This window comes from Pinus tabuliformis, chromosome 3_2, assembly GCF_031772625.1.
Source record: "Pinus tabuliformis cultivar Carrire ecotype Pingquan chromosome 3_2, CPIR1, whole genome shotgun sequence".
NCBI lineage: Eukaryota > Viridiplantae > Streptophyta > Pinopsida > Pinales > Pinaceae > Pinus > Pinus tabuliformis.
The window spans coordinates 942,952,924-943,025,012 of NC_142302.1; the positions used below are offsets into that span (position 1 = coordinate 942,952,924).

The 72,089-nt window shown below is 38.8% G+C and overlaps 2 pseudogenes; one reads left to right on the plus strand and one right to left on the minus strand.

Annotated features, from left to right (window-relative positions):
• Nucleotides 1–969: 969 nt before the first annotated feature.
• On the plus strand, nucleotides 970–1,670 carry LOC149183741 (rac-like GTP-binding protein RAC2 pseudogene; annotated as a pseudogene).
• A 2,002-nt stretch (nucleotides 1,671–3,672) lies between these two features.
• Nucleotides 3,673–59,458, minus strand: LOC149183742 (benzaldehyde dehydrogenase, mitochondrial-like; annotated as a pseudogene).
• Nucleotides 59,459–72,089: the final 12,631 nt, after the last annotated feature.

Consider the following 72,089-nt stretch of genomic DNA (forward strand, 5'->3'; position numbering starts at 1 on the left):
ATAGAGGAGGACTTGATATATCTATTTATGGTTTGAGAACATTGGTCTTATTTCATGAAAGGAAAAGTGACTGAGGAGTTACAGAAAAAGAAGCAAAGCTACAAGTTTTGAGATAATTTTGGGATTTCATGGGAGCAAGTTAAACATGAAAGTAAACTTCCGTTGGGTTTCTAAGACTGTAATTTTCAAAGACCACTAGACATGTATGGCATTTTCCCATAGTTTGTTTTGAGCTAATAGGAGGGATCCACCCTTCAAGTAGCTTCCTACATGTTATAAAGTGTTGGATTCCATTTTCTAGATCCAGTTGTAGATTTTGAGATGTGTTTGGCTCTATTTCAGCATTTTGTGAGCCTCAAGTTTTAGCTTCCCTTACCTCCTTTTAGAAACATCTTATTCTCATTCATGTTTGCTCTTCCCCTGACACTTTATACTCCTAACCTCAATTAAACCTAAGCGCAAGATTATCCCTCCTACCGATGCGTGCATAGTTTATGTCTTGACTTTCCTAGATCCAGGCCCCGCAAGAGAAGTAGTCCCCATCCCCCCTTGGGACATTGGATTGCTCCTCTTGAAGGTTGCTCGGAGGTGGTTAACATAAGACTTTTTGTAATGATAAAAATTTGTTCCTCATCCATTAGACAACCTCCCACAGAAGAACTTGAAAATAGCATCATGGACTATGACAATATCTTATAATAGCCTTTAACTATCAAAATTGATTTTTTTTTTCTGTAAGAAGTCAGTGGAACTCACAGTGTGTGAGAAGAGTGAGAAGATCAGTATTTGATTTTTGTGAGTACAGATCCCAACTGTGATGTTCTAGATTGAGATGTTTGTTTGTTTCTTTTCAAAATGTGCTCCATTTTCTAATGGATGTTAATCTCTCTGGGATAGCCTTTTAAATATTAATTTGAGAAACAATTTTCTTTCTAGTTTGTAATCGCTCTGGGTGCTTTAAAACTTTTGACTGTCTGTTATGTGTTGTTAGCTGAGCTAAGCAGCCTTTGTGAATTCAGCCACTGGATAGGAAATGTTCCAGCAAATATAGTTAGTTTTTCTGAAGAGTCAGAGCAACCATGAGTACTGCCAGATTTATTAAGTGTGTGACTGTGGGGGATGGTGTTGTGGGAAAAACTTGCATGCTTATTTCCTACACAAGCAACACATTTTGAACGAACTATGTACCAACAATGTTTGATAACTTCAGTGCAAATGTAGTGGTGGATGGAAGTACAATGAATATTGGCCTCTGGGACACGACGGGACAAGAGGATTACAACAGGATCAGGTCCCTGAGTTATAGAGGTGTAGATGTCTTCCTCCTGGCTTTCTCCTTAATCAACAAGGCCAGTTATAAAAACATTTCCAAAAGGTGGATTCTAGAATTGAGACACTATGCACCATTTGTGTCTATCATTTTGGCGGGGACAAAATTAGATTTACAAAAAGACAAACAGTTTTTTGTTGATCATGTTGGAGCAACCCCGATATCAACAATGCAAGGTGAAGATTTGAAGAGGAAAACTGGGGTTGTAGCATACATAGAATGCAATTCTAAAACACAACAGAATGTTAAGGTTGTTTTTGATGTTGTAACCAAAGTGGTTCTTCAACCATCAAAGCAAAATAAATGTAGAAACAAGCAAAGAGCATGATTTATTCTTTAAGGGCTTTATTTATCTTTGGCATCTGCAGAACTTTATAGTGCATTACTTAATCAAAGGCTGGCATAATACTTCCAAAGTATTTATGATTTGCTACTATATGTTTAGTATGTTGAATTTATTGTAAAGCCAGATGCTCTAGCAAAAGGTCCTTTTTTCAATTTATATCATTTCTTGTGTGGTTATGGAGGACTATTTTGAAATGTAAATGAAAAGTCGTGATTTGTTTCATTTTATATCATTGCTTGTTGTGGTTATGGAGGACTATTTTGAAATGTAAATGAAAGTTGGGTGTACATGCATACGATACTATGAAGAGAATGGTCAAATATGTTTTTTTACCATGTGAGTTCTCAATTCCAGTTGAAGTCATACTGATAATAATCAATTTCAAGGCATGGAGGTGCTTTGTGCTTTTCCCTATCAGAAAGCCATGTAATTTTTTATTACTGAGTTTGGTTATATTGTCTCAATGTGCAAGATTAATTTAGTTTATAAAATATCATAGAGTATTTGGTTATTCGATTCCTTGCAAAATATCTACATTTTTTTTTAATGTAATTTCTACTTATAATTCATAGGTTTTTAAAGTACAGTCTACTTATTTTCATAACTTAATGGGTTTCACCAATCCAAAAATAGACAAATATTAAATGGAACAACTACAAGAGATTACTAAGGGTGACATCACCATTGGGGCTCTAGAGCATGGGGCCGAGTGAGGTGCAGAGGATTCTCGCGATGACCCTGACAGCTGCAATGTTGGCCTTCTGAGCATCTAAGTCTCTCATTCAGATTTTCTGCACTTACTCCTTCAATATGATAAATGGCCTCTCATACTCATCAAATTCCAATGCCATGCCTACAAATGGTGACAAATGGCAGCATAAAGATTAAAGCCTAAACATACAAGTGTGGATGCAAAAAAACAATGGATGTTGAACCAGAGACCTAAGATGCGTGTACTTCTCTCTACATTGAAGACTGAAAATGGGGGAAATGAAAATGAGTGAAATGCAATGAAGTTAAATATGAAACATACCTTGGAACCAACAATGGATTGAAGATTGGATGGGGTTTGGTACTGGGTTTGGTACTGGTAAAACCCTCATTCGTAAATCTCTTCATTCTAGTTTTCACTCCGCCTGTGATCTCTTCAATCTATTTTTCACTCTCACCTATTTAAAAGTGAACAGACACTACTGTTAAGTGTGAAGCCAAACTGACTCACATTGTGCTAATGTCGGCACCAACTCCCCAACACTCTGTCGTCCCAACCATCACTGCCACACTCGCTCCAGACCTACCACACTGCCATTTGTTTCTAGATCTTCATCTGAATCACATGCATGATTCTAGATCGTCCTTCAGCCTCTATAAAATTGTATTTTCTCAACCTGAACATCAGCCTCTATAAATTTGTATTTTCTCAGCTTTGGCAAGGCAAGCCAAGGCACAGGCCTATTGTGTAATGTGAAGTGATTTCTATTCTCCATTTATTTGTTTTCTTTTCTGCTGTTAATTTATCTCTTCTGTTGTCTGTGATTGAGTATAGAATATGATTGAGTAATGTTGTTGTTGCTCCATTTCCTGTGATGTTTGTATGTTGCCAGAAAAGTTTTATTTTTGTTGTGTTTCTCCAAACTAACATCAATTTTTTTTTGATATAAACATGATAATTGAGTTCCAAATTCTGAGTCTAGAGTCTTGCATAGACATGGCTATGCACCTTCATAGAAAAACAAGAACCATAAAACATGGCAGAAACCATGACACCCTTCATTTCACATTTGATATGGCCATGATAATTGAGTTCCAAATTCTAAAACTACTAAATCTTACATAGACATGACTGTATAGGTTCACCGAAAAACAAGAGCATCACACCTATCTGGAGGTCATATACATTATTATTGACAGAAAAAGCTAAATTCAAATTATACTTACTTGAAAAGACCATCAGGAACTGAATATGTTCCCCCACACAATAGAAACATTTGTAGGAACTAACAACCTACAACCATGCTGGATTCTTCAAAGGAGAGACAATGGCTTTAATCTGTAAGTAGTTATTGAGACTGTAGATACCCTTCTCTCTTCCAGTGCCACTCATTTTATGCCACCAAAAGGTATACCAACATCAAAAATGTCAAAGCAATTAACCCAAACTGTTCCGACACGTAATGCCCGAGTAAGAGTGTTCACGGTCTCTATATTCTTTGTAAACACTCCTACTGCCAACCCATAATGAGTAGCATTCAACCGCTTTATTACTTCATCTAGAGTTCTATACAAGATAGCAACAAATAGTATCCACCAAAAATACAATTCTTAAATCAAAATTCAGACAGACATTATGAAATCAATATCTTCAGAATCAATTCAGTCATCATCTATACTTACTTGAATTTTATAATTGACTGTACTGGACCAAATATTTCGTCAGTAGCTATGGCCATGTCATCCTATTTTTTCCACATAAACAAAGGTAAGATAAGTACTACAACCCCATTCATGTTAAGCAGTAAAGGAAAATTTGTGCTCGAATTGACAATACGCTCACACATATTACTTGTGTCTAGTTCCACCAGTTAAAGGCAGTAGCAAACAAACCCATAATAATGTCATCTCGAATATATGTGGATTTCAATCATCTTTGAGAGTTAAAATCTAGTTTAGAGTGGAAAATAAGAACCAAACCAGTAAAATGTAAGCATTTTCATAACTAACTAGGGAAATATTTGCGGAATTGCAATTATACCCAAAATGTTTTTCCCATACCTTAGCCTCTAAGAAAATGGTAGGCATAATATAGAAGCCCTTGGTACCAATTTTGTCGGCCCCCGTTACAAGTTTTGCACCACTCTCCCTCCCAGCCTTGATATAACTCATAACCTTGTTAAACTGATCCTGGTCAATCTGCAACTTTCCAAAAGAAATTATCAACAATATGAAAACAATGCCACCTAGAACGTGATGACAGTTCAGATTTAAAAAATAATACTCTCTACAAGCAAAACATCCTTTCAATAGCTCAATACTTTGCAACATGTTAATAGTAAAGTAGTCATGCTTTTATCATTTATGGAAGGAGAACATCACAAATCAAGCTTTGTCTATTACCAACTGGAGAACATAGTAAAGAATGACAAAATTGTTATGATGGCAATTAGCATGGTGCAAGTGCAATGAAAATTCAAGGAAAAAGGACTAGTCAAGGTCTCAATTTTATAGTTAATCTTTCGGTCCTGCAACAACCAACTTATAAATAAACCAAGAAATTTGTGTGGCAGGTGTTATCACTCAGGTTGTTCCCAATTTCTTGTAAGAAAGGGAATACAGCCGAGGTAACCACAAACCAATCTTTTAGATACAGAATCTAGCCAATCTGTATCCAGAGAGGGCTCTCTCTTTATGATTTAACTATGTTTTGAAAGGTATTAGGCTAGTTATGAAGTTCAGGGGTTTTGTTTGGTTTTGGATGATGAGATTCAATAGAAAAAAGGTGTAAGTCTGAGTATTCTAGTCTATTGGGCTAATGGAGTCAATGAGTATGGATTTCTGGATTCAGTTTATCAACAAAGGGGGATTCACAGGGCAAGGTACTTCAAATAGGGAACAATCAAAGATTTTAAATCAGTTGGAATGGGTTCAAATTAACTGAAGGGCAATTAAGAATCCTCCAGCATATTTGAAGAGGGAAAGTAGGGATTATAGCTAAAGAGAAGTTAAGAATTCTTTAACAAATAACCAACATAAAAGAATTAGGAAACATGAGCAATTAAGAGTTACACTGTTTATTCTAATTCTAAAGAAAACACAGAGAATGATAATGAATGAAATGCAGAGTGTAGTCAAGCAAATTCTGGACTAATATTTATCTTTATCATTCAGATAGTGAAACATGGATAATATAAGAGACTAACTAAACTATAAACACGAGATATGAGAGCCTTATTGTTCCACTGGTAGATTCAAGAATCCTGTGACAAATCCTATGTTTCAATTCTTCATACAGTTGGCCAACAACAGTTGATTCCAAAAGCTTTTGTACTAAAAAAAAACATGACATTACAGCAGTGTCTGAGAAATGCTCACCAACCCCAAATACTTCGATTGGGGGAGCATTTATACAAAATATCATAAAAAATATCTTTACAAAAATATCTCATGGAAATAATATGTAGTGATGATTCATCACTCTTTACAAAAGATAGAGATAGATGGTCTCGAGAATAGAGAAAATATTAATTGATGTTGTGCTGGCTACTCTGTCCTGTCAGGTGTGCTAGAGGTGGGCTCCGAGAGTCAGTTTACACCTGTCTTCCACTAATATCCTGCACTGGCTGCTCCTTTCTTGGGTGTGTTCAATTCATATGTAATGTGTTTTAACTCCTACAACCCTTATTTGTTCTTGTTTACCATCTTATGGTAAATGGTGCAAAACTTTCATTTAACAAAAGATATGAAAGATACCAAAATAAGTTTATAGAATTTCCAACATACTTTGCCACCACTACTCTTCTGGTAGCTTATGTCTCTGAAGCTTTCTCAAAGTTTCGTCAGTCTCTGTGTACCTAAAGAAATTAGGTCAGATGGTGAATAAATGTTTCACTTCATGCTTAATATAAAACAATTTTTCTAAGTTGTCATAGAGGCTTTGGCCAGATGGAAGTGCCTTTACTCTTGAAGCACTTGCTGATGCAGTAATTCGTTCAGTAGCATATTTATTCAATTTATGAGTATATTCTGCATGTTGCATTAGCCTGTAATTATTTGTTAATAGACTAGGCAGACCCTTTTCCTGCAAGGCTTTGAACCTTTCTGTGAAAGAATCTATTTCCACCTGCATGTCTTGGCACCTCCTTTCCAAATTTTGCATCAGAGTTCTCTTGGTCAGAACTCTCTTAATTTCCAGTATGGTGGCTGTCCTATCTGTGATTTCCAGAGCTGCTAGTTCTTCACTGGTGTTCAAAAAGTGTAGTAGCCTGTTGGCTTGTTCAGGCATCTGTCGCAATAAAGCTCTTGTCTTTTGAATCTCCACTTGGGCTGCTCCTATTAAGGCAATCTGCTCATGAATCACATGGATAGATTTCCATATATTACTAAGGGATTGATTGATGTTGGCCCACAAAATTCCTTTGATTTCTGCTAGTGGTTTATCTAGAGAGAGATCCTTTTCCAATGCTCTCAGTTTGTTCTCCAATGCTTTAACATCCCTCGTTTTCTCTACCACAGTCATATTGGACTTTTCATAGCTTTTTTATACCTTTGCCAATTGTTCCTTAACTTGTTTCAATTCTGACACCTGTAGCTTTAAATCTTCCATGGATTTTATCAAGTCTTCAGTACTCATGCTAGTACTCATGCCTGGTGCTGTTGCTTTTGTGATTGTACTGGTGATTATCTCTATTGTGGATGCTGGAACAGTTGGAGAAAATGTTTTTATAAGTGTGGAGGGGGCAGTAGTGACTTCAGGTAGCTGGGAGGGCGACTGTCCCTACTTCTCTTTTAAAGCTTTCTCTAATGCTTGCTTTGTCTCACTCAATCTCTCATTCAGTCTCATGAGCAGGTCCATCATGTCTTCTTCTGACTTCTATTGTACAATTTTTGTTGTCTGTGGATGCATGGTGGTAGGCAGTTTGAGCTGCTTCCTCAAGGCTGCAATATCTTCCTCTTTCTTCTTCATTAATGCCTTTATGCCCTTAGCATCCTTGGGATCATGTCCCAGCTCAATGGTAATCTCCTCCAAAGATTTAATCCTGTTGTCCTTGGCTATATAAGAGGCTTTCTCCAAATCTAGTTGAGCAGAGGTACTGTCCTAGGAATTCTATAATTTATGAGCTAACATAGCTTTATCAACTAGTGTGGAGTACACCATCTCTCCAGTCTATTTATGCAGCTCAATCTGATCGATGGGATGAATGTCTTTGGCTACGACCTCCAAATTTGTCCTGATGTAATCAGCTGCCGATTGTGGTCGCTGCACTTTGGGCTTAAAATAACTCATGATAATTTTTCCCTCCTTAATGTCATAGGCAGACATCAACCTTTGTTGGTTTGTGGGGGCCATCTTAAGATATTGGTTGTAAATTTGAATCCTAAATGGGTCATTCCTTGCCTTTATCTCCTAGAATGTTCTTTTGATATTGGAGACCTGCTTTCTTTGTAGCCTAGTGGATGACACTTCCACATTGTGCTGCCTCTCAAGCTCTTGCCTGTGTGAGCTAGTTGATGTATCTATCACCGGGGAAGTATGCTGACTCACTACCCTCTCACCTCTTGCACCCTCGGTTGTTTCTTCAATGATTTCCTCTTTTGACAGAGGATTGAGCCTATGCCTTTTTTCCCCTGGTTGTTCTGCAGGCCCATTGATAGGTGTGGCATATTCCCTATCTTTTTTCTTGCCTTTTTCCTGATTTAGAGGGGCCTGTAATGCAAGATTCTCTACTGCTTTGGTTTGGAATGGAGGAGCCTGTTCCTACTGACCTGTCATTTTGGGCTGCTCTGTGTATGCCACCACCTTGCCTTTGGCAGACCCTGTAATAGGTGTGTTGGTTTCTCGTACAAGCTATTGAGAAGTTCCAGTAGAGGATGTACCAACTGCCATTTGTTGAGGGAGGTTGAAAGATACCTGTCCAAAAGATTCCAGGTCAAGGGTTTTTTCAAGGTCTTTCATAGCTTTTTCGATTTTTTCTTGCTCACTAATTTCTTCTGTTAATGTACCCTCTACCCACTCATCTTTATTAGCGAACTGTTCAATCTAAGGGATTCTATTATGCATATAAATTGATAGTCTGTTTCTTACCCTTTTGTCACTTATGAAACTATTTGGGTCATAAGTTACCCACTAGAAACTTTTCTTCGATTTAAGGTCTTCCCCTAGTATCTTATCGGCATCTTCCCATGCCTCCCTCTTGTGGATGATAAAAGGACCTAACTGGTTTTTTATTCTCAACCGAGCCTTTTTCTTTACATTGCAAAAGTGGGTTAGGTCTGCACTGATGATCTGCCTGAAATATTCTAATGCCAACAATCTCATGGGCACATATCTAGGCAACTTGTAGGGACACAGTTCACATCGATAGATTCTGATTTCAGTATGATTTTGGTAGAGGTACCAATCGCCTATCCTGTATTGTTTTGAAAACTGTAAAATCTTCTTTATGTCAACATAGAGCCTAGGAGGAGGAGATCCTATCAACAGAGTAGAGGCTGGATGAAAAAATAAGTCAATGAATTCATTGTAAGAGTAAAGGGTAGTAGAGGAATAATGGAAAACTGAAGTCAAAAAGATCACAGACCTTCAATTTCCTTTCGAGTCTAATTTTCTAATGGGGAAAGCGAAGCTGTCTAGCTGATAATATAACTGAAGATGGTATATAAAGGATGTGTACTTGAAGACTCCTTCTCTATCTAAATTTATGAACTGGTCATGGATCTTGTTGGAAATGAAAGTGGCATAGTCATATTTGACAGTAGGGGGTTGTATTGGAGTAAAAATTGATAGCAGAAATAGGGTGATATCGTCAGCAAACTCACTGGTATTAAATCCCATCATCATGGTGATCATGTCAATAATAAGTCTTCCAGTTTCAGTGAAGAAAACTTGTAGATAGTGAGGGGGGCCTGTAGGCTGATGACTTGACAACATGAAGGTTTGAGCAACATGAGTTATCTCTGATTGGGGTAACTGAGAAGCTTGTTCAAGTAAGAATCCCATGGAAAGACGAGTAAGGGGTTCAGTGGGGTGGAATTGTAACATCTCATTGATAGATTCAGCAGTTATGGTAAACAGAACAGTTTTGAATGGGGACATAACTGCTCTCTGAATAGGATCATAGTTGGCACAACATTGATGAATGATATATGGGAAAACATGGATTGAGGGGAGGAAATACATGGGTAGGTTTGACTCCAAAAGTCCAAAAATATCAAAGTTATTTAAAAAGCTATCCCTTACTTGGGAAAAGGTTTTCAGATGGTTTTTTTGAGTAGATAAATCCTTAATTTGAAAATTTTTGTCAGCTAGGGGTAAATAATCCAAGTCTTTATGAGGTGCATTTATGGGCGCGACGTTCAGGGCTACAGGAGCTTCCATGTTTGGTTCTTGTGTATTCAAACTAGAGGCCGAGTTTCTATGGAAAAATGGACAAAATAGCAGTGTTGGGTATCTTTTTCTGAGAGCTACGGACTGATTTTACTTGAAATTGCCTTTTTTGGGAAAATTCACAGAGGAAAAACGGAATTGTAGGTTTGGGAGGAAAACTGGGTAAATACCTGTTTTTGAGACGAACAATGTAATTGAAAGTTAGAATCACTGAAGGTAGAGCGCGTTGCTGTGATTTCTCTGGCAGGGTGGCGGACTGCACGCTTGTGCAATCACCCAGGCGTAATTTGCATGAAAACAGTTCGTAGAGAAAATGAATGAAAATGACATTCTATCATGGTTTTTAGAGAAATTTAGCTTTGGTAGGTAAATTTGGATTTTATGGTCGGATGACGTCACCGTGATAGAAATTTTTGTCGCGTAGAGGGGGGCGCTAAGTGGTTTCCCCCACACCAGTTTTGGGGTTGAGTGGTTTCGGGCGGGGAGGTAGTGATCACTGTGGGAGGGCAATGCGTGGCAAGGTATGGGAGCCAAAACCACCGTTTCCCCGGGACTTAACTGTCGAACGGAAGGGAGGCGCAATATGGATATCAGCGGTTGGATGTGGAGCGGCTGATCAGACAGGGGGCACTGCACGGAGATGGTGGGGGCTTAGCACTGTAGGCCTGACATGATAAAGTGCACTTTCTAATGGTATCGGGGCGGATTTTGATAGGTTGGCGGGGTTTGGTTATAATTAACCTGGGTGGTTAATTATTCTGATGTTGCACGGAGTGGGTTGTGATTCTTAATAGGTTTCAAATAAACCTATTAACCCATATTTAAACAGTGATTTAGGAGTTTTATGGTTATAATAAACTAGGGCGGGAATATTAAAATTTGGGAGTCTTTGTTATATAGATAATACAGGAAAGGGGTAACATTTACAAGGGAGTTATATTAATAAAAATTATTGTTAATATGAGACTTTTGAAATGAATTCTCACTAAGAATAATGTCATAAAACTTAGTGAAAAGGGAAAAAGAAAGGAATTTTACACAAGAAATGTGGCTAGTTTTCCTAAGTAAATGGAGTTTATTTAGGCATCTGATGAAAAATGGGATGAATGATTTTAAGGATATCAAGTAGATCTCAATACCTTTAAGGGAGATTAGTAAGTGACTTAGGGGAGGGGTGTGAAGGGGAGTTAGTCATGCCTCACTTGAGCTACCCCAAGAGAGATATTTGCCATAGTACTTCTAATAGGACTAGAAGTTTAACATATTTACATAATACATCACAAGTCATATTCTGCAACAGCAATCTACTTACCCAACCTACTTTGCCTAACATTTTTTTTTTGGGTGCATTTAGACTAGCAAACCCTCATCATCTTCATTTCCTTTCATTGCAATCCTATCTAAATCTACCCTTATAGAATCTAAGGGCTCAGATTTAACAGTTGAGCTCCTTTGTTTCTCTACCTATCTCCTTTCCTGCCAAGATTGAACAGTTTTGGACAGGTTTGATTCTCTATCTCTAAAACAAGAAATTGAAACATGAACTGGCCAAGATTAAGTTGTTTGGCCATTCATCAATGGAGGTATAAGTTAACAAGCTGCACACCATCAGGTTATTGCAAAAATATAATAGTAGTGGAAGATTTGACTTGCTCACTGTCCTGGTCCATTTCTTTCATTTTTTTTGACCATTTTCATTCTTTTTGCCCTTTGATTTTTCTTTTAGGGCATACCCTCTTTACATTTTTTAAATTTCTTGATTTTTTGACAATATGGAAAACCTTTTCAACCAGAACAAGGTGTGAACATATTACGAACTCATCAATGCCAATCATGAAATATGACACCTATTGGTATAGGAGCATAACAGTGGCTCCACTTGGGGATGGCTTTCCCTGGTGGAAAGTCAAGAACAATAGGTCAGATGGCCCTCTCCAACTTTTGATTGTGCTCTAAGATCTCTTTCTGCTGGTTGCTTTATTATATGTACAATAGTTAAAGTTGTGAAGCTTAGGGCCTTCTCTTTGGGCTTTAACTTCAACAATTTGCTGTTCAATTCAAACTGAAATATTACTAAAGATATAGCATGTACATGTTGAGATACGAATGCTTCAAATAGTTGGATCAAAGTAGTGTTTCAGCATTTGACCATTAACCGATCCTTCTCCTGTTTCTGTACCATCCAAGTTCTTCAAAAAGTAAGTATTGTTCCCTTGCAAGGCTTGAATAATAAAAGGACCTTTCCATAGGAAGTCAAACTTCCCATGTTTTCCTTTATCTTCTCTTCTAGAATCCCACTTTAAAACTTTATCCCCAAGGTAGAAATCTTCTGCCTTGGTCCTCTTATCAAATATTTTCTTAAGTTTTTCTTGTAACACTTGAGATCTTTGGAATACTTCTTCTCTGGTCTGCTGTAAATGGATGGTCTGATTTATTCTTCTTTGAATATCATTGGGTTCTACCGAAATCTCTTGCAGTAGCTTCATTACCGGGACTCCTAAAGATGAAGGAAAGATAGCCTCCATGCCATAAACTAGCTCATAGGGGCTAGTCCCAATTGACCTCTTTGTAGTTAATCGGTCTGCCCATAGTGCATTTGTAAGTTTCTTATGCCAGTCCTTTTTGTTCTCCTCCAATAGTTTCTTAATAATATTAATCAGGCTTTTATTGGAAGACTCACCCAGACCATTACCTTGAGGGTAATAGGCTGTGGAATGGCCTAAAGTGATATGGTATTTGTGACAAAAATGTATCATTTTCTTGGATATGAAAGCAGCAGCATTTTCAGTTATGATCTTTTCGGGACAACAAAATCAAGATAGTATGTTGATTTCTAAGAATCCTACGATCACTGTAATATTGGCTTGCCTGGTAGGAATGGCTTCTATCCACTTGGTGAAATAATCTATGGTAGTGAGGATCCATTTATTTTGTCCAGAAGAGGGAGGATGAATTTCCCCAATGAAGTCCAAACCCCATTGTTGAAATTTAAGGGGTAGAGGTAAGAGCTTCCTCTTGCCTTCAAAGATTTGACATTTATGACATGTAGTGACAAATTTCTTCACATCAGCAAACAGGGTAGGCCAATAAAACCCAGCCCTTAGGAGTTTATCTACAGCTGATTTCCTGTAAAGATGTCCTCCACAATCCCCTGCATGAAACTCCTTGAGCACTTTGTCAGCTTCATCTTTTATTAAATAATTCAATAGAATACCTTCATGATTTTTCCAAAATAAGGCATGATATAAAATACAAAACTTTGAAGCTTTCATTTTCAAAAATCTCTTCTTTATTCTGGATAACCCTAGAGGAGCCTGTAGGTTTAATAATACATGGACGATGTCAGCATACCAAGGTGATTCTAAAAAGGCTTGATTGATCTGTGGAGTCACCATCTCCTGTTCATTATCCAGTTCATTGATATCAAGGGTTTGAAAGTTTGTTTCAGTCATGAGCTTAGCTAATCCTTGTCCTTTTATGAGTTTTGTGGGTTTTATTTCAATATCATACTCCAAAATATTAGCTATCCATTACCTCTTTTGCCTTCAATTCCCTCCTGGGTTAGGATGTCTTTGACAACAACATTTGGTACATAAGCTATTACATGCGAGTACAAAATATAGAACCTGAAACTTTAATAGCTTTTGCAAGTGCATAAGCCTGTTACTCCATGATTTGGTATTTAAGTGGTGCATCTCTAAGTGCTTTACTGAAAATGGCTATAGGTTTTTCACATCATTTGTCATCTTTTTGCAATAAAACAATAGCAATGGTGTGCTCTGAGGAAAATGAAAATATCATGAAATCTCTATCAAACTTTGGACTTGTAAGGATTGGTGTTTGGGTTAAATCCATTTTAATTTCTTCAAATGCTTGCTTGGCTTCTACTGTCCATTTAACCTTGGAATCCTTTTTTAATATGTTGTTCAACAGTCTAATTAATTCGGCCAAATTAGGTATGAATCTTCTTAAAAAGTTGATTTTCTCTAGGAAAACTTGAAGTTCTTTGACATTTATGGGGTGAGGTACTTTTAGAATTGCTTGTATTCTATTAGGATCAATTTTGATGCCATCTTTGGAGATGATGTGGCCTAACAGTTTGCCTTCTTCAAGACCAAACAACGATTTCTTAGGGTTTAATGAGATACCATACTTTCTGCATTTTAAAAACACTTGTCTCAAATGACCCAGATGTCGCTGATTTGATTTGGAAAATGTAGTAAGGTCATCTAAATAAATAACCAAAAAATCGTGAATTTCCTTTGCAAAAGCTATGTCCATTACTCGTTGAAAGGTTGGCCCTGAATTCTTAAGTCCCAATGGCATTTTAACATATTTGAAATTTCCCCATGGTGTTGTAAAAGCAGTCTTTTTATGGTCATGAGGGTGGACCAGAATCTGGTTAAAACCTAAGAATCCATCTAAAAGTGAAATCCTAGAGGCACCAACCACCTTTTGTAAAATGTGGTCCATTTTGGGCAAGGGGTAATTATCTTTCAAAGAAACTTTGTTCACATTCCTTAGGTCAACACGTAACCTGATTTCCCCTGTTTTCTTCCTAGTGGGTACTAAATTAGACACCCATTCTAAAAACCTGATAGGAGCAATTATTCCTGCTTCATACATATGCTTGATTTCCTTTTCAATTGAGGGGAGTAGTACATGGTTGATTCTTCTGAGCTTTTGTTTGAATGGTTTTTGATTTTCCTTGAGGGGTATTTTATGTTGAATTACAGAGGTATCATAAGATTTGAGATCTTCATAGCTCCATGCAAAAACATCCTGGAATTCTTTGAGCAACTCAACATATTTAAGCTTTTGATCAGGGGGCAATTTTTTGGACAGTTTTATCATTTTCGGATTTTCCTCTGTTCCTATGTTACAGTCTTCAATATCTCCTTTTAGAGGTTGCATCTTGGGTTTCTTTGGGATATCATTAGAATCAAGGAAGTCTTCCAAGGGAGTCAATCCTTTGGGCAAATGATTATCTTTTAGATCAATAACTTCATATTCTTCTTTAATGATCTCATCAACATCTATCCCTTTCAGATCTTGCATTTCTTGATTGGCAAATTTCTTCGGATGAAGCATTTGAGTTTCATTTTGTATTGAGATGTCTATTTGTATTTTATCTGTTTGATCAAACTCTCTGATAGTATCTTGATCTATATTGACGTTTGAAAACTCTTGTTCTAGAGTTAGAAAATTGTTGATCTGAACATCATTATCAAAACCTTGCCAATTCCTTATGTTATCAGGTATGGCTGGTCTGTGTCTAATCTCAGCTATCAACTGATGATTAGGTTCAAACAGTAATTTACAGGTGCTGGCAAATGTTGCAAAGCTGTGAGCATGCAGATTATGTTTCGTTGGGATTTTGGCAAGCTTTGTTTCAAGAAATGTGTTGAGGATGTCAACTACTATTCCTCTATAAGCTTTCAGTCTAGGATCAATTGTGAGGAAGTTTCCTTTTATCTATTGGATGACTAAATCAGAGTCTCCCAAAACTGATATCCTGAGTTCCCCTAAAGTTTTGACCAATTTTATCCCTAGCAGCAAGGCCTCATATTCAGCCATATTATTGGTGCATTTAAAATTTAACCTGTAAGCATGTCCTTCAGCATGATCATATTGTGCACCCAAATTCCTGCTCCTACCCCTAATTTGTTTACTGAACCATCAAATTCAAAATACCAAAGGGTTTCATGTTAGTAGTTAGTATTAGGAGTCTCAGAAATCTACCTGATAGGAAGATATAGTTTTTTAGTTTGATCTTGTTTCTCTTGAGTGTCTGGCATATCATTGTTTTCAGAAAATTCTTGAATTTGAACACTGGGTTTTTCGTTTGAGATTTTTTTCTTGATCAAATGTTAAAATTTTGATATCAGTTGGGGGATCAATTTCCACATTATAGAGAATGAAGGAGTCCATGTCAGAATGCATAGAGTAGATGGGAAAATTCTGGGGTTTCTTCTGGCTACTTACCACATATTTCATCAAGGTTTCTCGGTATAATTTCTTTGGTTGACCAAATAGTGAGATAGTGGCATAAGACATGTCCAACTGTAATGATCCCTGAAGCTTTGCACCCTAAGACCTAGACAATAACATGCCATATTTGGGTGGAATATCAACCACCACTATGTCCATTAAAATGGTTTTGGTAAGGTACTAAACTAGAGATACAAATACATCTTTGATCAGTCGTAGACATTTGACTTGGCTTGAATCAAAAGAGAATAAGTCTTTGTATTGTCTGGTTATATCTAGGTTCAACTTCTCCATTATAGACGTAGGCATTAAGTTGTGAGAAGCACCAGAACCAAACATGGCATTATGAAGTATTTTGTCATGTATGTTCAGACTTACATAGAAAGGAGGAACACCTCCATCCATTGATTTCCGTTTACCTCAGGGCCAAAAATTAATTTAGGCTGATCATAAAGGATATTCACTGAATCTTTGTTCACAGAAATTTGGAGTGATCTGCTAATTTGACTTCTTTAGGCCTCACGCTTAGCCAATTCTGATAATGGAATAGCTATCTTTAATTTGCCTATTTCAGTCTCAAGATTGAAAGGTTTTTCAGTTTGATTTTTTGTATTTTGGACTGTGAGATTTTCTTTTTATGCTATATTTCCTATGTTTTTCTCTTCTTCAGGAGTGCTGTTATGGGTTGAAGTTGCTTTCAAATCAATGTTTGAAGGTTTTCCCTTATTTTCTTTGGAAGGAATGGAAGTGGAAGGCTGGCTGTTTAGTAGTTGATTATCTGATATATCTTCAACTATTGGATCCTTTGGGTTGGGATCTGCTCTAGGAAGGGCCTGTACAGAGGGGTTATTGATCATAGATTTTTTAGGTTGCTTGGTATATTTTTGTTTATTGGTTTCAGGGACATCTATTCTTCTGCTCCTCAGATTGTATTAGTTGTGGACTTCATAGATGGTTGTACCATATCCCTCCCTAAAATCAAATGATTCACCTGACTGAGTTTGGAATTGTTCAAGAGTGTTAGCTTCTTGATCCTCTTGGCTCAAGAAAACTTTTTGTTCGTTATTGAGGCCCATTAGATTAATTTGAGTGTCCTCTAGTGGTTGTTCATAAGTTGAGGCTTTAGCATAATTTTCCTGGAATTGGGGCCTAATGTTTTGGTCAGGTCCAGCCTTTCCAGTATTTGGGTTTTGGTTCTTCCTGAAGTTTGGATTTCTGCTAGTATTTTTTGGTTGTCCATCCCAAGAGGATTTCCTCTTAATTGTTTCTACTCTGTCACCAAGTATGTCCATTCCTTTAATAATAGCATCCAATTTCTGTTCAAAGGCAGAGGGTTCTTCTTTGAAAGGCATACTTCTTTCAGTTCTAGCCTGATTTCGTTTAGAAATCAGGTTGGCCTCAACACTGACAACTATACTCTGCATCTCTTCTAGGTCTCGAGGAGCTCTTTCCCTAAGTTGGTATGCCATATCAGAGTCAAATGCATCAGGGAATTTGATCAAGGCCAAGTCTAGAGGAGGTTTGATGTTTTGAGGAATAACATTGTAGACATTATTAAATCTGGTACAGTAATCTTGGACAGTTTCCTCGGCACCTCTTTTCAAGCCTTCATATTCTGATAAAATGTGGAGAGGATCTTTCTTTTTTTCCCATTTGTTCAGGAAAGTGTGATAAAGAGCTTGTGGGTCATTGATACTGTTTGCAGGGAGGGCTCTGTTAGTCTCCTATACCAATAGGGTTTCATTTTTCATGATTGACAGTGGAAGTACCAAAAATGTTCATCTTTGATGTTACAAAGGTTCCATATTTTGTGAAAAAAAAAAATAGACAGTTAAAAAATGTAAAGAGGGTATGCCTTAAAAGAATAATCAAAGGGCAAGAAAATGAATTGGTCAGAAAAAATAATCGAAATGAACCCAAAAGAAAGACCTGGAAAGTGGCTAACCAAAATGCCACTACTATCTTGATGGATGGCCCAACAGTTCAAGCTGGGCCATGCCATGTTTTAAATTGCATGTTCTAGACTAGAGAATGAATACCTGTTCAGATAGTTCAAGCTTGACAGATGAGTAGCTGGATAGAGAAAGGAAGGAGCCCAATTGCTTAATCTGGGCCCTTGGAAGATATAAGGATAGATTTAGATAGGAGGGCAACAAAAAGAAAAGAAGATTATCAGGGTTTGCAAGGCTAAGTGCACCCATCCAAAAGAAGGAAAAATGTTAGGTCTATTAGGCAGGGTAGGCAGTTGGAGGTTGCAGAAGCATGGTCTGACCACAGGATATATGGAAAATCATATCTTATCTCATCAATAAGAGAAGGGAAAGAACAATGGTCCATATGGCAAATTATCAAACCATTTCTAACTTCCCTCATTCCCTTTAAAAAGGTTTCTTACTAACATCCCCTTAAGGACTTTAGGATCTGCCTAAACAGTCCTCCTTGCATTTCTCCCTTGAAGAAAGTCAGGTCAAGTTGTGACCTTATCCTTAAAAAAGAAGCCACATTTCTTGTGTAAATCCCTCACTTCATACTTCATCCATTTCTACTTTCCTACTTCACCTCACATACCCATATTAACTCCTAACCCTATTGTATAGCTCCTTAGTCACATACCCACCCCTATTTCTTACAAAAAACTATACAAAATTCCCAAAAAGCATATTAAATATCCCCCCCCTTAGCATTATAGCTAAGTAACATGGTTATGGGAGACATTAGTCCATCTGGGGCTATAGTCAACCCTTCAGCGTCCTTACCTCGAAATTAGCCTAACCCCTGGTTAAGACTAGTAGCCTACGCCTAAACCCTCACCCACCTAAACCCTTGTAAAAAATTGCCGCCTCAGTTGAAATCCAATTTTTCAATGGCAAAAGGTTTAAAAATTTCGTATTAAACCTTGTGGCGTCATGACCTGCCCTAAATCAAACCCCAAAACCCACCCACACTAAATTTTTAGACATGCGCCGCAAAATATTATTTAAATAATGGGCTGGTCCCATTGCAAAACCTGCACGCCGCGTCGGAGGCCCCGCCAGCTGTTGATCTACCACCGCGCCTAATCCAACGGTGGGCGGGTGATTTGAGCCGCCAACATGCCGGGCTTTAACGCCCGGGGGATGGGCGGTTTTGCCGCCATACCCCCGCCACGTGTCGGCAGCCCGGGGTGTTTGGAGGCCTCCCCCCCAAAACCGCTCCTCCCCAAAGGCGGTGCGGGGAAACCGGAAATCGTTGTCCGCAAACTGGCCACCCCCATTATGTCAGTGCTCTCATCACTGTGACGTCACGTCCGGGCCCCCGCCATCGTCCCACGTCGCCCGCCACACTGTCTTTGCGCCCCCCACATTGTGCCACTGTGTCCCGCCACGCTGTCGTCCCAGTCAGCATCAACGTCACCCGTCCGTACTTGAGGCCCGCTGATGACGTCATGCTGAAGTCATCGCGGGAAAGCGCCAAAAGCACGTATGCACCAAATTTATCATTAAAAAGGCCGAAAGTGACCATTTTCGGTCATTTTCATCATACAATTGCGGCTGCGTTGTTCTGCTGGTCACTTCCAATTGCCTCCAGATTTCAAATTTCACTACTTCGGACGCCATCACCCGCAAATTCGACGACATTCTTCGTCCTCCAATCAACTCAACCACCCTCGGCATTGGCTAATCCAGGTATTTTCCAAATTCAACCCATTTGCCCGTGTTCTTCCCGTTCTGTGCAAGTTTTTCCACTAAAGTGCCTACAAAACTCCTTAATTTAATGGTACTGTCCTGCAAATGTTGGCCTAAATAATCTAAAGCACCCCCTGTTTAAGATAGCTGAGCACCATACATAATTTCACTGTCACAGAATCGTTTTCGAGCTTGAATTTTTGACATACTCTCATACCTGCTCGGCATTGTTCCCTTTTGTCATGTTTTCATTTAAGCTCTCAGTATACTAAGCTACAAACCTTTTCTCTTCTGCATTTGCCCTTACTGTCTCTAAAATCTGAGAGTTCACCAGAGGAAACCAAAGTTCAAACCAAACTCTGCAAATTCTTCTTTTCAATATAACAACTTTGGCTTCAGCTACACTCATTCTACCACTCCTCTTCAAATCCTCATAAGCTATCATCTTCAGCCTGTTATACTCAAAAACTTCATTCTAAAGATAACACCTGAAAGTTATACAATGGCTACACCATCAGCTCTCAGTGTTACTCCTATGAATCCACCAAACAAGGAGCTTGAAGCCATGCCTCTTGCTGATAGAGATTACCTTATCCATGATCTTGTTGGTGATAGAAACCACTTACAGACCTTCTGCCAATTGAGAAACAACTATCTAAGCAACAATGACACATATGGTATATGGGTGTCCAATCTGCCTTATTATTTCCTCCCATCTGTCAATATCTTTCCAGAGCTCATCTGCTTATGTGCTGAGAACTATGATCCAACTCAGAGAACTATTAAGTCTCCATCTGGGAGCATACGTTTTCACATTAATCCTGAATCCATCAACCAAATGCTCAATTTCAAGAAGACTCGGCTGTTGTTTCCCTTCTCCATGAACTATTTGCTGGATGCAGGCGCCAAACTCTCCAGTGCTGACATTGAAAAGATCACCAAGACATTCATGAGGGCAGACCGCCAGCCTACAGGGCCACCTCCTTTCTTAAATGTCCATTTCAATTAGGTAGGCAAACTCCTAGTTGATATGATCTCTTATGTGCTGGGCTTCAAAACCAGTGAGCACATTGATGAAACAGTGTTGGTATTATTAGCTGCATATAGTCCAAGCCAGCCCCCTGCTTACAAGTATAACTTTGCCAAGTTTATATCCAATAAAATACATGACCAGCTATTGAAAGTGGATAGGGAGGGAGGATTTAAATAATCATCATATATCTACCACCTATTCATGTATTATCAGTCTGAAGTCTTCCAATGCCCCATCAAGAAATTGGACTCTAGGGGTGAAAAGAGGTCTGTCATCTTCTAGACATCAGTTTTCCACCAAGTTCATGACTCTCCATATTCCTATTGTGAGTTTGTTGACCAATTTGTTTACCTAGTCTCTTGCCTCTTAATGAGATCCCCTCCTCCCAGACTGTCATTTGAGATTCATAAAACCTTGTAGTTGTCCAAGAGTTATAAAATAGGTGATTGGTACCTATATCAAAACCATACGGTCATCAGAATCTATGGTTGTGAGTTCTGTCCTTACAGGCTCCCAAGATATGTACCGATGAGATTGTTTGCCTTGGAATACTATAGGCAACTCATTAGTTCTGACCTCACCCACTTTCATAGTGCCAAAAAGAAAGCCCACCCCAAATTTAAAGACCATCTGGGCCCCTTTATCATGAACAAGAAAGAAGGTTGGCAAGATGCTGATCAAATTCTCAGGGATAAATATAAACTAAAGAGGAGCTTCTGGTGGGTCCCTTATGACCCAGAAGGCTTCATCAGTGCTAGAAGAGTCAAATACAGGCTGCTAGGTTATGATCACTGTAAATATCCACAAATTGAGCAGTATGCCAATCAAGATGAATGGTTGCAAGGCACATTAGTTGAGGAATTAACTCAAGAGGAAATAATGGAGAAAAATGTCAAGGATTTAGAAAAAACTCTTGACTTGGATTCTGTGCAGCAGGTAACATTCAAACAGCCACATCAAATCGGAGAAGGTACATCCACTGCTGCAACCGCACCAGCCACCCAGGGGCCATCTACATCAACAACAAGTACAGAAAAGGGCAAGGGGATAATGGGTGCAGAAAAAGAAGTGGTCACAGAGCAGCCTGCCTCTTCAATTGGGCAGCACCAAGAACAGACTCCTCCACAACAAACAGAGGTACCAACAGTTCCTGCCTTGCAGACTCCTGCACATGAGGAAAGAGGAAAAAACTGAGACCGAGAGGAGTCCACACCTACTAGTGGATCCACTCAGCAACCCAAAGCCAAAAGGCAAAAGGTTGATTCTCCAGTTATAGAAGAAATCAGTGAAGATACCCTTGGAAGCCCAAGGAAAGATAAATAAGATAGTCAACAAACAGCCACAAGCTCTTTTCAACAAGAGCAGGAAAGAAAGCATGGCATGGAGGTGTCCTCCTCCACTCAGCAAAGCAAGAAGCCATCTAGCACCAAGGCCACCTTCAAAGAAATTAAGGCACAAAATGAGCTACTAAAAGTGCAGTTATATGACCAATTTCTCAAGGAAACACCGGCCAAACAGGAAAGGCTAATGGTAGCATATGACATCAAAGAGGAAAAGATGATCCTCAGCCATTTTAAACCCAAAGTACAGCAGCCTCACTCAGCTGCAGATTATGTCAGAACAAAGTTGGAGGTCATGGCAAAAGACATTCACCCCATGGATCAGATAGAACTGCATAAGCAAACAGGGGAAATGGTCTATGCCACATTGGTAGACAAGGCCACAATGGCCCATGAATTAAAGGAATCTCTGAAGAACACCAACACTCAGCTTGATTTAGAAAGAATGTCCTCCACAACTAAAGACAACAGAATCAAAAAATTGGAGGACATTATTGTGGACTTGGGACATGATCCTAAGGATCCTAAGGGTGTGAGGGCCCTTATGAAAAAGAAGGATGATGACATTGCTGCATTGAAGAAGAGATTGAGATTGCTTCCTACTGAGCACCCTCAAATAGGAGAATTGCAGAAAGAAAAGGAAGCTGAGGATCAATTGGATCTAATGATGAAGCTGAACCAAAGAGTAATTGATCTGGAAGGGGAGCTAGAGAAAGCACTGCAAGACAAACAGGGAGAATCAACCTCCCAACCTCCTCAAACTGCCCCAACTACTGCAGCAACTACAAAAGCAGCAGTGACCCCTCCAACGGCTACAACAACTACAGATGTTGCAGCAGCAACAACAACAGCTCCTGAGGCTAGCATAAACATGGATGATTTGACCAAAGCTGTCAAAGAGCTAGAGCATCAGGCAATAGAGATCAAACAAGCCAAAGAAAAATTGGCTGAGCTGGAAACAAAATATGACAAATCCAAAATGACAGTAGCAGAGCAGACCAGAGAGATTAAGGCCCTAAAGGACAAAATAAAGGCCTTGGAAAAGGAACTAAATTTAAAGAATACTCTGGCAGAGATAAAGAAGATTTTGTGGACCCAGATTGACCACTCTATTACCAAACAGTGGAAGTCAATCAAAACAATACATAAGCAGATGGAGTTAATAGGCCAAGCACAAGTTGAAAGCCAGAAGGCCAGAGCAGCACTAGGGAATATGCCTGAGCAGGCCAGCAGGATGATACATTTCCTCAACACTCACACCAAGGAGGAGTTGGTAGCCCTAAACATTAGCAGCAGAACATATGCTGTTCTAACAGTTAAGAAAGTGCTGACCCTCAGAAATTTTGTGCAATCTTTGGAGAGAAAATGTCAGGAAATTTAGGCTGAGGTAGATGACTACAAGCTTAGAATGGGAGCATTACAAGACAAGGGATTGCCCAACCTTTTGATCGGCGGAGGAAGACTGCTCACCCGTGAGCAATATGCCACTAGGATGACCAATTTCATTGCAAATCAGATCACAGCATCCACCAGCACTTCTGAAGAAGGAGGACCTCCATCAGGGCAGAGCCTCTATAACAAGCTAGAAAATCTATTCTACATTGAGCATGAAATTAATCACCTGTTTGAGGTCCCACCAAATGTTTACAGGTACACAGAGGTAGATGAAACTTTAATAAAATATGAAGACACCAACTACCTAAGGAGGTTTGGTGGCAATCCATGCTGCAAATTTTGCCCCACTATCCTTAGTTCGGTCTCTTCTAGTCAGCCTCAGGTTAACAAAAGTTAATGCAGCATGAAGGCAGCAGGCAGAGCGGGTGAGAATAATGACTCACCCAAGTACTGGGACAGCAAGCCAAAGAAAGGAAACGTGCAAATTTTGGACAGCATGGCTCCAGCCGACTCAATGGGTCACAAAAGTCAAAACCTTTTGACAAATATGGACATCTAATGCACTAAATAGTTATTTCAGTATTTACTCTCTCAGCTGTAATTCCTCAGGGGTTCGCATAGAATTTATGAGCCATTGACTCATCAGCTAGATATTTTGTATCTAAATTTTGTATATATACCTCCCCATACAAGGTGTTTGGGGTTGGTGATTTGCTCTCTGAGACACTGTTTTGTATATTTACAGATTATCTAATACAAATGGCTGGAAAAGTTCACAATCTATACACTGTTTGATGTCTAAGTGATGATCTGTGTTCCGCTACAGAATTCCTGTGGTGTCTATGTAGAGCCTCTAACTTGCACTTGATTATCCATCATTACCTACAACTTTTCCTCACGTATCCCTCTCTTTTGCTCTATTTTCCACATAAACTTACCCAGATCATTACATTTGATGTCTTTAAGCATAATTAGTTAACTTTGCTTATGTTTTACTGTTGGTTTAGATTTTTGACATATAAACAGAGTTTCCGCAGCTGTTCAGCGATTCCGCAGCTGTTCAGCAATTCCGCAGCTGTTCAGAGATTCCGCAGCCTTTTTGTTGTTTGATATGCTCCACGTGTCCTCTCAAGGAACGAGCCACATGGGCATGTTGGGTTGGATGTACACATGGATTGTATGCTGTTGGTTGAGCCAAACCAGTCATGTATGCCCTTGGTCAACGCAAGTATTCCCTCGGTCAAACGGTCAAGTTCTGAATGGTGGCACGGGAGCCGTGAGCAGTTGGGACACGGAACTGTACCTGGCACCTCCTCCCTGCCACGAGGACAGCTAAAGACAGGATCCAAGCATAGATTTGTCTCCCATGATGACCGTTTCCCTCAAAAGTGCACAGGGTTACCTACGTGTTTGCTGCACAAGCTAATTAGCTAAGACTGCGTGTTGCTGCGTAGTTAATAGGTTAGGCTGTAGTTGCTTAATACACGCAGAGAGTAGTTGCCTCTGTGCTTATAAATAAGCTTGTGCCAACGCTTGTAGATTAGCTTTTGATTATTGTAAAATTGCTGCGCTGATTTTGTATAAAAACTCTGTTTTAGAAGGCTGTTCCTACAACACTTTTCACTGTATTTTTGACATGCTGGTTTTATAAAAAGAAAACCGTTCTGTTCACCTTTTTGTAGCTGATCTTTTAAGTTGGCTGCGTGGATGGAGGGCCCCCATCTATGACAGCCTGTGTACATAGTGTTTGGTTTCATTTTCATGCTTTCAGCAATCTTTATTTCTTTTATCATGTATAGTAGTATACCATTTGATTTCATGTCATTTTATTTCCATCATTCATTTTAAACTGATCAGTATTGTTTTTGCAGGTTTTTAACCCGGGATTGTTTTGTCTTTGTGTATTTGCTTTATATCTGATGGTATTTTCAGTTGACAGATTCTAAGTTGCTGCCTTTACTCTATTTTTCATAGCTGATTTTTAGTTTAGTTTCTCAAAGTTGTATGTTAACATATTGATGGTCTCTTTATCATAAATTGTTCATCTTTCAGAGATCAGAATACTAATAAATTGCAGCTGGCTTTGAGTACTTTTTAGACTAATATTTAACTACTTTCTAATCGTGCTTTACATAGTACCATATGTTGGAAGCAGAGAGTTAGGAAGAGCTGAACATTATAACTAGTCTTTAAAGTAGATTTTTCTCATTTTTGATCACTTTTAGAACTCATCTCTAACTACTTCCTAATCGTGTTTTACATAGTACCATATGTTGGAAGCAGAGAGTTAGGAAGAGATAAACATTATCATTGGTTTTTAAAGTGGTTTTCTTACCTTTTTTATTTGCAACAACATGAATGGTGTCTAGTGCCATTAGAAAGTGGTTCTTTGCTTTCAGTTCATTTCAAGTTATTTATTTCTTTCAAGCTTTTTCTTTGCAAAGTAGTTAGAAATCACCTGTAACACACACTCACTCATCTAGAAATCACCTTACACACACACTCACTCATCTGTTTATAAAAACTCCATTCCATCTTAGGAAGATAAATTGACCACAAACAATACCCCCAAACGACAAAAAGATCTAAGAGGTTGCTTAAGTACATATAGTACACCTTCACTTCATCAGCTTACGAGCCCCGGGTTGACAATTAATGACATCAATTTAGAAACACTAAATTGACTAAACATTTTGGCGCCGTTGCCGGGGAAGTGAAATTAAGTAGCCATATTCTTAGAAAAAAAACAGTAAAAAAATTTCAAGGAAAAAAGTTGATAACCTATCAAAGTATGCTCTCCTCTTGCACTGCAAGGTGATCTGGAGGATCAGAAAAGAGAAAGTTATTGATTTGGTAGTTTCTTGAGTATGCTCTCTTCTTGCACCTAGAGTGAACTGGAAGATCAGAAAAAGAACTATTAACTTGACTTGAAGAAAAATAATAAAAATGACATGCATAGAGCTAGAGATTCTAGGGGAAGGTTTTTAGCTAGAGCTCGAAGTTCAATTTTTACAAGTCCATCTGCTTCAAGGGATAGACAAGAGACACCTCCCTTATCTCCAACCGACACTCCTAGTCCTAGAATTCCTGGAATTCAAGAGCCAAGAGTTGACTCTCCTACACCTTCTATTGAATTTGAACCAGGAAGAGACTCTTCTCTTTCTCCTACAGAAAGACCAATTGTAATTGAGGAACTGGAATCATCTGAAGAAGAAGGAGAAATCTCTTCTCATTCACCTTTTGTAGAGGAACCAGAAGATTTTGAAATCCCTATGAGAACCATCATGGCAGAGGAAGAAGGAGGTGGTAGAGGTAGAGGTAGAGGAGGAGGAGGAAACAACAACAATAATGGAGGTAGAGGTCCCCTTGGAGGAGGAAATAGAGATGGGGATAATTCATTTGGGTTTCCCATTGTTAATGAGGATTCCCGAGCCACTATGAAAAACATATCACCATCTGTCCTCCCAAATTTCCATGGGTTAAGGACTGAGGACCCTGAAACATTTTTATTTGAGTTTGAAGTGGTGTGTCGAACTTATGACTACCTGGATGACTCTCATAAACTCAAATTGTTCCCTTCAACACTGAAGGATCAAGCCTTGAAATGGTTCATGGGGTTACTCACTCAATCCATTAGGTCTTGGGATGAAATGAAACAGACATTTTTGGATAGGTATTTAGACTATTGTATGCCTACTAATCACAAGGACGAGGTTTTTAAAATGATACAAAGAGAAGATGAGAGCTTAGAAGATTTACTTGAAAGATTTCAATATAACTTGAAAAGAGCAAAAATGAGTAGCTTGGATGAAGAGACCTTAAAAGCCCTCTTATTAAAAGCCATTAGGGATGAATGGATAGATATCTTAAACATGATGGGGAAAGGGGATATTTCTCAACTTTCACTCAATGATATAGCAGAACTTTGTATCCATCTCTCAAGAGGCAAATCAAAAACTCAAAAAGGGCCTAGAGATCCTTCTCTCCTTAGAGCAAATAAATCTGCAACAGGATCAGTAAGTAGGGCTGAAATCGGCAATATGCTTGATGAATTTAAAATTGACATCTTAGGGAGTCTTAGTGAACAACTAGATACCCTTAAGATTCACAATAAACAAAAAGCAGAAGTTGAGGCTTTGGCCATTTTTTGCCCGAAATGTAGAAAGAAACATGCTTTAATGGAATGTCCCTTGGACACGCACGTTGTAGAAATATGTGTAATTTGCTCAGAAACTCATGAGACTAAGGATTGTCCTTCAATACCTGGCCTCAAAGCAGTCTTTCAAGAGGATCCAAGTACACTTGAATCTCTCTGTTTTATTGCAAGGAGACCTTGGCAAGGGCAACAGAATCAAGGGTTTAACAACTCTATGAATTCTCAATCCCAACCAAATTGGAATCCTTGGCAACAACCTTGGCCTCAACCTCAAAATTCTTTTCAAGCATGGATGCAAAGCATGCAAAATCCTTATGGGAGATTTGCTCAATTCTATCAATATCCTCCATCATTTCAGAATCAGCAGGCTCCACAACTTCCAAATCAAGGTCAACAACTATCATTGCCATACCCTCAACAACAACAACCTCCTCCACAAAATCAAAACTCTCAACTATCACTTCAAGCCCAACAGAAATCAAATCAACTTCCCTCTCAGCCATTACCAAATCCAAATAATAGGAACCCTCAAAATGCTTACATGATGGAAGGTCAACCATTCCCTACCTATATGGTTGTTCCTCTCAATGAAGTACAACTCAGATCAGGTAGAATCTTAGATCAACCTTCTACAAGTGTTCAACAACCAAGCATTTCTGAGGAAGAATCTCTCAAAGTCAATAAGGGTTCTGAAGTATCACTTCAAAACCAAAATATCCAAAAAGAAAAAGAAAAAGAATCAACCTCTACTACTCCCATAGTTGGGCAACCTACACCTTTAGCTACACCTCCTTTTCCTGAAAGATTACAAATTGACAAAGGAGTGGAAAAGCAAATATGGGTGCCCGACTATAGTTTTCTAGATGAATTGAAGAATGTCTGTATCAAGATCCCCTTGTTAATAGCCATTAAAGAAATTCCCATTCTAGCGAAGACAATAAAGGAGTTGAGTTTGAAGAAAACAGGAAAGAGAACCAGAGATACCAAAAGGATACATCTAGTTGGAAAAATTGCAGACATTATGATGGGTAAGATTACCATGCAAAAATATGTGGACCCCGGTAGCCCTATTGTCAAAACTCATATTAATGGGGTTGAAATCCCAAATACTTTGATTGACTTAGGAGCCGCTATAAACATCATGAGTAGACAGACCATGGATCAGTTAAAGATTCCTAACCTTTTCTTTACACCTACTTTACTGCAACTTGCAGATAGATCAATCATTAAACCTGATGGTGTATTGGAAGACATTCCAGTCTCCCTAGATTCTTGGGAATATCCAGTTGATTTTATGATTTTAACGCCCAAGAACAATCTAGGAGGACATCCTCTTATTTTAGGAAGACCTTGGCTGGCCACAGCTGATGCTTTCATAAGTTGTAGGTCTGGGGACATGTATATATCAGATGGTAATTCCACCAAGAAATTCAACTTGTATCCTCCAGCAAAGGCAATAACAGAAATAGGAGAAGATGAGTGGGTCGATGATGAGGATACTATTCAACCTGTTCTAACCATCTCTGAGATCAGTGAGGATAGTCAAATTCTAAATACATTAGAAAATTATGAAATACCTTTAGAATATGACTCTACACAGTTTCAGTTAGATGCAGACATTGAATATCTCTCCTCTAGACATATGTCTCTCTTCTCAATGGAAGAGTTTGGTAGTTCTACAGTTGAAATCCTTATAGGAAAACCATTGAACATTAACAAAGACTTGGAAAGACCACAACAAGAAGAATTAACTAAACTGTTGCAAAAACATTCCACTGCCTTTGCATGGGAATACACTGACATGAAAGGAATCGATCCTAAGACTTGTATTTATCACATCTATATTGAAGAAAACAACAGACCTATTAGGCAACCACAAAGAAGGATGAATCCAAACCTTAGGGAAATCGTGAAAGAAGAACTCTAGAAATTGCTCACGGTAAACTTCATTTACCCCATTTCAGATAGCCAATGGGTTTCTCCCTTGGTTATAGTGCCCAAAAAGAATGGTAAATGGAGAGTTTGCATTGATTATCGAGAATTGAACAAGGCAACCTTAAAGGATCATTTCCCTCTACCTTTTATTGATCAGGTACTAGACACTTTAGCAGGTAAAAAGTATTTCTCATTCCTGGATGGTTTTAGTGGGTATAATCAAATTCAGGTAGCACCTGAAGATCAAGACAAAACCACATTCACTTGTCCTTGGGGAACTTTTGCCTACCGAGTACTCCCTTTTGGATTGTGCAATGCACCTGCTACATTTCAAAGGGTTGTACTAGGAATCTTTTCAGATCTGATTCATGATTGTGTAGAGGTATACATGGAAGATTTCACAGTTTATGGTAATACATTTGAAGAAGCTTTGGAAAATTTGGAAAAGGTACTGATAATATGTAAGGAAACAAATCTTTCTTTAAGTCATGAAAAGTGTTTTATGATGTTTACTGAAGGGATTGTTTTAGGACATCATATTTCAGGAGATGGGATTAAGGTTGATAGATCCAAAGTTGAAGTCATCTCTAAGTTACCTGTTCCAAATTGCCAGAAAGATGTTAGAAGTTTTCTTGGGTTTACTGGATATTAGAGAAGATTTATTGAAAACTTCACTAAGATAGCATCTCCTCTTTTCAAATTGCTTACCAAAGGCTGTGAGTTCAAATGGGATCATGAGTGTCAATCTGCCTTTGAAGCTTTAAAGACTAGAATATCTGAAGCACCCATCTTAAGGGGGCCAAATTGGAAACTCCCTTTCCACATTTCTATTGATGCTTCAGATACGGCTCTAGGAGCTGTTTTGGGACAAAAGGATTTGATCCCTTATGCCATTTATTATACAAGTAAGAATTTGACTCCCACTGAGTTAAATTATACTGTTACAGAAAAAGAGTTCTTAGCTGTGGTACATGCGATCAATAAGTTTAGACACTACATAACCGGCTATGAAACCTTTGTCCATACTGATCACTCTGCCATAAGATATTTAATGAACAAACCTGTCACTAATGGTAGAGTTACAAGATGGCTTTTACTCTTACAAGAATTCAACATTACTGTGTTAGATAGACCTAGAAAACAAAACACAGTAGCTGATTTCTTGTCTAGAATCCAAAACACTAATAAAGATTCTCTAGTACAAGATAAGTTTCCAGATGAATACTTTTTTGCAGTAACTACCAAGACCCCTTGGTATGCAGATATGGCTAATTATCTAGTTACAGGGAAGCTTCCTCTACACTTGTTTCCTAATGAAAAAAGGAAAATCATTCAGGAGAGTTCACATTATTCTTGGATTTCTAATGAATTGTTCAAAACAGGGCCAGATTGTATAATCAGAAGGTGTGTTCGGGAAGATGAAATGCCTGACATCCTTAAGGCATGTCATGATGAACCATGCGGCGGGCACTTTGCAGACAAGAGGACAACCTATAAAATCCTTTCTCTAGGATATTATTGGCCTTCTCTCTTTAAAGATGCCAAGCAGTATGTTAGAAGGTGTGATAGCTGCCAAAGAGTTGGGAGACCAACTCCTTCAAATGAAATGCCACTACAGCCTCAGGTATGCATCGAACCCTTTGAGAAATGGGCTCTAGATTTCGTTGGACCAATTAATCCACCATCAAAGCAAAAGAAGTATATACTGGTTTGTACTGATTATGTTACTAAGCGGGTAGAAGCCAAGGCATTGCCTTCTGCCACTGAAAATTCAGTTGTTCAATTTCTTTTTGAGGATATTTTCACTCGTTTTGGTGTCCCAAGGGAAATTGTAACAGATCAGGGCAGCCAATTTACATCTAAATTGATGGAGAAGCTGATGGAGGAATATAAGATCAAGCACAGAACATCTACTCCCTACCATCCGCAATCCAATGGCCAAGTGGAATCTACCAATAAATTTCTTGAAGGCATTATCACCAAGACTGTTCATCTTCATAGTAGAGATTGGGCGGAAAGGCTTCCTGAAGCCTTATGGGCCTATCGAACCACATGGAGGAACACAACAGGACATTCTCCCTATGAACTTGTTTATGGGAAGGAAGTCCTGCTCCCCATTGAGTTCCAAATCAAGACCTTCAAGATGGCAGTCCAATTGGGAATGAGCCTCTCAGAAGCCCAAAAACACAGAATGGACCAGTTAAATGAACTAGATGAAATAAGACAAGATGCAATTCTAAGGACCGATCTAGTTCAGCACCAAAGATCTAAATGGCATGATCGTCATATCAAAGAAAGAAAGTTTCAGAAAGGAGATTGGGCTCTATTGTTTGATTCAAGGTTTAAGGACTTCAAAGGAAAATTTCAAACTCATTGGCTTGGGCCATATGAGGTTGATGAAGTCTTTAGTAATGGAGCAGTTCAAGTGAAAACTATTGATGAATTTCATACTCCTCTTATTGTGAATGACCATAGATTGAAAGTCTACCAGAGGCCACTCTTAAAAGAGGAATTTGTCAAGTTGTTTAAAGAAGATTCTGCAATCAGGTTGGTGGAGAAGGATTCTTCTCCTCCATCAGCCTAATCTTTGGTTTTTGAAGAAAAAAAGAAGAATAAAAAAAAAGAATAAAAAAAGAATAAAAAAAAGAAAAAAAAAAGAATAAGTGTATAAGCCTCAAAACCAATCTCTGATTGGCAGTCTTATGCAGAAAACCTGAGGTGAAAATCAAGGTCACCTGACACCTCATGTTTTCCAAAAAAAAAAAAATCTCTCTCTCTTCCATCTCATTTCGCCATTTCATCCACTTCATTCACCATCTTATTCATTCAACCACTCTCACTCCACCTCATTTCTTTCCATTCATCCATCCATTACATTCCATTCCATCAATAAAGTCATTGTCAGATTTATTTTTACACAGCTAAAGTTGTTTTGTGCAGTCAGAAGGGTATTTCTGCAGTTTCTACAGCTGAGGAGCAATTCCGCAGCCAATATCCCAATTCCGCAGCCAATACACTTTCTGTACCTGCATAAAAAAAAACACAGTCTGTTTAAAGAAGGAATCTACAGTCCAAAGGTCATCAGCAAAAATTGAAAGGTCATGTAGCAGCAACAAATAATGAAAAGGTAATGTCAGATCAGCAAAAGGAATCAAAACGTGGACACCTAAAGGTATGATCTAACTTCTAAACCTATGGTTAAACATTTTGCATAGTTTACGGGTTGTGTTTTTTGCCATTCAATGTAATGATTGCCAATCCTCTCCATTACTCGACCGAAATCCCCGTATCTCTCAATCTTAACAGCCACCATTCATCACGATTTAAAAGCCCACACACGGCTGCGTTTCCATCCAAATTTTTGTACCTAAGTGACGTAGACAATTGTACTACGACTCTCTGCGTTATGATTCCGCAGCCAAATGTACACTCATGACCGAAGTTGAAGGACTTACCGTTTCTTCCCATCATTCATAACCCTCCTACGCATGTATTATCTCATTCACGCAGTTGTTTCACTTCCGCATTTTCCTTGCTTTCCACTGCTCTGCCTTATTCACCACTCTGTCATCGTAACCATACTCTGTTTCGTTTCTCTCCTCTGCTAAACTTTGACCACTGTTGTGAATGTATTACGGCTGTTGTGTTGAAGCCGTAAGTATACTATGTGGAAACCACTGTTGAAGCCGTAAAGCTGTTGAGTTAAAGCCACTGTTGAAACCGTATAACCCTTTCTCAAAGAGTATTAAAACAGAGCCAGAGAATCGATGGGTAAACTTCTGAGGGCAGAGCCAGAGGGCTCCAAATTTATGGAAGGATATCCCCAAGTCAAAGACCCTTTGCAAAAGGAAAATTGGCTCCAGTGCATTCAAAAATTCAAGGGTTATCATAAAAAGGTCACAAAGACTTTTGCACGTTCTTTCAAAGAGAAAGACAACCAAGTGGAGATAGGAGATCTGAAATTCACAGTCACCGAGAGCAGTTTGGCACAAGCCACTTCACTACCACAAACTGGGGAGAGATGGTTCAAAAACCGATCAATACAAGACTAGCAATGGAAGCAAATTCTGAAGAATCCAGGTATGGACACTAGCATCTTTACAAAAGGAATCCCTGTTAATCTTGTCAAAGAAGAATGGACAGCTCTGCTTCTACTAGTACAAAAATTCTTTACATGTGAGGGAAGGTTTGGAGTTCTATATGTCTATCATGCCAAAATTATGATGCATTTCTTAGGAGAGCATGACATTAACCTTCCATACTTTTTACTCTCAAGCCTTAGAAAAATTTGCTCAATAGTCCAAAGAAATCCAAGAAACATTGAGCCACATTTATACCATCATGGGCTTGTCAAAATACTAGTTGAAGAACAATTAAAGGCCAAAATGGATACCTGGGAAAGATTCCTTGTGAGAAACCACTTCGAAGAGGCAGGAGAAGCCTTAGTGCCTAGAAAAAGTAGAAGAAAAAGAGAAGAGGTTACCCTTGAAACTGCTGTCCAAGACCTTGTTGAAGAAGAAAATGTTGCCCATCATTCTGAACATGAAATTGACCCTGAACCTGCTGAAGACATTGATCAAACAGCTCAAGGAATCATTGCAGAAACCCTGCAAGAAATTGTACAAGAAGCTGCTCAAAAGAAAAAAGAGAGTAGGAAGAAACAAAAGAAAGATAAAGGAAAAGCCATAGTCCAAGAAACCTACCTTACTCCTGAGAATTCTAGTGAAGAGGACACTCAGCCATTGGCACATAGGTTGGCCCAACTTCATAAGGCTGCCCTTTCCAAGAAGATGCCAAAACAAAAACAGAAGCAACAAAAAGAAAAACAGAGCATCACCACCGTGAGAAGGAGCAACAGGTTACAAAGCAAAAAGGGGGCCACAGAGAACAAAGAGTCATTCTTTATTGACTTGAGCACACCTCAAAAGGTTGCTACAAGACTTGACTTTGAGAAAAGCTCTCCACATGTTGAGCAGGTTGAGACTAGCCCTCCACATGAGGAAAGTCCTTTTGAGCATGAGCTTGAATTTGATCATGAACCTAGTCCAAAGAGGTCACCAGAGATTGACCTAGACCAGCAAAGAGTATATAACTACTTTGAAACATTAGAACAAGCTGTTGCCGGCCCAAGCACTGTTCAACCTCTTGAACAGCAAGTTCAATCACTGAAGCAAGAAGTATTTGAGCTAGAGGTACTAAATCGCCACATCAAACAAGAAAATGAAAGACTGAAGGAACAGAGCAATGTGGACAAGATGGTCCAAGATAATACCATGCTTCATATGGGCCTTTGGTAAAAGGAAAACAAAAAGCTCAAGAAGAAATGCAGGAAGTTAAGCAGAGCTTTGATCAATTTAAAATTCAGGTGTTTGATGAAAAGACCAAGAGTCAATGTGGCCACACAGAGGAAGAGGAGAATATTAGATGTCTTAGCAGAGGCATCTCAGCAGGTGGACTAAACAATGTTTTTGTTGCATGAGGACATGCAACACCCTCGTAGTGGGGGTATGTAGAGCCTCTAACTTGCACTAGATTATCCATCATTACCTACAACGTTTCCTCACTTATCCCTCTCTTTTGCTCTATTTTCCACATAAAATTACCCAGATCATTACATTTGACGTCTTTAAGCATAATTAGTTAACTTTGCTTATGTTTTACTGTTGGTTTAGATTTTTGACATATAAACAGAGTTTCCGCAGCTGTTCAGTGATTCCGCAGCTGTTCAGCAATTCCGCAGCTGTTCAGAGATTCCGCAGCCTTTTTGTTGTTTGATATGCTCCACGTGTCCTCTCAAGGAACGAGCCACATGGGCATGTTGGGTTGGATGTACACATGGATTGTATGCTATTGGTTGAGCCAAACCAGTCAAGTATGCCCTTGGTCAATGCAGGTATTCCCTCGGTCAAACGGTCAAGTTCTGAACGGTGGCACGGGAGCCGTGAGCAGTTGGGACACGGAACTGTAGCTGGCACCTCCTCCCTGCCACGAGGACAGCTAAAGACAGGATCCAAGCATAGATTTGTCTCCCATGATGACCGTTTCCCTCAAAAGTGCACGGGGTTACCTACGTGTTTGCTGCACAAACTAATTAGCTAAGATTGCGTGTTGCTGCGTAGTTAATAGGTTAGGCTATAGTTGCTTAATACACGCAGAGAGTAGTTGCCTCTGTGCTTATAAATAAGCGTGTGCCAACGCTTGTAGATTAGCTTTTGATTATTGTAAAATTGCTGCGCTGATTTTGTATAAAAACTCTGTTTTAGAAGGCTGTTCCTACAACACTTTTCACTGTATTTTTGACATGCTGGTTTTATAAAAAGAAGACTGTTCTGTTCACCTTTTTGTAGCTGATCTTTTAAGTTGGCTGCGTGGATGGAGGGCCCCCATCTGTGACAGCCCGTGTACATAGTGTTTGGTTTCATTTTCATGCTTTTAGCAATCTTTATTTCTTTTATCATGTATAGTAGTATACCATTTGATTTCATGTCATTTTATTTCCAGCATTCATTTTAAACTGATCAGTATTGTTTTTGCAGGTTTTTAACCCGGGATTGTTTTGTCTTTGTGTATTTGCTTTATATCTGATGGCATTTTCAGTTGACAGATTCTAAGTTGCTGCCTTTACTCTATTTTTCATAGCTGATTTTTAGTTTAGTTTCTCAAAGTTGTATGTTAACATATTGATGGTCTCTTTATCATAAATTGTTCATCTTTTAGAGATCAGAATACTAATAAATTGCAGCTGGCTTTGAGTACTTTTTAGACTAATCTTTAACTACTTTCTAATCATGCTTTACATAGTACCATATGTTGGAAGCAGAGAGTTAGGAAGAGCTAAACATTATAACTAGTCTTTAAAGTAGATTTTTCTCATTTTTGATCACTTTTTAAACTCACCTCTAACTACTTCCTAATCGTGTTTTACATAGTACCATATGTTGGAAGCAGAGAGTTAGGAAGAGATAAACATTATCATTGGTTTTTAAAGTGGTTTTCTTACCTTTTTTATTTGCAGCAGCATGAATGGTGTCTAGTGCCATTAGAAAGTGGTTCTTTGCTTTCAGTTCATTTCAAGTTATTTATTTCTTTCAAGCTTTTTCTTTGCAAAGTAGTTAGAAATCACTTGTAACACACACTCACTCATCTAGAAATCACCTTACACACACACTCACTCATCTGTTTATAAAAACTCCATTCCATCTTAGGAAGATAAATTGACCACAAACAACACCCCCAAACGACAAAAAGATCTAAGAGGTTTCTTAAGTACATATAGTACACCTTCACTTCATCAGCTTACGAGCCCCGGGTTGACAATTAATGACATCAATTTAGAAACACTAAATTGACTAAACAGTCTAATGGAACAATAAGTTATCCTAAACTATGTTTTGTCTTTCTATGTTTGCTTAACTCAAATATATGTGTCATTAGCTTAGCAATAGAGAAAAAGAATAGTACAGGAATTGTTTAAATACACCCTATGCTCAATCTCTGTTGTTAAAAATGTTTTCTTCAGAACTAATCATAAGCATGAATTCTTAACTGCTCATGTTTGTATTTGTTCCCTCATTATGAATATTGTTCAGGAATTCTTAAATGCTCCTAAGTAATGTTCCCACTATTCCCCATATCAGCTCACTGAAAGATCCTTAGTTGCCTTTCACTCCTTGATTTCATCCCATCATATTACAGATTTGAAAAATTGTTCCATAGATGCTTCTCTGGCTCTGTAGCATAACCTTTTCCTCAAAAAAATATTTCCAGCAGTTCACCACCATCGACTCCATGCCCAATGGTCTAGATTATTCTGCAAAAACATACCTGTTCTGACTGAAATCATCATCCCAACAAATTCAAAACAAAATCCTGTGCTCCATAACTAGCCTAAAATTACACCAAACAAAGATAAATCAGAAAGAGAGAGCCCTCTCTGGTTACAGGTAGGCTAGGACATGTGGCCAAAAGATTGGTTAGTGGTTACCTCGGTCGTATTCCCTTCAGAGTGAAAGGGAACAACCTGAGTGATAATAGGCTCTAAACCATGTTCTAACATCTCCAGTCAAACTTTGAACAAAAATTTTCATTCTAACATCATCCTCATCAACTTCATATATTTCAATTTAATATGGCATTTCTTAGTATGTTGTTGAGCTGTGTATGTGCCTGTGCCATCAAAATGAGTGATTTTTCTTTGATAGTCTTGGGGCATAGCCCATAGATTCGTAGGTAAGTTCAGAGGAGCATATCTATTTGCCATGGTAACAGGGATATATGTGACAACTGGTGCAGTAGGGATAACAACAGGGATATGGACAATGGATGGAAGAGTGGAAGGAGTAACTTGAGGTTGGGAAAAGTGAGGTGCTAATGGTGACCTTGGAGGAGGGGTAGTAATCACAGGAAGATTTAGTGTTTTTCCAGAGGTAAGCTTAGGTTGGATGGAGCTCTGCAAATGTCTTTCACTATGTGGAGTGACAACCTCTAACTGTAAATTTTCAAAGAATATTGGATCATGAGCTGTGTTGGTCAATCCAGATTCAGAAAAGGTCTCAAATGAAGGGTTTGCAAAATATTTATCAAAAGGTTCATCCTCAAGGTGGGTTGACCTCACAGGACAGGATTTTGATCTGGATAGAGGCCGAGAAATAGCAGAATTTTCTTGGCTCTTTTGTATTCTAAGAATCTTAGGAATCCGATTAGGATTTTGAAACACAGGTGGTGGGTTTGGATCAAGGTGTGATCTATTGTAACGAGTCCTCTCTGAAGCCATTCTTGTAGCTATATTCTTGGTTTTTATGTAAATGGATTTGATAATACAACTGTAAGAATTTCTTCAAGAGACTTTAGATATGGGAACTATGAACTTTCTTAAAGATTTATAAAAAAGGAACTGATGAAGTATTTGAAACCAACTGCCCAATCTATAAGCTAGGCCAGATATAGACTGAAGTAGCATTTATTTACTCCTGCCATTACAAAGCGAATAATTCAAGCTCTGTCCGTAGCTTATAAAGTAGATAGTAGTAATAAACAAATTATTCAATCCCCAGTGGAGTCGCCAATGATGTTATCACTCAGGTTGTTCCCAATTTCTTGTAAGAAAGGGAATACGACCGAGGTAACCACAGACCAATCTTTTCAATACATAATCTAGCCAATCTGTATCCAGAGAGGGCTCTCTCTTTATGATTTAACTATGCTTTGAAAGGTATTAGGCTAGTTATGAAGTTCAGGGGTTTTTTTTGGTTTTGGATGATGAGATTCAATAGAACAAAGGTGTAAATCTGAGTAGTCTAGTCTATTGGGCTAATGGAGTCAATGGGTATGGCTTTTTGGATTCATTTTATCAACAGAGGGTGATTCACAGGGCAAGGTACTTCAAACAGGGAATAATCAAAGATTCTAAATCAGGTGGGATGGGTTCAAATTAACTAAAGGGAAGTTAAGAATCCTTTAGCCTATTTGAAGAGAAAAAGTGAGGATTATAGCTAAAGAGCAGTTAAGAATTCTTTAACAAATAACCAACATAAAAGAATTAGGAAATAGGAGAAATTAAGAGTTACACTGTTCATTCTAATTTTGAAGAAAACACAGAGAATGATAATGAATGAAATGCAGAGTGCAGTTAAGAAAATTCTGGACTAATCTTTATCTTTATCATTCAAATAGTGAAACATGGATAATATAAGATACTAACTAAACTATAAACACGAGATATGAGAGACTTATTGTTCCAATGGTATATTCAAGAATCCTGTGACAAATCATGTGCTTCAATTCTTCATACAGTCGGCCAACAACAGTTGATTCCAAAAGCTTTTGTATTCAAAAAAAACTTGACATCACAGCAGTGTCTGAGAAATTCTCACCAACCCCAAATACTTCGATTGGGGGGGCATCTATACAAAATATCTTTACAAAAATATCTCGTGGAAATAATATCTAGTGATGATTCATCACTCTTTACAAAAGATAGAGATAGATGGTCTCGAGAACAGAGAAACTATTAATTGATGTTGTGATGGCTGCTCTGTCTTGTCAGATGTGCTGGAGGTGGGCTCCGAGAGTCGGTTTACACCTGTCTTCCACTAATATCCTACGCTGGTTGCTCCGGCTTTCTCGGGTGTCTTCAATTCTGATGTGATGTGTTTTAACTCCTACGACCCTTATTCATTCCTCTTTACCACCTTATGGTAAATGGTGCAAAAATTTCATTTAACAAAAGATATGAAAGATACCAAAATAAGTTTATAGAATTTCCAGCATACTTTGCCACTACTGCTCTTCTGGTAGCTTAAGTCTCTAAAGCTTTCTCAAAGTTTCGTCAGTCTCTGTGTACTTGAAGAAATTAGGTTGGATGGTGAATGAATGTTTCACTTCATGGTCAATATAAAACAAATTTTCTAAGTTGTCATAGAGGCTTTGGCTAGATGGAAGGGCCTTTACTCCTGAAGCACTTGTTGATGCAGTAATTTGATCAACGACATATTTATTCAATTTATAAGTATAGTCTGCATGTTGCATTAGTCTGTAATTATTTGTTAATAGACTGGGTAGACCCTTTTCCTGCAAGGTTGTGAACCTTTCTATGAAAGCATTTATTTCCACCTGCATGTCTTGGCACCTCCTTTCCAAATTTTGCTTCAGATTTCTCTTGGTCAGGACTCTCCTGATTTCCAGTATGGTGGCTGTCTTATCTATGATTTCCAGAGCTGCTATTTCTTCACTAGTCTTGGTGTTCAAAAAGTGTATTAGCATGTTGGCTTGTTCATGCATCTATCCCAATAAAGCTCGTCTTTTGAATCTCCACTTGGGCTGCTCCTATTAAGTCAATTTGCTCATGAATCACCTAGATAGATTTCCATATATTACTAAGGGATTGATTAATGTTGGCTCAAAAAATTCCTTTGATTTCTGCTAGTGGTTTATCTAGAGAGAGATCCTTTTCCAATGCTCTCACTTTGTTCTCCAATGATTTAACTTCCCTTGTTTTCTCTGCCACAGTGATTTTGGACTTGTCATAGCTTTTTTATACCTTTGCCAATTGTTCCTTAACCTGTTTCAATTCTGACACTTGTAACTTTAAATCTTCCATGGCTTTTATCAATTCTTCAGTACTCATGCTAGTACTGTTGCCTGGTGTTGTTGTTGTTGTGGTTGTACCGGTGATTATCTCTACTGTGAATGCTGGGACAGTGGGAGGCATTGCTGTTATAAGTGTGGAGGGGGTAGTAGTGACTTCAGGTGGCTGGGAGGTCGACTCTCCCTGCTTCTCTTTTAGAGCTTTCTCTAATGCTTGCTCTGTCTCACTCAATCTCTCATTCAGTCTCATGAGTAGGTCGATCATGTCTTCTTCTGACTTCTGTTGTATAATTTCTGTTGTCTGTGGATGCATGGTGGTAGGCAGTTTGAGATGCTTCCTCAAGGGAGCAATATCTTCCTCTTTCTTCTTCATTAATTCCTTTATGCCCTTAGCATCCTTGGGATCATGTCCCAGCTCAATGATAATCTCCTCCAAAGATTTAATCCTGTTGTCCTTGGCTAGAGAAGAGGCTTTCTCCAAATCTAGTTGAGCAGAGGTATTGTCCAAGGAATTCTGTAATTTATGAGCTAACATAGCTTTATCAGCTAGTGTGGAGTACACCATCTCTTGCGTCTATTTATGCAGCTCAATCTGGTCCATGGGATGAATGTCTTTGGCTAGGACTTCCAGATTTGTCCTAATGTAATCGGCTGTTGTTTGTGGTTGCTGCACTTTGGGCTTAAAATAACTCATGATCATTTTGCCCTCCTTAATGTCATAGGTAGACATCAACCTTTGTTGGTTTGTGGGGGCCATCTTAAGATATTGGTTGTAAATTTGAATCCTTAATGGGTCATTCCTTGCCTTTATCTCTGAGAATGTTCTTTTGATGTCGGAATCCTGCTTGCTTTGTGGCCTAGTGGATGCACTTCCACACTGTGCTACCTCTCAAGCTCTTGCCTGTGTGAGCTAGTTGATGTATCTATCACCGGCGAAGTCTGCTGACTCACTACCCTCTCACCTCTTGGAACCTCCGTTGTTTCTTCAATGATTTCCTCTTCTGACAGAGGATTGAGCCTATGCCTTTTTGCCCTTGGTTGTTCTGCAGGCCCACTGATAGGTGTGGCATCTTCCCTGTCCCTTTTCTTTCCTTTTTCCTGATTTAGAGGGGTCTATAATGCAGGAACCTCTGCTGCTTTGGTTTGGAATGGAGGAGTCTGTTCCTGCTGACCTGTCATTTTGGGTTGCTATGTGTATGCCACCTCCTTGCCTTTGGAAGACCTTGTAATAAGTGTGTTGGTTGCTCGTACAAGCTGTTGAGAAGTTCCAGCAGAGGATGTACCAACTACCGTTTGTTGAGGGAGCTTGAAAGATACCTGGCCAAAAGAGTCCAGGTCAAGGGTTTTTTCAAGGTCTTTCATAGCTTTTTCCATTTTTTCTTGCTCACTAATTTCTTCTTTTAATGTACCCTCTACCCACTCATCTTTATTAGCGAACTTTTCAATCTCAGGGATTCTATTATGTATATAAATTGACAGTCTGTTTCTTACCCTTCTGTCACTTATGAAACTATTTGGGTCATAAGGTACCCACCAGAAACGTTTCTTCAATTTAAGGTCTTCCCCTAGTATCTTATCAGCATCTTTCCATGCCTCCCTCTTGTGGATGATAAAAGGACCTAACTGGTCTTTTATTCTCATCTGAGACTTTTTCTTTACATTGCAAAAGTCGGTTAGGTCTGCACTGATGATCTACCTGAAATATTGTAATGCAAACAATCTCATGGGCATGTATCTAGGCAACTTGTAGGGACACAGATCACATCAATAGATTCTTATTTCAGTGTGATTTTGGTAGAGATACCAATCACCTATCCTGTATTGTTTTGAAAGTTGTAAAATCTTCTTTATGTCAGCACAGAGCCTAGGAGGAGGAGCTCCTATCAACAGAGTAGAGGCTGGATGAAAAAATTAGTTAAGGAATTCATTGTAAGAGTAAGGGGTAGCAGAGGAATAATGGAAAACTAAAGTCCAAAAGATCACAGACCTTCGATTTCCTTTCGAGTCTAATTTTCTGATGGGGAAAGGGAAGCTGTCTGGCTTATAATATAACAGAAGATGGTTTATAAAATATGTGTACTTGAAGACTGCTTCTCTATCTAAATTTATGAATTGGTCATGGATATTGTTGGAAATGAAAGTGGCATAGTCATATTTGACAATAGGGGGTTGTCCTGGAGTAAAACTTGATAGCAGAAACAGGGTGATATCATCAGCAAACTCACTGGTATTAAATCCCATGATCATGGTGATCATGTCAATAATAAGTCTTCTAGTTTCAGTGAAGAAAACTTGTAGATAGGGTGGGGGGCCTATAGGCTAATGACTTGACAACTTGAAGGTTTGAGCAATGCGAGTTATCTCTGATTGGAGTAACTAAGAAGCTTGTTCAAGTAAAATTTCCATGGAAAGATGAGCAAGGGGCTCAGTGGGGTGGAACTGTAACATCTCGTTGATAGATTCAGTAGTTATGGTAAACAGAACAATTTTGAATGTGGACATAACTGCTCTCTCAACAAGATCATAGTTGGCACAGCATTGATGAATGATATCTGGGAAAACATGGACTAAGGGGAGGAAATACATGGGCAGGTTTGACTCCCAAAGTCCAAAAATATCAGAGTTATTTAGAAAGCTATCCCTTACTTGTCCGAAGGTTTGCAAATGGTTTTTGTGAGTATATAAATCCTTAATTTGAAAATCTTTGTCAGCCAAGGGTAAATAATCCAAGTCTTTATGAGGTGCATTTATGGGCGCGACGTTCAGGGTTGCGGGAGCTTCCATGTTTGGTTCTTGTGTAGTCAAACTGGAGGCCGAGTTTCTGTGGAAAAATGGACAAAATAGAAGTTCTGGGTGTCTTTTTCTGAGAGCTACAGATTGATTTTACTTGAATTTGGTTTTTTTGGGTAAAATTCACAGAGGAAAAATGAAATTGCAGGTTTGGGAGGAAAACTGGGTAAATACATGTTTTTGAGACGAACAATGTAATCTCAATTTGGAATGGCTGAAGGTAGAGCATGTTGTTGTGATTTCTTTGGCAGGGTGGCAGACTGTTCGCTTGTGCAATCACCCAAATGTAATTTGCATGAAAACAATTCACAGAGAAAATGAATGAAAATGACATTCTATCGCGGTTTTTAGCGAAATTTAGCTTTAGCGGGTAAATTTGGCTTTTATGGTCAGATGACATCACCATGATAGGATGTTTTGTCGCGTAGCAGGGGGCAATAAATGGTTCCCCCCCGCACCAGTTTTGGGGTTGAGTGGTTTCGGGTGCGGAGGTAGCGATCACCGTGGGAGGGCAACGCGTGGCAAGGTACGGGAGCCAAAACCACCGTTTCCCCGAGACTTAACTGTCGGACGGAAGGGCAGTGCGATATGGATATCGGCCGTTGGATGTGGAGCGGCTGATCGGACGGTGGGCACTGCACGGAGATGGCAGGGGCTTAGCACTGCAGGCCCGAAGCGATAAAGTGCACTTTTTAATGATATCAAGGTGGATTTTGATAGGTTGGCGGGGTTTGGTTATAATTAACCTGGGTGGTTAATTATTACGATGTTGCGCGGAGTGGTTCTTAACAGGTTTCAAATAAACCTATTAACCCATATTTAAATAGGGATTTAGGATTTTTATGGTTATAATAGACTGGGGCGGGAATATTAGAATATGGGAGTCTTTGTTATATAGATAATACGGGAAAGGGGTAACATTTACAGGGGAGCTATATTAATAAAAATTAGTGTTAATGTGAGACTTTTGAAATGAATGCGCTCTAAGCATATTGTCATAAAACTTAGGAAAAAGGGAAAAAGAAAGGAATTTTACACAAGAAATGTGGCTATTTTTCCTATGTAAATGGAGTTTACTTAAGCATCTGATGAAAAATGGGATGAATGATTTTAAGGATATCAAGCAGATCTCAATACCTTTAAGGGAGATTAGTAAGTGACTTAGGGGAGGAGTGTGAAGGGGAGTTAGTCATGCCTCACTTGAGCTGCCCCAAGAGAGATATCTGCCATAGTACTTGTGATAGGACTGGAAGTTAACATATTTACATAATACATCACATGCCATATTCTGCAACATCAATCTACTAACCCAGCCTACTTTAACTAATATATATATATTTTTTTTGGGTGCATTTAGACTAGCAAACCCTCATCATCTTATTTTCCTTTCATTGCAATCCTATCTAAATCTACCCCTATAGCATCCAAGGGCTCAAATTTAACAGTTGAGCTCCTTTATTTCTCTACCTATCTCCTTTCCTGCCAAGATGGAACAGTTTTGGACAGGTTTGATTCTCTATCTGTAAAAAAGGAAATTGAAACATGAACTAGCCAAGATTAAGTTGTTTGGCCATTCATCAATGGAGGCATAAGTTAACAAGCTACACACCATCAGGTTATTGCGAAAATAGTGGCAGATTTGACTTGCTCACTTTCTTGGTCCATTTCTTTCATTTTTTTTGACCATTTTCATTCTTTTTTCCCTTTGATTTTTCTTTTAGGGCATACCCTCTTTACATTTTTTAACTTTCTTGATTTTTTGAAAATATGGAAAACCTTTTCAACCAGAACAAGTTGTGAACATATTACGAACTCATCAATGCCAATCATGAAATATGACACCTATTGGTATAGGAGCATAACAGTGGCTCCACTTGGGGATGGCTTTCCCTGGTGGAAAGTCAAGAACAACAGGTCAAATGGCCTTCTCCAACTTTTGATTGTGCTATGAAATATCTTTGTGCTGGTTGCTTTATTATATGTACAATAGTTAAAGTTATGAAGCTTAGGGCCTTCTCTTCAGCTTGAACTTCCGCAATTTGCTGTCCAATTCAAACTAAAATATTACTAAAGATATAGCATGTACATGTTGAGATACGAATGCTTCAAATATTTGGATCAAAGTAGTGTTTCAACATCCGACCATTAACCAGTCCTTCTCCTATTTCTGTACCATCCAGGTTCTTCAAAAAGTAAGTATTGTTCCCTTGCAAGGCTTGAATAATAAAAGGGCCTTTCCATAGGAAGTCAAACTTCCCATGTTTTCCTTTATCTTCTCTTATAGAATCCCACTTTAAAACTTTATCCCCAAGGTAGAAATCGTTTGCCTTGGTCCTCTTATCAAATATTTTCTTAAGTTTTTCTTGTAACACTTGAGATCTTTGGAATACTTCTTCGCTGGTCTACTGCAAATGGATGGTCTGATTTATTCTTCTTTGAATATCATTGGGTTCTACCTGAATCTCTTGCAGTAGTTTCATTACCAGACTCCTAAAGATGAAGGAATGATAGCCTCCATGCCATAAAATAGCTCATAGGGGCTAGTCCCAATTGACCTCTTTGTAGTTAATCTGTCTGCCCATAGTGCATTTGTAAGTTTCTTATGCGAGTTCTTTTTGTTCTCCTCCAACAGTTTCTTAATAATATTAATCAGGCTTTTATTGGAAGACTCAGCCAAACCATTACCTTGAGGGTAATAGGTTGTGGAATGGCCTAAAGTGATATGGTGTTTGTGACAAAAATCTATCATTTTCTTGGATTTGAAAGGAGCAGCATTGTCAGTTATGATCTTTTCGGGACAGCCAAATCAGGACAATATGTTGATTTCTAAGAATCCTATGATCATTGTATCATTGGCTTGCCTAGTAGGAATGGATTCTATCCAATGGTGAAATAATCTGTGGCAGTGAGGATCCATTTATGTTGGCCAGAAGAGGGAGGATGAATTTCCCCAATGAAGTCCAAACCCCATTTTTGAAATTTAAGGGGTAGAGGTAAGAGCTTCCTCTTGCATTCAAAGATTTGACATTTATGAAAGGTAGTGACAAATTTCTTCACATCAGCAAACAGGGTAGGCCAATAAAACCTGGCCCTTAGGAGTTTATCTGCAGTTGATTTCCAGTAAAGATGTCCTCCACAACCTGTTGCACGAAACTCCTTGAGCACTTTGTCAGCTTCATCTTTTATTAAACAATTCAATAGAATACCTTCATGAATTTTCCAAAAGAGGGCATGATCTAAAATACAAAACTTTGAAGCTTTCATTTTCAGAAATCTCTTATTTGTTCTGGATAACCCTGGAGGAGCCTGCAGGTTTAAAATACATGGACTATGTCAGCATACCAAGGTGATTCTAAAAAGGCTTGAGTGATCTGTGGAGTCGCCATCTCCTGTTCATTATCCAGTTCATTGATATCAAGGTCTTGAAATTTTGTTTCAGTCACGAGCTTAGCTAATCCTTGTCCTTTATGAGTTTTGTGGGTTTTATTTCAATATCATACTCCAAAATATTAGCTATCCATTTACCTCTTTTGCCTTCAATTCACTCTTAGGTTAGGATGTATTTGACAGCAGCACTTGGTACATAAGCTATTACATGCGAGTACAAAACATAGACCTTGAAATCTTTAATAGCTTTTACAAGTGCATAACCCTGTTTCTTCATGATTTGGTATTTAAGTGGTGCATCTCTAAGTGCTTTACTGAAAAATTCTATAGGTTTTTCACATCCTTGGTCATTTTTTTGCAATAAAACAACAACAATGGTGTGTTCTGAGGCAAATGAAAATATCATGAAATCTCTATCAAACTTTGGACTTGTAAGGATTGGTGTTTGGGTTAAAGCCATTTTAATTTCTTCAAATGCTTACTTGGCTTCTGCTATCCATTTAACCTTGGAATCCTTTTTTAACATGTTGTTCAGCAGTCTAATTAATTCGGCCAAATTAGGTATTCTTAAAAAGTTTATTTTCCCTAGGAAAGCTTGAAGTTATTTGACATTTCTGTGGTGAGGTACTTGTAGAATGGCTTGTATTCTATCAGGATCAATTCTGATGCCATCTTTGGAGATGATGTGGCCTAACAGTTTGCCTTCTTCTAGACCAAACAATGATTTCTTAGGGTTTAATGAGATACCATACTTTCTGCATTTTAAAAACACTTGTATCAAATGATCCAGATGTTGCTGATCTGATTTGGAAAATACAGTAAGGTCATCTAAATAAATAACTAGAAAATCGTGAATTTCCTTTGCAAAAGCTATGTCCATTGCTCGTTGAAAGGTTGCCCCTGCATTCTTAAGTCTAAATGGCATTTTAACATATTTGAAAGTTCCCCATGGTGTTGTAAAAGCAGTCTTTTCCTGGTCATCAGGGTGGACCAGAATCTGGTTAAAACATGAGAATCCATTTAAAAGTGAAATCCTAGAGGCACCTACCGCCTTTTGTAAAATGAGGTCCATTTTGGGCAAGGGATAATTTTCTTTCAAAGAAACTTTGTTCACATTCCTTAGGTCAACACAAAACCTAATTTCCCCTGTTTGCTTCCTAGTGGGTACTAAATTAGACACCCATTCTGAAAACCTGATAGGAGCAATTATTCCTGCTTCATACATCCGCTTGATTTCCTTTTTAGTTGAGGGGAGTAGTACATGGCTGATTCTTCTAAGATTTTGTTTGAATGGTTTCTGATTTTCATTGAGGGGTACCATATGTTGAATTATAGAGGTATCAGAAGATTTGATATCTTCATAGCTCCATGCAAAAACATCCTGGAATTCTTTGAGCAGTTCAACATATTTAAGATTTTGATCAGGGGGCAAAGTTTTGGACAGTTTTATCATTTTTGGATTTTCCTCTGTTCCTATGTTGCAGTCTTCAATATCTGCTTTTAGAGGTTGCATCTTGGGTTTCTTTGGTATATCATTAGAATCAAAGAAGTCTTCCAAGGGAGTCAATCCTTTGGGCAAATGATTATCTTTTAGATCAATAACTTCATATTCTTCTTCAATGATCTCATCAACATATATCCTTTTAGATCTTGCATTTCTTGATTGGTAAATTTCGTTGGATGAAGCATTTGAGTTATATTTTGTACTGAGATGTCTATTTGTATTTTATTTGTTTGATCAAACTCTCTGAGAGTATCTTGATCTATATTGATGTTTGAAAACTCTTGCTCTAGAGTTAGAAAATTGTTGATCTGAACATCACTATCAAACAATTTCCAATTATTTATGTTATCAGGTATGGCTGGCCTGTGTCTAATCTCAGCTATGAACTAATGATTAGGTTCAAATAATAATTTACAGGTGTTGGAAAATGTTGCTAAGTTGTGAGCATACAGATTATGTTTTGTTGGGATTTTGGCAAGCTGTGTTTCAAGAAATGTATTGAGGATGTCAACTGTTGTTCCTCTATAAGCTTTCTGTCTAGGATCAATTGTGAGGAAGTTTCCTTTTATCTGTTGGATGACTAAATCAGAGTCTCCCAAAACTAATATCCTGAGTGCCCCTAAAGTTTTGACCAATTTTAGCCCTAGCAGCAAGGCCTCATATTCAGCCATATTATTGGTGCATTTAAAATTTAACCTGTAAGCATGTCCTTCAGCATGAACATTTTCCTAATTGTGCACCCAAATTCCTACTCCTGCCCCTAATTTGTTTACTGAACCATCAAATTCCAAACACCAAAGGGTTTCATGTCCGTAGTTAGTATTAGGAGTCTCAGAAATCTGCCAGATAGGAAGATATAGTTTTTTAGTTTGATCTTGTTTCTCTTGAGTGTCTGGCATATCATTGTTTTCAGAAAATTCTCGAATTTGAACACTGGGTTTTTCGTTTGAAATTTCTTCTTGTTCAAATGTTAAAATTTTGACATCAGTTGGGGGATCAATTTCCGCATTATAGAGAATGAAGGAGTCCATGTCAGAATGCATAGAGTGGATGGGAAAAGTTTGGGGTTTCTCCTGGCTACTTACCACATATTTCATTAAGGTTTCTCGGTATAATTTCTTTGGTTGACCAAATAGAGAGATAGTGACATAAGACATGTCCAACTGTAATGATCCCTGAAGCTTTGCACCCCAAGACCTAGACAATAACATGCCATATTTGGGTGGAATATCAACCACCACTATGTCCATTAAAATGGTTTTGGCAGAGTACTGAACTAGAGATACACATAAATCTTTGATCAGTGCTAGACATTTGACTTGGCTTGAATCAAAAGAGAATAAGTCTTTGTATGGTCTGGTTATATCAAGGTTCAAATTCTCCATCACAGACTTAGGCATCAAGTTGTGAGAAGCATTAGAATCAAACATGGCATTATGAAGTATTTTGTCATGTATGTTCAGACTTACATAGAAAGGAGGAACACCTCCATCCACTGATTTTCCATTTACCTCATGGCCAAAAACTAATTCAATCTAATCATCAAGGATATTCATTGAATCTTTATTCACAGAAATTTGGAGTGATCTACTAATTTGACTTCTGTAGACATCATGCTTAGCCAATTCTGATAATGGAATAACTATCTTTAATTTTCCTATTTCAATCTCAAGATTGAAAGGTTTTTTAGTTTGAGTTTTTGTATTTTGGACTGTGGGATTTTCTTTTTCTGCTGTATTTCCTGTGTTTTTCTCTTCTTCAGGAGTGGTGTTATGGGCTGAAGTTGCTTGCAAATCAATGTCTGAAGGTTCTCCCCTATTTTATTTGGAAGGAATGGAAGTGGAAGGCTGACTGTTTGGTAGTTGATTATCTGATATATCTTCAACTATTGGATCCTTTGGGTTAAGATATGCTCTAAGAAGGGCCTATACAGGGGGGTTATTGATCATAGATTTGTTAGGTTGCTTGGTACCTTTTTGTTTATTGGTTTCAGGGACATCTATTCTTCTGCTCCTCAAATTGTATTGCTTGTGGACTTCATAGAGGCTATACCATATCCCTCCCTAAAATCAAATGATTCACCTGACTGAGTTTGGAATTGTTCAAGAGTGTTAGCTTCTTGATCCTCTTGGGTCAAGAAAACTTGTTGTTCGTTATTGAGGCCCATTAGATTAATTTTAGTGTCCTCTGGTGGTTGTTCAGAAGTTGATGCTTCAACATAATTTTCCTGGAATGGCGCATAATGTTTTGGTCAGGTCCAACCTTTCTAGTATTTGGGTTTTGGTTCTTCCTGAGGTTTTGGATTTCTGCTAGTATTGTTTGGTTGTCCATCCCAAGAGGATTTCCTCTTAATTGTTTCTAATCTGTAACCAAGTCTGTCCATTCCTTTAATAATATCATCCAATCTCTATTCAAAGGCAAAGAGTTCCTCTTTGAAAGGCGTCCTTCTTTCAATTCTAGCCCAATTTTGTCTAGAAATCAGGTTGGCCTCAATGCTGACAGCTATACTCTGCATCTCTTCTAGGTCTCAAGGAGATCTTTCCGCAAGTTGGTATGCCATATTAGAGTCAAATGCATCAGGGAATTTGATCAAGGCTAAGTCTAGAGGAGGTCTGAGGTTTTGAGGAATAGCATTGTAGACATTATTAAATATGGTATAATAATCTTGGACAGTTTCCTGGGCACCCCTTTTCAAGCCTTCATATTCTGATAAAATGTGGAGAGGATCTTTCTTCTTTTCCCATCTGTTCAGGAAATTCTGATAAAGAGCTTGTCTGATAAAGTCTGATAACATCTCTAGTCAAACTTTGAACATAAATTCTCATGCTAACATCATCATCATCAACTTCATATATTTCAAAGTAATCTGTCATTTTCTTAGTATGTTGTTGAGCTGTGTATGTGCCTGTCCCATCAAAAGGAGTGATTTTGCTTTGATAGTCTTGGGGCATAGCCCCTAGATTAGCAGGTAAGTTCAGAGGAGCATACCTATTTGCCATGGTAACAAGGATATATGTGGAAACTGGTGCAGTAGGGATAGCAACAGGGATATGGACAGTGGATGGAAGAGTGGAAGGAGCTGCTTGAGGTTGGGAAAAGTGAGGTGCTGATGGTGACCTTGGATGAGTGGTAGTAATCAAAAGAAGATTTAATTTTTTTCCAGAGGTAAGCTCAGGTTGGATGGAGCTCTGCAGATGTCTTTCACTATGTGGAGTGACAACCTATAACTATAAATTTTCAATGAATATTGGATCATGAACTATGTTGGTCAATCTAGATTCAGAAAAGGTCTCAAATGAAGGGTTTGCAAAATAGTTATCAAAAGGTTCGTCCTCAAGGTGGGTTGACCTCATAGGATAGGATTTCGATTTGGATAGAGGCCAAGAAAATGCAGAATTTTCTTGGCTCTTTTGTCTTCTAAGAATCTTAGGAATCAGATTAGGATTTTGAAACACAGGTGGTGGGTTTGGATCAGGGTGTGATCTGGTGTAACGAATCCTCTCTGAAGCCATTCTCGTAGCTATATTCTTGGTTTTTTTGTAAATGGATTTGATAATACAACTGTAAGAATTTATTCAAGAGACTTTAGATATGGGAACTATGAACTTTCTTAAAGATTGATAAAAAAGGAACTGATGAAGTATTTGAAACCAACTGCCCAATCTATAAGCTAGGCCAGAGATAGATTGAAGTAGCATTTACTTACTCTTGCCATTGTAAAGCCAAGCATTCAGGCTCTGTCCGTAGCTTATAAAGTAGATAGTAGTAAACAAATTATTCAATCCCCAGTGGAGTCGCCAATGATGTTATCACTCAAGTTGTTCCCAATTTCTTGTAAGAAAGGGAATACGGCCGAGGTAACCACAGACCAATCTTTTAGATACATAATCTAGCCAATCTGTATCTAGAGAGGGCTCTCTCTTTATGATTTAACTATGTTTTGAAAGGTATTAGGCTAGTTATGAAGTTCAGGGGTTTTGTTTGGTTTTGGATGATGATATTCAATAGAACAAAGGTGTATGTCTGAGTAATCCAGTCTATTGGGCTAATGGAGTCAATGAGTATGGCTTTTCTAGATTCAGTTTATCAATAGAGGGGGATTCACAGGGCAAGGTACTTCAAACATGGAACAATCAAAGATTTTAAATAAGGTGGAATGGGCTCAAATTAATTGAAGGGCAGTTAAGAATCCTTCAGCCTATTTGAAGAGGGAAAGTGGGGATTATAGCTAAAGAGCAGTTAAGAATTCTTTAACAAATAACCAACATAAAAAAATTAGGAAACAAGAGCAATTAAGAGTTACACTGTTTATTCTAATTCTGAAGAAAACACAGAGAATGATAATGAATGAAATGCAGAGTGCAGTCAAGCAAATTCTGGACTAATCTTTATCTTTATCATTCAGATAGTGAAACATGGATAATATAAGAGACTAACTAAATTATAAACACGAGATATGAGAGACTTATTGTTTCACTGGTAGATTCAAGAATCATGTGACAAATCATGTGTTTCAATTCTTCATACAGTCGGCCAACAACAATTGATTCCAAAAGCTTTTGTATTAAAAAAAAACTTGACATTACAGCAGTTTCTGAGAAATGCTCACCAACCCCAAATACTTCGATTGGGGCGGTATTTATACAAAATATCATACAAAATATATTTACAAAAATATCTTGTGGAAATAATATCTAGTGATGATTCATCACTCTTTACAAAAGATAGAGATAGATGGTCTCGAGAACAAAGAAACGATTAAATGATGCTGTGTTGGCTTCTCTGTCCTGTTAGGTGTTCTGGAGGTGGGCTCCGAGAGTCAGTTTACACCTATCTTCCACTAATATCCTGCACTGGCTACTCCGGCTTTCTCGGGTGTTTTCATTTCTGATGTGATGTGTTTTAATTCCTACGACCCTTATTCATTCCTATTTACCACCTTATGGTAAATGGTGAAAAAATTTCATTTAACAAAAGATATGAAAGATACCAAAATAAGTTTATAGAATTTCCAACATACTTTTCCACCACTGCTCTTCTCGCAGCTTATGTCTCTGAAGCTTTCTCAAAGTTTCGTCAGTCTCTATGTACCTGAAGAAATTAGGTTGGATGGTGAATAAATGTTTCACTTCATGCTTAATATAAAACAAATTTTCTAAGTTGTCATAGAGGCTTTGGCTAGATGGAAGTGCCTTTACTCCTGAAGCACTTGTTGATGCAGTAATTTGATCAGTAGCATATTTATTAAATTTTATGAGTATAGTCTGCATGTTGCATTAGTCTGTAATTATTTGTTAATAGACTAGGTAGACCTTTTTCCTGCAAGGCTGTGAACCTTTCTATGAAAGAATTTATTTCCACTCGCATGTCCTGGCACCTCCTTTCCAAATTTTGCATCAGAGTTCTCTTGGTCAGAACTCTCTTGATTTCCAGTATGGTGGTTGTCCTATCTGTGATTTCCAGGGCTGCTAGTTCTTCACTAGTCTTGGTGTTCAAAAAGTGTATTAGCCTGTTGGCTTGTTCAGGCATCTATCCCAATAAAGCTCTTGTCTTTTGAATCTCCACTTGGGCTGCTCCTATTAAGTCAATCTGCTCATGAATCACCTGGATATATTTCCATATATTACTAAGGGATTGATTGATGTTGGCCCACAAAATTCCTTTGATTTCTGCTAGCACTTTATCCAGAGAGAGATCCTTTTCCAATGTTCACACTTTGTTCTCCAATGCTTTAACTTCCCTTGTTTTCTCTGCCACAGTCATCTTGGACTTGTCATATTTTTTTTCTACCTTTGCCAATTGTTCCTTAACATGTTTCAATTCTGACACCTGCAGCTTTAAATATTCCATGGTTTTTATTAATTCTTCAGTACTCATGCTAGTACTGCTACCTGATGCTGTTGCTGTTGTGGTTGTATCGGTGATTATCTCTATTGTGGATGCTGGAACGGTGGGAGGCAATGCTGTTATAAGTGTGGAGGAGGTAGTAGTAACTTTAGGTGGCTGGGAGGTTGACTCTCCTTGCTTCTATTTTAGAGTTTTCTCTAATTCTTGCTGTGTCTCACTCAATATCTCATTCAGTCTCATGAGCAGGTCCATCATGTCTTCTTCTGACTTCTGTTGTACAATTTCTGTTGTCTGTGGATGCAAGGTGGTAGGCAGTTTGAGTTGCTTCCTCAAGTTAACAATATCTTCCTCTTTCTTCGTCATTAATGCCTTTATGCCCTTAGCATCCTTGGGATCATGTCCCAACTCAATGATAATCTCCTCCAAAGATTTAATCCTGTTGTCCTTGGCTAGAGAAGAGGCTTTCTCCAAATCTAGTTGAGCAGAGGTATTGTCCAAGGAATTCTGTAATTTATGAGCTAACATAGCTTTATCAGCTAGTGTGGAGTACACCATCTATCCAGTCTGTTTATGCAGCTCAATCTGGTCCATGGGATGAATGTCTTTGGCTAGGACCTCCAGATTTGTCCTGATGTAATCTTGCCTTTTTTCCTGACTTAGAGGGGTCTGTAACGCAGGAATCTTTGCTGCTTTGGTTTGGAATGGAGCAGTCTATTCCTGCTGACCTGTCATTTTGGGCTACTCTATGTATGCCACCTCCTTGACTTTGGAAGACCCTGTAATAGGTGTGCTAGTTTCTCGTACAAGCTACTAAGAAGTTCCAGCAGAGGATGTACCAACTGCCGTTTGTTGAGGGAGCTTGAAAGATACCTGTCCAAATGAATCTAGGTCAAGGGTTTTTCAAGGCCTTTCATAGTTTTTTCCATTTTTTCTTGCTCACTAATTTCTTCTGTTAATTTTCCCTCTACCCACTCATCTTTATTAGCGAACTATTAAATCTCAGGGATTCTATGATGTATATAAATTGACAGTCTATTTCTTACCCTTCTGTCACTTATGAAACTATTTAGGTCATAAGGTACCCACCAGAAACTTTTCTTCAATTTAAGGTCTTCCCCTAGTATCTTATTAGCATCTTCCCATGCGTCCCTCTTGTGGATGATAAAAGGACCTAACTGGTTTTTCATTCTCAGCTGAGCCTTTTTCTTTACATTGCAAAAGTGGGTTAGGTTTGCATTGATGATCTGCCTGAAATATTCTAATGCAAACAATCTCATGGGCACATATCTAGGCAACTTGTAGGGACACAGTTCACATCCATATATTCTGATTTCAGTGTGATTTTGGTAGAGGTACCAGTCACCTATCCTATATTGTTTTGAAAGCTGTAAAATCTTCTTTATGTCAGCACAGAGCCTAGGAGGAGGAGCTCCTATCAATAGAGTAGAGGATGGATGAAAAAATAAGTCAATGAATTCATTGTAAGAGTAAGGGGTAGTAGAGGAAAAATGGAAAACTAAAGTCCAAAAGATCATAGACCTTCGATTTCCTTTCGAGTCTAATTTTCTGATGGGGAAAGGGAAACTCTCTGGCTGATAATATAATAGAAGATGGTATATAAAGGATGTGTACTTGAAGACTCTTTCTCTATCTAAATTTATGAACTGGTCATGGATCTTGTTGGTAATGAAAGTGGCATAGTCATATTTGACAGCAGGGGGCTGTCCTAGAGTAAAACTTGATAGCAGAAACAGGGTGATATCATCCGCAAACTCAGTGGTATTAAATCCCATGATCATGGTGATCATGTCAATAATTAGTCTTCCAGTTTCAGTGAAGAAAACTTGTAGATAGGGAGGGGGGCTGTAGGCTGATGAATTGACAACATGAAAGTTTGATCAATGCAAGTTATCTATGATTGGGGTAACTGAGAAGCTTGTTCAAGTAAAAATCCCATGGAAAGATGAGCAAGGGGCTTAGTGGGGTGGAACTGTAACATATCACTAATATATTTAGCAGTTATGGTAAACAAAACAATTTTGAATGGATACATAATTGCTCTCTGAACAGGATCATAGTTGGCACAACATTGATGAATGATATCTGCGAAAACATGGACTAAGGGGAGGAAATACATGAGCAGGTTTGACTCCCAAAGTCCAAAAATATCAGAGTTATTTAGAAAGATATCCCTTACTTGGCAGAAGGTTTGCAGATGGTTTTTGTCAGTAGATAAATCCTTAATTTTTAAAATATTTGTCAGCCAGGGGTAAATAATCCAAGTCTTTATGAGGTGCATTTATGAGCATGACATTCAGGGCTGCGGGAGTTTCCATGTTTGGTTCTTGTGTATTCAAACTGGAGGTAGAGTTTCTGTGGAAAAATGACAAAATAGCAGTTCTGGGTGTCCTTTTCTGAGAGCTATGGACTGATTTTACTTGAAATTAGATTTTTTGGGTAAAATTCACAGAGGAAAAACGAAATTGCATGTTCGGGAGGAAAACTGGGTAAATACCTATTTTTGAGACGAACAGTGTAATTGCAAGTTGGAATGACAGAAGGTAGAGCGTGTTTCTGTGATTTCTCTGGCATGGTGGCGGATTGTACGCTTGTGCAATCACCCAGACGTAATTTGCATGAAAACAGTTCACAGAGAAAATGAATGAAAATGACATTCTATCATGGTTTTTAGCGAAATTTAGCTTTGGCGGGTAAATTTGGCTTTTATGGTCGGATGACATCACCGTGATAGGACATTTTATCGCGTAGCGGGGGGCGGTAAGCGGTTTCCCCCCGCACTAGTTTTGGGGTTGAGTGGTTTTGGGTGGGGAAGTAGTGATCATCGCGGGAGGGCGACGCGTGGCAAGGTATGGGAGCCAAAACGACCGTTTCCCCAGGACTTAACTCTCAGACAGAAGGGCAGCATGATATGGATATCGGCTGTTGGATGTGGAGCGGTTGATCGGATGGTGGGCGCTGCACGGAGATGGTGGGGGCTTAGCACTGTGGGCCCGACACGATAAAGCACACTTTTTAATGGTATCAGGGCAAATTTTGATAGGTTGGCGGGGTTTGGTTATAATTAATCCGGGTGGTTACCTATTCCGATGTTGCACGGAGTGGGTTGTGGTTCTTAACAGGTTTCAAACAAACCTATTAACCCATATTTAAACAACGATTTAGGAGTTTTATGGTTATAATAAACCGGGGCGGGAATATTAAAATATGGGAGTCTTTGTTATATAGATAATACGGGAAAGGGGTAACATTTACAAGGGAGTTATATTAATAAAAATTAGTGTTAATATGAGACTTTTGAAATGAATGTGCGCTAAGCATAATGTCATAAAACTTAGGCAAAAGGGAAAAAGAAAGGAATTTTACACAAGAAATGTGGCAATTTTTCCTAAGTAAATGGAGTTTACTTAGGCATCTGATGAAAAATGGGATGAATTATTTTAAGGATATCAAGCATATCTCAATACCTTTAAGGGAGATTAGTAAGTGACTTAGGGGAGGAGTGTGAAGGGGAGTTAGTCATGCCTCACTTGAGCTGCCCCAAGAGAGATATCTGCCATAGTAATTGTGATAGGACTGGAAGTTTAACATATTTACATAATACATCACAAGTCATATTCTGCAACAACAATCTACTTACCCAACCTACTTTGCCTAACATTTTTTTTTTGTTGGGTTCATTTAGACTAGCAAACCCTCATAATCTTCTTTTCCTTTCATTGCAATCCTCTCTAAATCTACCCTTATAGCATCCAAGGGTTCAGATTTAACAGTTGAGCTCCTTTTTTTCTCTACCTATCTCCTTTCCTGCCAAGATTGAACAGTTTTGGACAGGTTTGATTCTCTATCTCTAAAATAGAAAATTGAAACATGAACTAGCCAAGATTAAGTTGTTTGGCCATTCATCAATGGAGGCATAAGTTAATAAGTTGCACACCATCAGGTTATTGCAAAAATAGAATAGTAGTGGCAGATTTGACTTGCTCACTATCCTGGTCCATTTCTTTCATTTTTTTGACCAGTTTCATTCTTTTTTCCCTTTGATATTTCTTTTAGGGCATACCCTCTTTGCATTTTTTAACTTTCTTTATTTTTTGACAATATGGAAAACCTTTTCAACTAGAACAAGGTGTGAACATATTACGAACTCATCAATGCCAATCATGAAATATGACACCTATTGGTATAGGAGCATAACAACAGGGACCACCAGCAATTATACATCAAAGTTCTCAACATGTTCTTCACAAGATAGCATTTCCTAGAACATTTTCAGACAACAAGCTCCCTTCTCAAGTGTAGTGACCTTTATTTCTCTTTTTGCAGTGAACCATGATATCCCTCAAAGCAAAAATAAGAAGTTGACTTTCTTATTCAAAAGAACCCATTTATTCATCAGGCATTTGATTATCAAGCTTTCAGTTGCCCATTAGTTACATGTAGACAAGCAATTTTTCTCTGTTTTCTCTATTTTTGCATTAATATAGGCATTCAATGGTTAAGTAATGACCAAAAAACAACATACCTGAGGACCTTACTCAACACCTTTCTAAAAGGATCACCGACAACCCGACTTAAACACTGCGCTTTTTCTTTTTCTACAAACTCACCATGGATACTCTCATGTACAAAGGTTCATGACTCGACACAGTAGCATTGACCCTGCAAAAAGAGCAGCGACTTGATTAACATGTTACAATATTGAGTGCCATGCAGATTAAATACTTGAGAGATTCAACTCCTTGCCTGATTGAAAAATAATGCAAAGTGAGTGAGCATACAATAAAAGGGGACTTTCCTCCAAGTTCCAATGTCACTAGCTTAAGGTTGCTCTTGGAAGCTAACTCCAGCACTACTTGACCAGTAGCAGTTGAACCTGTAAAAGCAATCTTATCAATATCCATGTGCCTTGCAACTACATCTCCCACATTTGGACCATATCCCAAAATGATAGTTAGAACTCTTGGAGGTAGTCCAACCTCGTGGAAACGTTTTGTTGCATAAAGAGTTGTTAATGGAAAGTTCCAAGCAAACATAAGTAGTGGAAAATTCCAAGGGATGATTTGAACTGCAACTCGAATGGGCTCATAAGGTCCATCGACTGGAACTGTAAGACCATGTATTTTATCTGCCCATGCTGCATAGTAACGAAATAGCCGCACTATCATTGGCACTTCAACCAAGGTTGCTTGCTCATAAGGCTTCCCATTATCCCGTGTTTCCAAGGATGCAAGTCAACGAACTGGAGCATAATACATGACCTCTCATTTTCGGCCATGGGCCCTCGTCAAAGGCTTTTTGTGTAGCCTTTACAGCCCTATCCACATTGACAATCAAATCCCCTATTTTGGGATCCAATCGATAAGAATCCACATTAACAAATTTTCCATCGATAAGATTGTGTGTATACTTTACTTGGACAGCTGGTGCTATAGGTTCTTCCAAAGCACTTGCAGTTGTTCCTAAACTTTGAATCCCAGTATTATTTATGGATGCTTCTTGTGATGAAGCTACCAATCCAACCGCAGGTGACATTGTACCAACTATTAACCTCCTGTTGCAACAGGTGTTCATTTTTCATGATTGACATTTTACATGTCAAATATGTCATACTTTGCATGCTGCAGTGTTCCATATTTCCAGAAGAGACCAAAGAAGAAGCCATGAAGTGTGCTAGCCTAAATGCCACTGCTGTACTCCAATTTTTGATGAGTTGTTCCATTTTTGAAGAGTTTTTTCAGTTAAGGGAAGGCCAAACAGCTTAATCTTGGCCTCCCTAGGTTTCAATTTCCTGTTTTAGAATATAGAGAATGATATCTATCCAAACAGCTTAATCTTGGCAGATTTGTAGATAGGTAGAGAATCAAAGGAGCCCAACTGCTTAATCTGGGCCCTTGGCAGAAATAAGTGTAGATTTAGATAGGAAGGCAATCAAAAGAAAAATTGTAAAGCTGGGTCTGCAAGTCTAAGTGCACCCACCAAAAGAAGAAAAAATGCTAGGAAAGTAGGCTGGGTAGGTAGTTTTTTGAGGTTGCAGAATGATGATTCATGATCAATTTTGTGTTTTAAAGTGTTATATCTTTTCAGATCACAATCATGATGCAGTTTTTCATCTGGAGGAGCTCAAGCTGGACATAACTAACTCCCCCTTCTTCTTATTCCCCAAATCACTCACTAACTTCCTTGAAGAGGTCAAGATCTGCTTGAGCCTCTTAGTTTCATCATGTTCCATAACATTGGCCTTGGTGAAGATCTGCCTCACTCAAGGATTTCCATTCTTCTTTTACAAAGTTCTATTCCCCCAAAATAGCCTAAGGTTCCTTACCTTAGTGCTTTCTCATCATCTTCATATTAACTACTGACTCTATTATGTAAATCCCTATCTGTTTTCCCCTTCCCCTACTAAATCTATGTTAATAACTCCCCTATGTACATATCCCACCTTATAGCACTATAGCTATGTATTTTTCAGTCCTAGGACATAGTAGTCCACCTGGGACTATTGTGAACCCATCCGTGTCATGAAACTGGGATTGGTCTAAACCTCTGGTTAGACCAAGAACCTTTACCCACCTCTCTGTCCTCAAAACCCTGTAACTTTACCCCTCCGCAATCATTTGCACAAAGATAATGTTTAAAATTTTTAATAAACATTAAGTTTTGTTCTCCCCCGCTTATATAAACCCATAAAACCCACAAAACCAAAATTTAACCCTCCCTGCGGCATTTTATGAAGATCCGAATATTCGCGCAGATCCCCCGTATAAACCCGCTGCCAGCTCCACGCTCCGTCAGCCCTCCAATCCGCCCCTCCTAGATCCGACCGCTCTCGGCGATTTTGGAGCCATCCCGTCACCTGACCTTTAGCGCCAAATGGCTTGGCGGTTTTTCCGTCGTACAGGAGGATGCGCATCCGCCTATGGTTGCATCGGGGCTGCTCTGACAGTTACCACCCTCGTACAGAAGGCGGTCCAATGAAAACCACAAACTACCTTCTGTCCCTCCTCCCCTGACGACTACGCCAGGACCCCGCTACGTCATCTGCCAGCATCAGCCTCCTGCCACCGTGTCCACTACCACGTCACCTCCGTACTGCTGACGTCACCTTGCCACGTCATCCATTGTACCAAGTCCCACCCGCTTACATCATGCTGATGTCATCATCAATTTTGGCACGAAAGGCGAAATCGCAGCTTTGGAAGCCCGGATTCGAATTCTGAGGCATTTTTTGATGCGCGATTAGCGCCTAGCACTAATCACGCATTGCTAAGGAAATAGGGCCAAAATGGAAGCTCCCTTCCAGCCCTGTGACCTGCAAAGCCCGGAATTCTCATTTTGACAGAAATTTTTCACACAGGTTCAGAAAAGGAACAAAATGGTTCTAAAGGAAACAGAGGGTCGAACAACGGCCATTAAATTTGATTTGACCCACAGCGAAGAAGAGAAGCAGCAAAGAGTATCAGCTAAATTTTTTAATGGAAATCTTCAGTTCCCAAAGCAGGTCAACATTGAATGGCCTCCAGCAAAGTCAAATCAGGTGGTGTAAGCCCATCCCAGCTCTCAAATCACAGTTAAAGCATTTAAAGCCACCGAACTACAATGGAGCAGAAGCCCATGCACAGTTATTGCAGATACACTGCACCAAGTCACCGAGGACAACACATAGACTCAATTTTGATACGACTGCCCTCAGCGCAGCTCAAGATATTTTCTTGCATTCATTTCTGGAGAGGATTAGGTTAAAGTAATCATTTTTCTTTGAGACTTGTTAGGTCAAACTGTAATAGAAATTTTTGGAAAGTTTTCCCTATATATACCGCCCTCTGCATTGTTTTAAGGGTTGGTTGGTTGAGAGCTTTCACTAGAGACTCGCATTGTATACTTAAGTTATTTTCTATGATCAAAGACTATTAAAAGTTTGGAGAATGACTATTTGATGTGTTGTTAATGGTTTCTGGAGACTGAGTGTGGAATTCATGTGCTGCAACACGAATCAATAAGTGCCTCTTACCTCTGTTTACATTGTTATCTGTTCATATATCGCCATCTAAATAGTAGAAAGAAAGATTAGCTTAGAAATTGTGTAACTGCACTCTACGCTCAATTTCTATTGTTTATTTATGTTTTCATTTGAATGAATTGGGAATGGATATGAATTCCTTCTGGCTCATATTTACCCTAATTCACCTGTGTCTGCCAGTTATCTAGGGATTCTTTACTGCCCCTAGGTAGAGCTTTTTCACCTCCCTCTGTTAAGCTGAACGAGAGATTCTTAATTGCCTCTCATTCCTTAGCATTCATTCCATCCTTTAAACCTGAAACATTGTTCCATGTGCAACTACCTTTCTCCATATCTATATCTTGTGACCAAGAAAATGCACCACCAGTCCTCCTCCTCAACTCCATGCCCAATGGTTTGAAACTTATCAGACTATGCTTCACCTCCCTACTTGAAAGCATCAATCTTCCCACCAAAATCAAAATAAAAACCCGTCGAACTCAATACCTAGCCTAAGATCATCTTCAACAAAGCTAAATCAGAAAGAGAGAGCCCTCTCTGATTGCAGGTGGGCTAGAACCTACAGTCCAAAGTTGGTCTGTGGTTACCTTGGCCGTATCCCTTTTCTCTAACCTGAAGGACAACCTGAGTGATAACACCAACCAATAGGACTACTCGAGCTAGAAGTGAAGATAAGGGATCTGGAGCATGGGGTCGAGTGAGGTGCAGAGGATTCTCGGGAATACCCTGACCGCTGCAATGTTGGCCTTCTGAGCATCTAAGTCTCTCATTCGGATTTTTTGCACTTGCTCCTTCAATATGATAAATGGCCTCTCAAACTCATCAAATGGCAACACCATGCCTGCAAACAATAAAACAAATGCAACACTAAGATTAAAGCCTAAACATACAAGTGTGGATGCAAAAAATAGTGGATGTTGAACCACAGACCTAAGATGTGTGTACTCCTCTCTGCGTCGAAGACTGAAAATGGGGGAAATGAAAATGAGGGAAATGTAGTGAAGTTAAATATGAAACATACCTTGGCACTGTCAATTCGGATGGGGTTCGACATTGGGTTTTCTACTGGTAAAACCCTTATTCGTAAATCTATTCAATCTAGTTTTCGCTCCATCCTATGATCTCTTCAATATACTTTTCACTCCTGCCTCTTGAAAAGTGAACAAACACTACCTGCTATAGAATATTAAAAGAATATTGGGGTTGGGAGGGGTTTCGTAAAGCAAAATTAACGCTTAATGTTTTTGAAATATGCCAAAATTTTCTTCCATAACTCAAACTCAGGTAAGAGCATAATGAAGGGGAGGTTTCTAGTTTCATTTGATAAACTAGTGCTAAGTTTTTAGTTTCATTTGATAAAGTGGTGCCCATTTTTACTTTTTCCTTTTAAGCTTTTAGTTTCATTTGATAAAGTAGCTCCCATTTTAACTTTCACGCTAAGTTTTTAGTTTCATTTGATAAACTAGAGTCCATTTTCACTTTCATATTAAGTATTTTAGTTTCATTTGATAAAATATCGCCCTCATGCGTGTTTTTGGTTGGGTTTGAAAGATCATCCTAACAATAATTTAATTTTAATATTATCGTTTTTATGTAACCATTTTGTTGTTAAATTTTATGGAGATAGATGTATTGTATTTTTGGAAAATTTGAATGTTATTTTGTTACTAAAATTTATGGAGGTACATATATTATATTTTTGGAATTTGAATGTTATTAGAAGGAAACAAGTTTTTTCTATTGAAAATACTTAAGTGTAAGAAAGAAACATGGTCTCTTAATTTGTGTGTATTGAAAATATTTAAATGTTCTTGCATATTAGGTGGGTGTAAACAGAAGAGAGTCTATAGTAAAGATTTAATAATTAAAAACGTGTGTTAGTTTCTTAAAAGTTATATGACAAATTTGGAAGGAGTAGGGTATGTACCCTTCTTTAGGTTAAATATATTCAAATTGTAGTGTGAATGGGTTTGTAAGACCCGATGTTTTTATCTTGAGGAAATGGAGTTCTCTCCATGACACTCGCATTGTTTAGGTTGTCATAAGAAAAATAGATTTTTCCTTAAGATGTAAAAATTTCATTTTAAGCAGTGTCATAATGTGGTTTCAACAAGGCAATAAAAGATGGAATGAGCATGCAGGTTTGGGATGCTAGTGTTATGTTCTACTTGAGGCATGGGTGCACATCCAAAAAGACTCTAACAAGGGTTGAAGAGGTGGAATAGTTAGAGGGGTTGGGGGTTGTGGTCTCACTTAGAGGTGTAGACAAGCACGTTATACACCATGAGAACTTGTGAAGCTAACTTAAGACATTTGACAAGTTGTGGGAAGGCAACTTGGTAGTGGTACTAAGTGAACATTCCTTGATTGAAGTTGATACCCTCTCCTTGCACTACCACTTTGCAAGGTGAAGAAGAAATGTGAAATATATGTGCAACCCACTAAAGAAGTTGGCAAGGTTGTTGCAACATATATAGGTGGTTTTTTTGTGTTGCAAAAGGAGGCGTTGGAACTTGGAAGGTGACCACTCAAGTAGATTTATCATGGAGTTTTAAGGAGGTGCAAAGATTTGATAAGGAATGAATTACACAAATCTAAAAAATTAGGCCATATTGGGTTAGGATATTACTGTTTTTGGACATCTAAAGTTGAAGGTGCACTTTATGAAGGTGTAGTCTAAGTGCTTGGGTGTGGGTCACATCTTATGAGTATCTTGGACTTTGGGTGTGCGTTAGTGGTGTTAGTGCATTATGTTTGATGAGCACTAGCTAGAATGTGTTCCATGAAGGCAAAAAGCCCATAAGTTTGAGATGGCTTGAGCTTTTTGCATTGTAAGGTTTCTTATGCCCTAGTTTTGAGGAGACAATCAGAACCATCTCAGAGTGTGATGGGTTGTACCATGGACTTAGGTCCACTTGCATAGGTTGAGGTTTAAATGTACCCCATGAGTTGAGGAAAATGATTCCAATGCTTATATATATAGAGTGTTTATGATATAAGATTAATTATTTTTTTGTTTGGGAATGGAAGAGGAAGATAAGAAAGAAGAGGCATTGAATTTTGTTGTAAATTAATCAAAAGCAAGGAAAAATGTCTCCTTTTAGTAAAAATTTTCAAGTTGCCTCTTCAATAGGACTAAATTTTAGTTGGAGCTTGGGAGTTGGCCTCTCAAAGGCATTGATTGGGTACTCTAGAATTCCAAGACCTAACTATCTAGAATAGTCAATTAGATAAATTTGTCTTGGGCAAAGGTTGCAAAGGCTAAGGTGCAAATCTCCCCTTTCTAATGTGGGTTTTAAACCTTCCTTTTGAGAATGCTAAAAGCAAGGTCATGATCTTGAAAGGAGGTCCTTGGTTTTACCAAAACCAAATTCCAATTCTTAATCCATGGTGTGATTCTTTCTATTTGAGTTTGGCCTTCAATGTTGAGATCTATATTTGGGTCCAGATATCACTATGTTGTTTCACTTATGCATTGAGAAGGTGTTAAGGGTTATAGAGGATAAGACGGTTATTTTCCAATACCCTTCCCTTGAAACCCTGTAAAGGGATGATGTGACCCATTTTTTTATCATAATATTTCGACCACAAGCTCTTCCTATGAGGATGCCCTTTGAAGGGAGGGTTTATAATCGAAGTGGAATCATGTTGAGTCAAGGGAGGGGTATAGATTGTAGGTGTCTCTAGAGATATTGACAAAGGTGAAGGGGAATGGAGTTTACCTCCTATTCCAATGCCTTTTATTCCACCATTTAAGGTGCCAAAGGGTACTGACTTGAAGGTTCATAGGTGAAAGCTCACGAAGATCTTAAAAATGAAAAGGTAGGTGTGATTAAGCATAGGATTGATTCTTCAATGGTTGAATTTTTGGGTGAGATTTCCCAATAAATGGAAAAAATTGAAGCTCTACCACTTATAGATTAAGTAGATTATGAGAAAACGTTTCCTATGTAATCAAGAGGTAGGTGATCTCCTTAGCGCACTCACATCATTCCGAAGACCTACCTCTATTTGTTTGAATGTGTAGAACTAATAGTCACAGAAGAATGCTAAACAAATGGCATGTGCCCAATGAGGATGTTTTACCATTGTAAATGATGAATTGGCAAGTATATATGATAGATAAATAGTAATATAGGGTATATTCATTGCATTAGAAGTCAATTTGAGCTCAAATGAATCAGTTTTTCACTTTTAGAGGCAAGTTGTTGAGATGCCTATATTCTTGTTTCTTGTTCAGTGTGGGTTAGATTAGCTCATCATCTTAGGGAGTCGAGCCTTGATGATGGGAGGAGGTTGAAACAATGCCTATATCTTCTTCTTCTTTCTCATTGTAGAGGGTTGGACTCAGCTGGTGTGGAGCTGTAACAAGGGTCTTTTTCACCTCTAGTTATCTCACATTACAAGTCAATCCGGGAGCGTTTTTTTATTGTAAAGGATATCTCAATTTGAGGCTATTTGTCAGGATAATGCTTCGTAGTATAGATCTAAAGAATACAAGAGTAAACGGATGCTAAGCTATGCTAAATTACTTTTGCATAAAGAAATCACTCACGCAGCAACTTAGTCGGTCGAGGGTATGGAATTAGTAACCTATCCCCCTAGAAACTGATGAAGGATTATGGATCATGATCTGGGAGCATTATAGCGTCTGCTGTATCTCACAACAGCCTTGACCCTCCTCTCATGCCACTTCAATAAATGCAAGCGAAAAGAACAGCAAGAAAACAGAATGAAACAACAACTTCAGAAATGGAACAGCAATAAAAGGAACGGCAGTAAATGGAACGGCAGTAAAGAAACTAAGTCTCGCGAGGTCAACACTTCCAATCCTTTGGCACACACTTACATACAAAGGGAAAGCAATCGTTTATACAAGTTTGCAGCTTAATCAAATGGAACAGCAAATTATTAAAGACAGGAAACGTCAATCATATATATATCAAATGGAACAGCAAATCATTAAAGACAGGAAACGTCAATCATATGTACACGATCTGCAATAGTCACCAACAGTCCATTACCCCCAATCACCTGTAGCTGAAATATTCTACTTATGAATTCTGTAATTGATGCAAACAACTCAGATCAACAGTATGTGAAGAATCCTGAAAGTATGATATGAACTTGTTACAGAGATTTATAACAGGAAAGCTACAGATGAATAAATATGAAACAACATGCAACCATAACAGATTATGAGAAACAAACCACACAAAGCAGAATTGTAATGGTACAATCAGCCAGTGTCCGTTGGAGCCGGGCCCGAAGCTTCCAATGGCGCACTGCCGTAAACTACTTCAGACGCAGGGAGAAATTAACCCCAAAGATATTATATTAACGCATCAATGAGAGTACAAAACTAAGTTTCAGAGAGACTCAATAGTCTGAGTTCAACTGACAGTAAAATCCGTGAACAGAAAGTTAAAGATACAAAATAATTCCCCCCAATTTCCAATGCTACCCTCCTTTTATACAATTAACGGCGGAGTTCACCGGACGACAAAACGATTGAACGTAGCGATCCCTCAGGATCAAAGATCCTGAGTGATCCGCTAAACTGTTAACGCCTTCCTTTACTCGGCCTGTATTTCCGAACTGGCAGTCCTTCATCTCGTTCCGGACTGATCTTCCTTGATTTACTCGACCTGGTCTGAACCTTATTTAGAATTGGAGGGACAGCCGTTATCTTCTCATCAAATCCTCGTTTTGCATTGCGCCTTCCTGCTTTTACCTTTCCCTGCGTAGAGAAGACAACTATTAGTGATTGGATCATTTGGGACTCGTTCTCGTTGCGTTTTCCCTACTTTATAATAAAGAAAAGATTACAACTATTGCTTAAAACATCACTAAATTATTTATTAAAACATACCTTCCCAATGCTCTACACACCCCCCGACTTACTCTGTTTCATGGCCTCATGAAAACGTTATAATTAACATGGAGAGCAGTAAGAGAATAGGCTGGAGAGGGTACTTCATGAGGGGGTCTGCAACCATGATAGGCAACCAGATTATCAAAGAAGTAATGCAACTGATCTGCAGGCATATCATACAAGGCCTGGTACCCCGGTGCAGGGTGCCAGATAATTGGGCTACGGAACCGATATCCTAACCATGATGGTCCAGCTTGCAGAATGCACTGGCCATAAAAAGGCAATCGTTCAGCAGCCAGCTCAAAGTTCTCGTATTTGAAGGGCTCCCTGAGCTGGATGCTTGGGGTGGAAATCCGATAACGGAATTTGGCAGCCTCCAAGGCGGAATCTTTAATAACCAGGAAGTATTCTAAGCTATTTCGGATCAACTCCTCATGCATGGGTCCTAGTAGTTCTATAACGCCAGGGTTTCTCATAAGGCTTTTGTGTGATTGCCATAGGCGAACCGGGTCTTGAGGCTCAGCCCTGACCCATAGATCTAGGCTGTGTTCCTGCCTCTGAAAGGCATTGTAAGCCCTGAGCCACTTTAACTGATTGACCCCGAATGAAACAAAGGCTTGCAGCTGTATATCCCCCACAAAGGGACCAGGGTTTAGATCAGTTTCCTGCTCAAGAACCATATTGTGCAAATAAAATTCGCATAATAATCGTTGGACCTTAACCCCATAATGTTTGCAACAATCAATAAAATCATTAACAGTGTTAATCTGAATGGGGGCACCTGCCCTGACAGCTTTTATTTTCAATCTTAAGTATCTTTCAAGGAGGAATAAAGCATAATTCTTCGCGGGGGCCCTGCAAGTCAAAACATCATCATACAGCGAACATACAGTGTCCAATTGTTTAATAACAGCATCTAGTCGACGTGTTACCTTAGCAACCTTTTCCTGTTCCTTCTGCCACCCTTCAAAAGCCTGACTCTCCGATTGACTCATGTTTCTCAGCTGCTGTTGCAGTTCTTCGTATTTTTCTCGGGGAATCCTCTGCTCAACTTCCTGTTGCAGCTCCTCATATTTTTCTCGAGGAATCCTCTGCTCAACTTTCTCTCGAGGAATCCTCTGCTCAACTTCCTGTTGCAGCTCCTCATATTTCTCTCGAGGGATCCTCTACTCAACTGCTTGTTGCAGTTCCTCGTATTTTTCTCGAGGAATCATTTGTTCCTGTAGCTGTTCAACCTCCTGTTGGGCCTGTCTTATCTCGCGGCGCAAGGCCTTGGTTTTTGGATCCCTTTCCCATGATTCCTTGGAGGCAGGAAGTTTCGCCTGGACCTTCACATTTCGTCGCTTAATTTTCCCTGAAGGTGGTGTCTCAGTGTGAACTGCTCTATTTTCCCCTTCCTTCTTGACATGTATAAAGGGGTACGGTGGTCCCTCTGTAACTGGGATGTCGTCTTGTGGCTCAGTTTTAATTGGAACGACAGTTGGTTCTAATGGGCTATTTGGAATATCAGCCTGCTCCTCTATGTCAATAGGAACAGCATTCTGGTGCTCTGTTCCAGATGGAACAGCATTTTGTTCCTCAGTATTAATTGGAACAGCTGCAGGTTTGCTGGCAGAGTATCGACCTACTAGATGCCTATAGGTGCTCTGTCTTCCCCTCTGACAGGACCCAGCTGTATTTGTCCTTCTTTTTCTTCTTACAGTCCTCCTTATTCTCAAACTGGCTTTCAGACTTCGAATTTTCTGCCGAAGCTGGGCTATAATATTCAGCAATTTCTGTTGTTTTCTTCTCAACTTCTTAATTTCTCTTGCCTCGGCTGTGGGCACATGGGCGGCCCTCAGTTCTGCTCCTCGTTCATCGAGGGTTTCTTCTATCATTCGGGGAACGTCCTGTTCCCGACAAACATTTTCATCCTCCACGCCATCAGCGGGTGGATTTCCTTCTGGTGCTTTGGGAACGGCTTGTTCCTGATTGGTATTCACATTTTCTTTGTCAATGACAGGGGGGTTTTCTTCCCCTGCCATTTCATCATGCAATTCTTCACGCGTCTCTTCCTCAGAAGGTCCTTCGAGAGGCTCTACCCTTCATCTTGGAAGATTTCTACGATCTTTTGCAGTCTTTCTTTCTTTGTCGTCCATATTGGACCTAAGTCTGGTAATCCGGTTACTTTCGCGATTATTTCCTTCGTGACTGCTATCTGCTTCCCACCTACCACTGAGTGTTCTTCCTGCAAATTCTGCAGGAATTCCATGGCCACTATTTCGTTTGATTTGCGCAGGCAGCCAAAATAAGTTAACCACCCTGCCTTTTCTAAGATCTTCCGAGCGGCTTCGGAGACTACGAGCTCGCTCGGCTCGCTTCTGATAGCCTTTCCCCCCATGGTTCTGTTTCAGGGTCTAGATGGAACAACAATGCAAAGAACGTAATCGCGGCAAAAAAAGAAAAGACACAGAGCATGCATGAATAATTGATCATAAATAACACTTTTTGCAAAAATAGCATTATCATGTCGTTAGCGCATATCGTACCTTCGTATCATATCATTTCCGAATGATGTGTTAACACGTGGCTAGCGGAGTAATGAAGTCACCTCCCCCCCGCGCGAAATGATAGGCTGCCTCAGCCGTCAAATAGAAGAAGGCGGTCATCCCGTCACCGAGTCATAATGGAACAACTTATAAAGTTTTGCCATGTTTCAGATTAGACAAAGAAATACCGAGATCGATGCGACAGATAGATTGCGTTTATCATAAGCCTTCGTGATGTGATGCAGAACATAAGGATGGGACGTCTAGCACTCATGGAAAGTCTGAGATAGTCATAGTCAATACCTTTGCCATAATTGGAAATGAGAGATGTTCATGTGACGTATCCATTAAGGTGTAAGATATAATTATTACGAGGATAGAAAGAAATATTCAATAAGATCCAAATTGGTGTATATGTTATGACTCCAATACCATTAACAGAGCTCTGCTGCCGACCGGTGTTTATAACCGTGGCAGAGTTGTTTATTTCACCCCGGAACCATAGTCCTTTGTGTAGTTTTGAAGAGCAATTCTTGTCAACATGCAGGCCATCATGCTGGCTTGGTAACCAGATAACCATGACGCCATTCACCAGAGAGGCGCGAAACGTGGGCAGGCTGGCTCGTGATGAGACCCCCTGTTCCAAGGTTTGTTTATGTAATGAACCTGTTGGACCATATCCCTGGTGTGGTGGCCATGATGGGAATGCCACTTCGCTTCCAATCTTATGATCATGGTAGGCTGGTTCTTTAATGAAACTCCCTATCCTGCATTTGACAAATAATTTCTCTTGATTTCTCTTTTGCTTTTTTTTTTTTTTTTTTCTCTTTTGAGATGGACTTTTGCTCTTGTATAGTTACACATAAGGGTGGTTCAACCCTCCTTAAGAGTGGGAATGGCGGAAGAAGTCTTGTTATCCCAATAGGAAGATATAAATTTTCTTATTCTTATTTCCAAGTAATAATAAAGAAAATTGTAGGAACGTAACATGATGAAATTTTTCAACAAGGCAGAGGAGGTGAGACTTATGGCTGAAAAAAATGATGAGTGTATGGATCCTTCCTTTGTTGCATCAATACTAGGGCTGTTATAGATAGCGATTTATGATGTGCTGATCTTGATATATCATGCCTTTTATATTTGTTGCATAAATATATAGCTGCTACTTATGGCCTCGGGAAAAGGATGGACAACGTTTTCTTCTTATAGAAAGGACGAGGGCATACTATTTCTTTCTTACAAGGGAGGGTGGGAGGGTTCTTTTGATGCAATTTCCTAAGATAACAAAGCACTCGAATGCTGCTTGCTTAAAAAAAGAACTGAAAAAAACACACAAATGTTGCTCCTTCTAAAAAGGAATAAAAAAATTCAAAAGTGCTGTTCCTTTTGAAAAGGAACAGCAAAAATTCAAAAGTGTTGTTCCTTTTGAAAAGGAACAGCAAAAACTCAAGGGTGCCGTTCCTTTTGAAAAAGGAACAGCAAAACACACGAGTGTTGTTCCTTTTGAAAAGGAACAGCAAAAAGTGTTGTTCCTTTTGAAAAGGAACAGCAAAAATTCAAGAGTGCTGTTCCTTTTGAAAAGGAACAGCAAAACACGCAAGTGTTGTTCCTTTTGAAAAGGAACAGCAAAACACACAAGTGCTGTTCCTTTTGAAAAGGAACAGCAAAAATTCAAGAGTGTTGTTCCTTTTGAAAAGGAACAGCAAAACACGCAAGTGCTGTTCCTTTTGAAAAGGAACAGCA